Below are 72,089 nucleotides of genomic sequence, written 5' to 3'. Positions count from 1 at the left end.
GATAAACTAGAGAAATTAAATCTGAGATATGACTTTGAAACTGTTTTTATGCTTGTAAAATTTTACACTTTTTTGTTTACTTATAGAAATTGCTTTGTTTATGCGATGCTCAGCTTTTTGGTATTTTAAATAATCATATAATTTTCACATATATGCAATAACAAGAAGATTATTTTAGGTGCTTTATTGAGGAATGCAACATTGAACATAACATGGTGTAACTGCCTTATCTTTTTAATGGATTTAATATTTTAAGTGCTTTAGAGATTACTGGAACTGAGGTGTGGGCAGCTTACTATCATCCCATTTATAGAGAGAAAAATGACTCTAAATTCTTTAGGAAAAAATAATATAATAGAGAATAGTAAAGACAGTTCCTGTTTACTCTAATCTAGGGTCTTTGTTGAATGATTTAATAGCAGCATACACTCCCCCCTATATTTTTTTTTTATTTTCCTGATTCTTAGCTTAGACTTTGCCATATAGAAATCATACCATTTGATATGATAGGTTTTAAGAAACCAGTGAATTATATTCTGGGTTTTCAAACTAAAGGACTATTAATTTATGTATTAGTGATGTTACTTATGATTTTGTAAAATAATAAGGAAAATGTAATCCATGTCTAGAGACTCTAGACAGATGAGTGCATGATAATCACTAAAGTAACACTTTGAAAGTTGAATAATAGTTTTTAAAATGAATAAAGATTTTGCCCCATAGTGTAGTCAATGAGGTATCTAGGAAATTCCCCTGGATACAGTTGTAGCTTCAGCTGGTGCAGATTCACATAATTACCCTCTATTCAGGCGTTTTTATTTGGTTTGTGCTCCATGAAGGTGGGAGCCATGTGTATTTTTGCTCACCACTGTTAGCTGGTCTGTACCATGAGTTTTTCATTTTTCCTCCCATATCTCTCCAATTCTTATATAAGATGTATCACATTTGAATTTATAAAATATCTTGTTTCTCACATCAGACTGATAGAATATGATTATTTGAAGCAAAGCTCATTTTTCTTAATTTACCTATGTTTTTATAGTGCCTAATCTTGTCTCAGGTCAGTTAGTAAATATTCAATACATTAATGTAATGGATAATTGGCTATGTCTACAACCCTCTAAAATCTACACATCTAGGTACCATTGATAGTTGGCTTTGTTAGCTATCCTACTTGGAGAAGCATAGGTCAGACTCTAGGATCATGAAGGAAATCCAGTTTTGTGCAGAAAGATATTTTCTTTTGGGGGCACCTGGGGGTCTCAGTGGGTTAAGCCTCTGCCTTTGGCTCAGGTAATGGTCTCAGGGTCCTGGGATTGAGCCCTGCATTGGACCCTATGCTCAGCAGGGAGCCTGCTTCCACTCTCTCTCCTTCTGCCTCTCTCCCTACTTGTGATCTCTCTCTCTGTAAAATAAGCAAATAAAATCTTAAAAGAAAAAAGAAAAAAAGAAAAATATTCTTTTTTTGAAAAAAAAAAAAAAAAGAAGAAAAAAGAAATAAAATAGTAGATTGTGTGGCTTGCTACTGGCCCTGGTAAAGATTACCCTCAAGGATCCCCCAATCAAACTGTGAGTTGAATTATCAATCATAAAGTAGGGGTTCATAAAATTATAAAGTTGAGCTTGTGTACTGTATTCCGCCACCGTTTAGAAGTACTATATGCAAGATTTGGCTCAAACAAATCTTACATTCTTACGTAAGTAAGTGAATATGTGGCTCAAAATCCCAAGACATGAACTTAACTGTCTTGCTCCATCTGCTTCCATCCATATCTACTGTCTCACTGAAAGAAAGATATATATTTAGCTGAATTTTCAGATGGTTTATTTGCAATATCTTTCCACATGCACTTTGTTGAAGCATTATGGTTGCCTCATAGGAGTTCCATCCAAAGGCATTAGAAAGGAAATCTTCCTAGTAGGCAAAAGGTCAAGGAGCATATTTGGTTGTCTCCTTGCTTCGATGGGGAGAGGTAGCCAGAGGACTAGTTTGATTCTGATTCATGACCAGTTTGGTAGGATAGAAACAAAGAGTTTGATAAGACAATCACAAAGAACAAAATTGGAAGATGTTTAGAGGGAGGTTGATAAAGAGAAATATAGATGGGCTCTATTAGTGGCAGGAAATATAAGAATATTTGTATCTAATGTGAGTGCTCATTGCAGGCATTCATGACTGAGTATGATCTAAATATATTAGTGATCCCAGCTGTAGCTGCTGTTCAAGCTGTGATCTCTTTATTGGAACAAATTAACAGAGCAAAGTATTTAATATTAAGCTACTGGTGTGGGGATCTGGAAATACTCCCTGCCCCTACTTTTTCCCCTGCATATCAATTAGTAAGGATGGCTAGAAGTAGGCACTTTCCACTTGCCAGAACAGCTGTCCACCTCCACCGTCTTAAATCAACACTCTATTAATACTCTAAATCTCTTCTGTAATTCTTACTCATGAACCTTAATTGTTTCCACACTGCGAAGAACATCATGCTTGTCTACTACTTTGCTGGCATGCTGATTAGACCCAGTGAGCTGGATAGAACGAGTTTCCTAGTTGCTTTTTAAGACCCATGCATAGAGGAAAACCACCCTACTTATGAAAAAACAAATGAACAACAACAACAACAACAACAAACCCCAAGCCCCCAGACTTTATGCTCTTTATTTCAAACTGAGAAGTCTATAGAGAAAACTGGGACAAAGTTACTGGAGGGGCTAAGTCAACAGAAGAGTAAGAGGGGAACTGGAGTTATAAAGTGGGAGGAGGGGAAACAATCTTTCGACTTAATTCCTGTAACTGTTGCTTTCTGTCTAGGCGGAAGTGTTGCGTTTATCCTGGATCCCAGCAGCCACTGCAGAGGCAGCACAGTATCAGTGGGTCTAGGCTTGTACAGAGCTGCACCTGTCAGCCAGATCAAGAATTAAATGTGACATCATTCTCCACTGTAGACTAGGTGTTGACCCATATACACTAACCTTGGAACATTTGCTCTTCTGTTCTCTGGATTTCTCCTTCTTCCTATCTGTTTCTCTGGATGCCCTGCCCCCTACAGCCCCACAGATTATTCTCACAATTTTGCAATGGATTTGCTATTCCCATTCCCTCTGATTAAAACACTTTGACTGCTTTCTGTTTTTCCACCCCAAACCCGGCTGAAACATTAATAATTGTATTACTGAGCCAATAATGACATGTAACTTTAGTGGGAACTTATTAATTGCCAACCACAAGTTGCTCTTTTATTGTTTTAAGTTAAACTTCTCTTCAGAGGTCTTACCTAGCTCAGTAGGATATCCATTTCTCAAAATGATTTCTTACGATTTATTGTAGTTACTGTATGAAAATCTAGGTCCTACTTATTTGGCCATATCAATATGTTGAATCTAATGGAACACTAGTGCTCTCCCAAAAGGCAGAAAACAAAACAAAACAAAGCAAAAAAACCTTTGCTTTGAAATGGTAACTTGAATTTGTCATATGCATTTCACAGTGATACTGAATTCTTGGTTCCATAGATATGGTTCTTTTTTTTTAAAATATTTTATTTATTTATTTGACAGAGAGAGAGAGAGAGAGAGAGAGAGAGAGATCACAAGTAGGCAGAGAGGCAGGCAGAGAGAGAGGGGGGGAGCAGGCTCCCTGCTGAGCAGAGAGCCCCATGCGGGGCTCGATCCCAGGACCCTGAGATTATAAACTGAGCCGAAGGCAGAGGCTTAACCCACTGAGCCACCCAGGCGCCCTAGACATGGTTCTTAATTGAGACTTACAGTCATATTTTAGCCCAAAATAATACTGATTCAGAAATAGTCAACTTTTTCAATTTTGTTATTTTTTCTGTAAGTATAATTTTATAATTTAAAACTAAACAGGATGAAATGATTATTTAAAGTAGAACTACAGTTAGCACTGAACTGGAATTACAATAAGCAATCAAGCAAACATATAGGTTCCCCTCTATAAAAGCAAGGGCGACATAGGTTAGTATATATCCTCGATAAGAGAGGGAGAAGAAAATAAAAACTGCTGCTCTAAGCACAGCTGCAATCTTTAATTTATGTTAAAAAAAACCACTAAGGGGTAAATGATCTATTACCCTTCATAATGTGCTATATATATACACACATATGTATATACATATACATATATATGTATATACATATGTGTGTGTGTGTGTGTATATATATATATATATATATAATTTTATTATACAGCCCTATCTTTGAGATTCCAACATGTGACAGGAAAACAAGATGGAAATATATTCCAGAAGAGCATATGTTATTGATTTGGAGTCATTCATTTGAAAATGTTAAAATGTCAAGTTTTTAAGTTTTTAATTATTATTTTACTATCATTTGATTTCATAAGCATACAAACCAGGTCAGGACAAAATTAATGTGCGCTTTAGACTTTGTCTCTGCATAGGAGAAAACGATATTTGAATTCAGACTTCTGTTCAACATAATTGCTTCTCTATGTCTGCACATGTCTCACCAAGCCTTTTCATAGAAATAGGAAGTTCTGCTCTGGTGGGGCGGTAGAGACTGCTGGATAATAACTAAATAGATTTGCTCTTCTTCCAAGCTACAATGCTAGATTATAGCCCCCAGCCTCCCCTGCAGATAAGTGTGGCCATGAGGGTAGATAATGGGGTGTGTGTAGAAGTGATATGCACCCTTTCTAGTCTGAGTCTAGAGCTCAGCTTTCCCAATATTTTCCCTTCCTTAGAGACCTGAGATAGAGGTATGTATCCGTGTCCCTGACTACCTCCTCCCAAAGAGCAATAGTCACACTGTCAAGCCATTGAGAGGTTTTGCTTTATATTTGCTGAAGTCACTTGAAATAATATAAGGATTAAACAACTTCTGTTTAACCCTGTTTTTAAAAAAGTTACAGTCAGAAAGTACTGTAAATGCTTTTATTGTGTTTTTGGTAAGTTTTATTTAAAGCAGTAGTTTAAAGTCTACTATTCTTAATTCAAGTTTTTGCAAGTAATTTGAAGGTCTGTTATTCAAAGTGATCTGTAATTACTCTGGTTCATATACTTACATCATGAACCTTCAAATGTGGTAAGTAGGCCAGATTTGGCTGATTACTCAGTCTGGCTATCCAGATAGCATCTTGCATTTCACAATTGGTTTTCTTTTCCTGAACTGATTTCCCCCTATTTAGTAGTGCTCAAGAAATAATATAAAACTTATGTTTTCATTCAACTTATGACCTAGTTTAAAAAAAAATTTTTTTTGATCATAGTGAAAAAAAAAAAAAAATCCCAAAACCCCAAACCCCAAAACCAAAAAAACAAAACTTAAATAGGGCAACTGGGTGGCTCAGTGCAGTAAGCGCCTGCCTTTGGCTCAGGTCATGATCCCAGGGTCCTGGGTTCGAGCCAGGTGTAAGGCTCCCTGCTCAATAGGGAGCCTACTTCTCCAGAACCCCCTACCCTGCTTGTGCACACTCTCTCTCTCTCTGTCAAATAAATAAATAAAATCTTTAAAAAAATACCGTAAATATTCTGTCTATTGAGAAAGCACCTCCTCCAAAAGGAATTTATGGGATCATTATGCACAAAAGTATTCATTATATTTTTTAAAAATTCTACTATACTTTGCATTGTATGATTTTGTTCATGACTTTTTACATTTATTACAATTTTAGCACTAATGCACTTCATAATATTGACAGGACTTTAAATGACAGTACAAAGAGTTATCATGTTTGAAAGAGTTTCTTGAGATTATTCTTTAAAAATTGATATCATCCAATCAACAAAACTAAAAGGCAACCTACTGAATGAGAGAAGATATTTGTAAATGACATCCAAAAAAGGGTTGGTATCCACAATACATAAAGAACTGATACAAGTCAATACCAACCCTCTTCCCCAAATCATCTAATTAAAAATGGACAGAAGACATAAACAGAGATCTCTTCAAAGAAGGTATACAAATAGCCAGCAGACACATGAGACACTCATCATCAAGGAAATGCAAATCAAAACTACAATGAGATAATACCTCACACCTGTCAGAAAGGCTAAAGTCAAAAACACAATTTGAAGCAACACAAGTTGGTGAGGATGTGGAGAAAACGGAACCCTCATGTACTGTTGTTGGGAATGCAAACTTGTACAGCCACTGTGGAAAACAGTATGGAGGCTTCTCAAAAAGTTAAACATAGAACTACTCTATGATTCTTCAATTGCTCTACTGGGTATTTACTCCCCAAATACAAAAGAATTAATTCAAAGGGATCTATCCACCCCTATGTTTATCATAGCATTATTTACAATAGCCAAACTACAGAAGGAGATGAACTAATAAAGAAGTGGTATATATATACAATGGAATATTATTAAGCCATAAAGAAGTTTGGAGTCTTGCTGTTTGTGACAACATGGATGGATCTAGAAAGTGTGATGCCAAAAAAAGTAAGCTGGTCAGTTAGAGAAAGAAAATACCATACGATTTCACTCATGTGGAATTTAAAATACAAAACAAATGAGAAAGGGAATGGGGGAGAAAAAGAGAGATAAACCAAGAAACAAACTCTCAACTACAACAAACAAACTGATGGTTACCAAAAGGGAGATGGGGGTTGAAATAGGTGAAGAAGATTAAGAGTACATTTATCATGATGAGCACTGAGTAATCTATAGAATTGTTGAATCACTGTGTTGTACACCTGAAACTAATATCACACTGTATGTTAAATTGGAATTAAAATTAAATTGGAATTTAAATTGGAATTAAATTGGAATTAAATTTAATTCCAATTTATTGGAATTAAATTTTGGAATTAAAATTATTGGATTTATTGGAATTAAAATTCCATATTGGAATTAAAATTAGAAAACTAATTTAAAAAAATGATGTTGTCTGGGTGCTTTGCTGAAACAGATGCACGAAAGTACTGACGACTTTTTATAATAGGTGGCAATTCACATACATTTTTATTATTCTGGGTAGGAATTGAAGGATACAAATAACATATTTGATGTAATCTTGTAGCTTTTCAGGGCAAAACAGCACATTTGACCTTGTATTTCTGAAGATTGATACTTATTTTTTGCAAGATCTTAGAGTTAACTGAGTTTTATTGAACATAATATTTTTTTATTTAATTTACTGTTTTGCTTTTTACATAAGAAAAATTTAAGCAGAAGATAATACTATGGAGAAATAAAAACTGACAGGGCTTCAAATACAAGGAACAGACCACCACTGGGAGAATTTTTCATAGAGGCCATGCACTACTTATTGATTCACTTTTCCTGTCAGAACTTTCAAGGTTGATTTTGCACAGATACTGGAAGACTCGATATTTAAATAAAGTGCTCAGAAATCAGTTTCTTGTGAGATGTTGAAAGAATTTTGACTTTCAATAATATTTAGCATTTTAGTTTATGTCAGAATGTTAAAAAGGCAATGTTGAATCAAAATTCAAAAGAATCTGATTAAGCTTGAGATGAGATTCCCAGCAGGTGAAACATTATTTGCTAACAGAAGTCACTGTATGGAATGCAGAATAGGTATTAGTTACAAGATTACAAGGACAAAAGCCTACCAGAGCAATCGTTTTGACTACACAGTTTGATTCAGTTAAACAAAATAGTTATGTTAATAGCTGATGGTTTTTTTAAACGAATTCAGTAGTTTTGTATTGTGTTCTACTAGCACAATCATATTTTATTAAACCTACTATTGGATTATCAAAGATATAACTGGATACAAAGGAGAACAAGGAGAGAAAGAAAAATCATTTGAGGGTTCAAGACAGTCTTGATTTATTTATTTACTTACTTACTTAGGAAAAAAAAAATTTACAAAAATAGGAAAGCCTTTCACACAAGTGTGATCTCAAAAATTGAGTCAAATTCTATTACCCACAAATTCATGGGTGGATCTCCTGAGCATGCTTAAACCAACCAAAACTGTATAGCCCTAAGAATATTGCTCATTATTATTAAAGCAAAGTCAAAAACAGGAAATCAATATAAATTAATCTAATGAAGTACAGATTATATAAGCATTTGCTGCTGAACTTTTTCCATACTCAATTTCAAATGCAGTCTCAGTTTTAAAACTAAGAAGAGAAAGATCCATGTATTTTTTTTTAATAATGAGAAATATGTTCAAGTAAAGACAAAGCACAAGGTGAATACTCTGTACTTTTTATAAAGACATAGGGAACACAATTTGCCAAACTGTTTTTTTTTTCTTTTACAGTAAGTCAATTAAGAAAGACATTTAAAAAATCATATCAGGGAAGTAGTTACAGAGCAATATTATGATGTAATGTAGTTTCTCATTTCTCCTTGTGAAGGATATTAATATGGAATATATTAATAATTTAAACAAAAGCCCTAGTCAGATCGATCAAGTTTTTATATGAAATACATGTAGACAATTGAAAACATATACACACATGTATTTTTTGTTGTGACTGAACTGTAGCTTTTAGTATATTCCGAGAAGCTTTTGTCAACAATAAAAATGTTTGGGAGAATGAACCAAAGAATCAATCATTCTGTATTTAAAATGCCATTCTGGAAAATCTACACATGACCCTTTACAGTAATTCTGATACAATCTATAAACAATGTAATATAATTTCGTTAAGCAAAAAAGAAGTGGGCTCTTTCTATGGAATGACTATTACTTAGACTATCTGATAGCAAAGCCCTCAAGGGTTACCAGGAAGCCTTCTGGTTTTTATTCTGTTTCTGTCTAGAAAAAATTACTGTTAGTACTTTCTGATACTTTGTTTCTTTTTCTGCCATATTTTATTAGAGGTTTTAAACATGTCTCAACTGAAATAGTGAAACCAAATCTTAAAGAAATTATTTGCTCTGATAATTCTCAAACTAATACAAGTAGTGTCTTGGGTTATACAAGGAAATTAGAAAGTATTTTTCCCATGCTCGCTTTGGCAGCACATATACTAGAAGGTATTTGTCCCTCAAATATCTAGAAGTCAGAATGGTAAAATTTTTACTTAAAAAGGTGAGGAAACAAAGAGACTTAATTTTTTATTCTTTAAAAACTTTTCATTATGGAAAATTTTAAAGATATTAAAAAGTGGAGGGAATAATATGATGACTTATCCATCTAAATCTCAGCTGCAATGTCAATTTTATTTCATTTAGCATCTTTCAACCAATTATTAGTTTTATCACATAAAAACTTAAAAAAATCATCATGCTATTAACATAAGTCCTTTATATTATCATGTCTAGTCATTGTTCACATTTATGTTTTACTTTGTTAGATTCAGAATTCAAATAAGGTCTCTTACATTGCATTAAATTAAGTGTGTAATACCTTTTAATCTAGACCACCTATGAATCTTTTTTATTATTATTATTTCTTTCTACATTTGGTTGAATTGGTTGAAGAAATACTTTTAGAGATGCTGCATTTTTCGATAACTCCTAAGGAGATAGTATTTCCCTCTTCATATACACACCATAAAAAAAATCACTGACATTGATGGAACCTAGTCTCTTAATAGAGCTCAGTGGAGAGACAGCTTCTGATAGAGTATACTTTCACCAGCAACCAATCACCTGAAAGCAGAAAATGACATTGGACCCCTTCCTTGAGTAGACAATCATCTGCCTCCACTGTAATGTGGATTTGCCTTCTTACTTTAAATTATTATGTTAATACAATCACCTGTAGATTTAGGGAATGCTTTATCCAGACTCATGGTACCCAACTCAGCATTGCTCTTGAAGGAATCTTTCACAACAACAAAAGGTATGCAACACTGTGCTTATGCCTTTGGACTGGTATAATACTATGGTAGAATTTTCTGTTAGGTTTAAGTACTGCATACTGGATAGATGTTTCTAATATGTTATGGTGCAACAGGAATGCTTGGATTCAAGGATTGAGTGGTTGAACTGGATGTTGTATCTCTTACTATTAGATTATAATTCTGTGTAGCAAAACTATTATCATTAAATTCTTTCATTTGCCTCATGCAATTTCCATTTTACTGATTTGACCCTGAGTGATATGCTTAAAATGTATTTTACAATCTTTTTCAGGAAGACACATAATTACATAACCTTAACTGCATCTTGCAAAAATCAAAGACCAACCATAGTAAGGTCCAGCTAAAAATTTGACCTCGCTCTGGCATTTTTACTTTCTCTCATTTTTATTTTTTCTTATTGGAGAGAAATTCACTTCCAGTGGAGTTCAAGAAATGATCTCAGTTTTGGCAGATTTGCCCATCAGAAATTGAAGTAGTCAGACCAGACTTTAAAAGGAAAATTTCACATTGTTAAGCTCATGCTTAGCCTCTCAATGGCTAATGTCATGCCCACTTTGTCCCTGTGTGCATTGTGCATACAACAAACTAAAGAGAATAACTGATATCCATAGGTCATAAAACATTGTCCATCTGATTATTAAGAGCTGACTCTGCAGTATATATTCTTTAGCAAACATCAAATAACCACAGATATCTTCACATCCCCTGTACCCTTTGAGAAGTGTATCCATATACGTCTTTTCTGGACCTTCAAGTCAAAAGTTTTCCAGTCCTGGTCTTTCTAAGATTCTAATCACTTGGTCAAACTTCAGAACACTGCTCATGCACCACAGTGATTAATATTTTCAGTTAAAACAGGACAATCAGATGCAGTACTCAGAGTTCTGCCTAAGGAGGCATTTCCTTTCACTACTACATATTAGCAAGACTTTCAGTTAGAATGTTATTGCTTCACAAATCATTTCCATTGATGCCTGCATATCAATTAACATGATCTAAACCATTTTTTTTCTACCTAAATCCACTGGTGTTGGGAAACTGTCCATGGGTCCATTGCTGTGGATTGAGGTAAGGAGGATATGTAGCAAGGTCAGGTGTACTTAGAACCTGAGCCATAACTGAAATTCATTTTTTTCATAGAGGCCTATTCAATCCTGATCATGTATGTACATTTTCAATTGAGGATGGGCTACTCTTGTCACTTGAATGATTTTATGACATTTGGGATTAGATAGAATCTAAATAATAATCAGAAGTTTATTTGATTCTATGATATTCATAATTTACTCTTCTAATAATGAGATAAGATCTATTTCTCACAACTAGAGGAAAAAGTATGGCCTTTTTCCCAAACTCTGGAAGTTGGTTTAGTGATTCCCTGATTAAGGCTTTATGGTGACTCTATACAATATTCTACATGTCAAGGGTACATAGATTATATTTAGATCTGTTTGGTCATGAGGCAAAAATAACAGAATAGCTTTCATAGCAGACTGAAATTGCTGCAAAGTCTTCTCTTGCTCTGAGCCCTACTCAAATTGGCAACTTAATGGTTATCTCACTAGTGAACCATAGAAACACACTTATATATGACTTATATTACCTCTACATTTGCAAAAGTCCCATTAAGAATTACTCCTATTTTTTTGGTGAAAGTCAGTGAAAGATATAAAAAAGTAATCTTTTATTTTGGAGGGTCAAGACCTCTGGAGAGAAATTTCACCAAGGTTGTGGATTCATGCATGACCCTATTATTAATGGATTTCTCTCCCATTATCTGAGATGCATACCATTGGTAAGACACATTAATCTTATAGACTTGTTAGTTTTCTCTTGTTTTGTTTTAATTAGATACAATTAGCATGACATCATGAATTTAATTGGCCCCCGTGATTGTCTTGGGTTATAATTAAGATCTTGTTAAACTTGAACAGTGATTCTGAAAGTAAAGTCTCATGGTCTTGGACTGATTTGAAAACTATTTGTTATTGGCCCACAATGAGATAAATACCTAAATAGAAGTAAGCTTTTAATTACGTTATTAAAGACTGACATAAATCCATAGATTTAGACATCAAATAGCCCTGGAGAGATCATGGGTGGAAATAGGAAGGTTGGCATGGTCCTGAGGCAAAACCATGAAATTGTACTGTCATACCCAGCCAGATAATAGCAAACAATTTGTGGTAATACATTTTAAGTTTGTATAAAGGAGAGGAAGCATTTGCCAGATCAATAGCTGAGCTGCAAACTAAGTGCTGGGTAAAATTGGTTCCAGGTGAGATAACATATCAGGAAAAGCATTTGCAAGTGGAAGAGCCATCTGATTAAGACTGTAAACCATAACTTAGTGTTAGATTTCATCTTCCTTTTACATAAGAAATATACTAAGTAAATGGGGGTGTGATGAGAATCTACATTTCTCCATCTTCCAAGTCCTTTCATTGTGGCACTAATTTCGGCAGTTCCCTAAAATATAAGCTATGCATTTGGTTCGTTATCCTGGTAAGAGTAATTTATGGCACTATTCATAGTCTAAAAGCTATGATGAACATTTTCATATATTGAGCACACCTGGACACGTTTCTAAGTGAAACAGGTGCAATGGTCACACCTGCCCAGTAGGTGTAAATTGAGTTTGGGGAGAATATATAGTAAATAAAAGTATCTTTCAATCCATCAATCCAGAATCCAATGTTGGGATTTTGGATTATGCCTATTATGATTATGGAAAAGAAAAAGTAAGGCATGCCTGCCAAAGTTGAGCTTCTGAGATAGTATAGATTATGTTTGTTCTAATTATTCATTTAAGAACTGATAAAATAATTACAGGGTAAGACTGCAAGGCTACTATTCCACTGTGAGATGGCCTTGTTTCAAAATTTCCTTCTATCTCTCACTACCATAGGCAGAGTATTGTTTCTGGTCCTCAGAAAATTGCATTATATTAAAGTTAATGTCTATGTAACCTCAAAAGTCCTGAATAATTCCCATTTTCTAGTACTCTGTCATATTTAAAATGGTCTCAGTTCCTTTAGAGATAGCCCTGGAAATGTAATTATAGTTTGTATTTCTCAATGTTGTAGGGTCTTTCCATGAGAAAATCTAGCCTCTTACTAACTCAAGGGATCACAGAACTTTGAATAGTTTAATTACTTTCCACTGTGACAATACAAATAAATTTTATCTCAACCAAAAGATTTTTTCTATAATATATATCAAATAATAATTAGGTTATTAATCTCATATTTATTGCCAGTCATCCATCATTAATTAGCCACTGCAAAGATGATGTCAAACAATGTATTTTGAGTACCACTTAATTGTTATGGTCTATTATGGTATCTCACTTTGTCTCTTATTATTAAGTACTAATATTTGTGTCTATTGTTCATGGTGTAATTTTACTCAAGGAAATCATCTCACCCATTTCAGTGATGCCATTTCTCTTCATCATTTGTGGTCTACAAACCAGCCACAATAGAGTTCATGAGGACACGTTATGACCCTCATCAGTGCATCTTAAGTTTTAGTGAACTGCATAGATGCTTGACCTGCTGGAGAGTATATCAAGCAGGTGGTTTTGGCAGTAGCATATGATAATTACACTCCAGCATTCCCATCTCTCTAAACCTTCGGGATTTTTTTTTTCTCTTCATTATTCTGGGACATTTTTAGTGTCTCAGCCTAATTGAATCTGAGCCAACACAATTGAAAATAAAGTTTCAGTCAGTATTTCAAACTCTTGAGTCATCTCCAACTATGCGGGCTAGCCTTTTAAGTCCAAAATCATTATGTATATCGCAAATCAATAAATTCAATCTATTTTAATGGTATAGCGCATCATTGTACAGGGCTAACATTCTTAAGAATCCATTCATGAAATACTCTTCAGGCCATGACTCTCTGTATTTGCCTGTCTCTCCAACTTGGGAACAGTAGTTTGCCCTCTCTCCTTCCCTCCCACAAAGTCCAAGAAGAGTTGTTGATTTTTGAGTCTGTTCAACATGTTACTTGTTTTTGGGACAGAGTGGTGACTTCGAAGGTCCTTACATGCAGAACAGGAAATTGGAAGTTCCGAGTGTTCTTTAAATAAATGCCCCTCAGTTTGTTGTATGTCGCATGCTTTTGTTCAGTTACTTAGTTCCAGGAATGGATGTTTTGAAAGTTTTCTCCAGGTTGCTGTTGCCTTTTAAGGGAAGAGATATCCTAAGTTTCCAGAAGTCCCACTCATTCAGTGAACTTTCTAATTTATTTTTACATGTGAAATTAACGCAAGTTGTCATTTTACACGTTAAGAAAAAACCTTGGCCATTAATCTCTACTTACTGTTATCCATTTCCTTCCCCTTTTAGTAAGCTTCATATCAGTGGAATCTGTAATTTACCATCAAATGCCTTGCTTCTTAGTTTGTTCTCATTATAATGCAGGCTGACTTCTTTTTTATTATTTATTTATTTGAGAGAGAGACGGAGAAACAGAGCACAAGCAGGTAGAGGGGGCAGAGGAAGAAGCACTCTCTGCTGAGCAGGAAGCCTGATGCAGGGCTCGATCCCAGGACTTCTAGATCATGACATGAGCCAATGGCAGACACCAACTGAGCCACCTGGATGCCCCTGCAGGCTCATTTCTATCGGAATGATTTTGCTGAAACTGATGCTGACATAATTACTAAAGAACTTACAAATTCTAACCCGGTAGATAATTTTTATCCCTCTACTTAACGTTTATTGTCTATGTTGCTATTGTTAAACTATCACAATTGTCTTCCTTTTCTTGGCACTTTTCTGCTGGTTTTCCTGTTTTTAGCCTTTAAGCCCCTTCCTACTCTGAGCATCATTTCTGGGTGATGGTCCTATGCATTTTTTTAGCTACGTTCTGTACATTTATTTTTTCTCACATATTTATCCATATTCAATATTTGACTTATTGTAAAGCCATAAATTAAACTACCCACTCAAGAAATACATTTGAGCAATTCCCAAGAGATTTCAACTTAACAAGTCGCAGACTTCTACGCACCAGATCTTTTTTACTTTCTTGTGTTTCCCATCTCCATCCACAATTACACAAGCTGGAAACCTAAGCCTCACCCTTCACAACTTCCTCTACTATCATGTTGGCAGCCCATTAATTATCAAATTCCACTGATTCTACCTGCTAATTATTTGTTAAGTGCATTCACTTTTCTACATACCACCTGTCCCTTACTCCTGTGTGGCAACATTATTGTTTTTGACTTGGATTCCCACAGCCATTCCAGATTCTTCTTACTACTGCTTTTCTTTTGTCCTGTAATATATATACTTCTTAGTGAAGACATAAAAATGGTTCTAAAATGCAAATATCTCCATTCCCCTTGTCTGCCTAATAGTATTTAAGAGCTTCCATTACCCTCAGGAAAAAGTCCAGACATTTTAGTGTGCCATATATATAAGCATTCCTTTATAAACTTACCCATGTTTATCCTTATAGTCTTTTATAGGCCGCTATTACTTTGTGCTAAATTTATTGTGACTTTCTTACTACTCTCCAAATGTGCCATTCTTTATCTTCTCTTCTGGTGACTACATGTGCTGCTCTCTGTGCCAATAACTCTCTTTCATTCTTCTATTTTTATTACAAATTCCTCTCATCCTCAAGAGCCATTGAGATACTGATACATACATTATGTTGGCTTTTCTGCCTCTGTTTACCCCTATTTCAAAGAATATACCTATTATTACATGTTTTACATGATGATACTATTGCAGTGTGCTTATTTGTTGCTCTAATCTTCTGTAAATTTTTTGAGAGCAGGGAATATTATGCAGCATTCTAATTACAGTGACTAGGATAGAGCTGAACCCATAATAAGCATGAGTTAAACGCCTGGATGAAGACAAGTGGAAGAAAAGTAGGAAGTTCTCCAAAAAAATATTATCTCTAATGAATATTTAAATGCTTTCATAATAACCAGTATGGGTAGAGCTGAATAGAAAATATTTAGCTATTCTACCAAAGTAAGGGTCAATATTGGTCAGACCTAGAACACTTTAAGCTTACTATATATTTTGACAGTTTTTCTTGCCAAAAATGACTTCAGCTTATGCAAACTATACTATAACGCTTTGATTATAGTCACTAAGAGAGCATATATACAAGTATATTTTTTAGATTTGGTGTGTCATCAAATTAATACATTTTTAGATCAACCAGAGCTTTTGAAAATATTTAAAAATATTTTAGATTGCATTTTCAATTAATCAGATAACATAATGGAATAGACATAAAATGAATTTTTATATAAAATATTTAATATACACAATTAATTATATGCATTTTTAGATTGAGAAAATGAAATGTTAAAACAAATCAAATAATATTTGGTCTGAGAGAATCAAGGATATTTTTTCTCTTATTAACCAAGCAAAACACTAGATACCTTTTACAAAAATAAACAGTCTATAATAAAAATATTTTTACGATGAAGCGAACTTAAGTGTCAACATGGACTTAAGTATTTCCCTAGAAGCTCCAACTTAATATTCTAAAATTAAATTTTGCTTCTAACTTCATCCTCCAAACTTTTTTTCTTCCTGTCCATCATTTCATCAGCAATTTACACAAAGCAGAAATCTGATTGCCACAGATGATTCCTCTTTTACCTTTACACTGACAACTTCATAATTAGCAAGACATTTTGATTTAATTTTCTGAATCTCTCCTTAATGAATCCACCACATGGAATGTTCTTTGACATTACTCGACTTTGTTACTGCCAACATGGTATATTTGACTTGAGTGTATTTTAAAATAAGTGTGGTAAACCTGTTTTAGAACTTGGCTTCACAGCTTACTTGTGACCCTCTAAAATTGATAAATGGAGCATATAGATGACATAAAACAGAGCATATAGAATGTGTTCTTTTATATTTGGCTTTTGTCATTCAACATTATGTTCATGGGATTCATCGATTAGGTATATGTAGCAAATTTTAGTTTACTTTTGTACTACATGGTATACATTAAAAGAATTATTCTATAAACACAACACATTTTATTTAGCATTCTCCTATTGTTAAACATTGTTTTATTTTTTACCTGTGTTTTCCCTAAATACAGACTCTAACAGTAATGCTATTACGAACATGCCAGTATATATATGGTATATGTCTTTTGGTGAGTAATGTACACATTTTGGGAAAGTATAAACAGGAAATGAATAATGGGTCACAGAGCATGGTTTTGGTTATATGCATCATTATATTATTTTCCCCTAAATCTCCAGCCATTACTATGTTTTTTTTCCCCCCAGAATGCTGTATAATTACAATCATATATTCTTTATAGACTGGCATCTTTCACTAAGCAATATGCATTTTAAGAATCATCTATGTTTTTTTTTTCATAATTGGTAGCTTATTTCTTTTTATCATGGAGTATTATTCCATAGTATGAATCTTCCATCTATTGAAAAGCATCTTAGTTCAAGTTTTTGGTGACTACAAATAAAACTGTTAGAAACATTCACATGCCAGTTTTTTTGTGTGGGTGTAAATTTTCAGATTATTTGGGTAAATATCTGGGAGTGTGGTTGCTGAATTGTATTGTAAGACTGTTTAGCTTTTAAGAAGCTACCAAATCTTCTCCCAAGTGGCTCTACCATTTTGTATTCCCACCAGTGATGAATGAGTTCCTATCACAAGTGCTTATCACAAGTGCACTTCTCCCCCAATCCCCATCACCTATTTAATTCATTCCCCACCCACCTCCTCTCTGGTAACTATAAGTTTGTTCTCTATAGTTAAGAGTCCGTTTCTTGGTTTGTCTCTCTCTCTCTCTTTTTTTTTCATGATTGTTTGTTTTGTTTCTTAAATTCCATATATGGGGTGGAATCATATGGTATTTGTCTTTCTCTGACTTATTTTGCTAAGCATTATACACTCATCTTCATCCATGTCATTATAAATGGCAAAATTTCATTCTTTTTATGGCTTTTCATTCTTTTTCTTTTCTTTTTTTTTTATTTATACAATAGTCCATTGGATACACACCACTTCCTTATCCATTCATCCATCGATGGACACTTGGGCTGCTTCCATAGGTTGGCTACTGTAAATAATGCTGCTATAAACATGGTGGGGGAAGGAACCCCTTTGAATTAATATTTCTTTTTTTTCTTAAAGATTTTATTTATTTACTTGACAGAGATCACAAGTAGGCAGAGATGCAGGCAGAGAGAGGGGGAAGCATGCTCCCTGCCGAGTAGAGAGCCCAATGCGGGCTGGATCCCATGACCCCAGGACCATGACCTGAGCTGAAGGCAGAGGCTTTAACCCACTGAGCCACGCAGGTGCCCCTGAATTAATGTTTTTGTGTTCTTTAGGTCAATGCCCAGTAGTGCAATTGCTGGATTGTAGTGTAGTTCTATTTTTAAGTTTTTTTTTTTTTTGTAAGATTTTATTTATTTATCAAAGATCACAAGAAGGCGAAGAGGCAGGCAGAGAGAGAGGAAGGGAAGCAGGCTCCCTGCTGAGCAGAGAGCCCAATGCGGGGCTCGAGCCCAGGACCCTGGGATCATGACCTGAGCCAAAGGCAGAGGCTTTAACCCACTCAGCCACCCAGGAACCCCTATTTTTAAGTTTCTGAAGACCCTCCATACTATTCTTCACAGTGCTGTACCAGTTTGTATTCCCAACAGTGCAAAAATGTTCCTTTTCCTACACATCCTAAACAACATCTGTTGTTTCTTGTGCTGTTGATTTTAGCCATTCTGGCAGGCATGAGATTGGATTATTTATTCTTTGAGTGTTAAGTTTTCTAATTTCGTATGTATTTTGGATACTAACCCTTCACAGGATATATCATTTGCAACGTTTTCTCCTATTCCATTGCCTTTTAGTTTTATTGATTGTTTCTTTTGCTGTGCAGATGCTTTTTATTTTGATGTAGTCCCAACAGTTTATTTTTTGCTTTTGTTTCCCTTGCCTCAGAAGACATATCTAGAAAAAGTTTATTGGGCCAATGTCAAAGAAGTTACTGCGTGTGTTCTTTTCTAGGATTACTATGGTTTTGGGTCTCACTTTTAGGTTGTTAGTCCATTTTGAATTTATATTTGTGTACGGTGTAAGAAATTGGTTACCTTTTTTTTTTTCTTTTACATATAGCAGTCCAGTTTTCCTTACACCATTTGTTGAAGAGATTTTTTTTTCCCCCCTTTGGATATTCTCTTTTGCTTTGTCTGAAGTTAATTGACTGTATAGTTGTAGATTTATTTCTAGGTTTTCTGTTCTGTTTTATTGATCTATATGCCTATTTTTATGCCAGAACCATACTGTTTTGATCACTACAGATTTATAATCTAACTTGGAGTCCAAATTGTGATTCCTCCAGCTTTGTTCTTCTTTATCAAGAATACTTTGGCTATTTGGGGTCTTCTGTGATTCCATACAAATTTTAAAATTATTTGTTCTGGTTCAGTGATAAACGCTGTTGATATTTTGATAGGGGTTGCATTAAGTGTGTAGATTTCTTTAGATAGTATGTACATTTAAAAATATTTGTTCTTTCAATCCATGAGCATGACATATCTTTCCATTTCTTTGCAACATTTTCAATTTCTTTCATAAATGTTTTATAGTTCTCAGAATACAGGTCTTTCACTTTCTTGGGTAAGTATATTCCTAGATATTTAATTAAATTTGGAACAATTGTAAATGGGAATGTTTTCTTAATATCTCTTTCTGCTGCTTCATTATTAGTGAAAAGTGCAATAGATTTCCATACATTGATTTTATATCTTGACAACTTATTGAATTCATTCATCAGTTCTAGTAATTTTTAGGTGGAGTCTTCAGGGTTTTCTGTACATAGTATCATGTATGATGTATCTGCAAATATTGCAAATTTTGCTTCTTCCTTACCAAACATTTTCTTTTAAGTTTTGATTTGCCTTTTAATTTCCCTAGCAACATCTTCTTTATATATTTAAGTGATATTTATTGAGATATAAATTACATACACTAACATTAAACCTGTTAAATGTAGTGTTTGATGGATTTCAGCAATTGTGCTTAGTCATGTAACTACCACCATGGTCACAATATAAAATATTGCCACTCTAGCAGGAAGCTTCTTAATGTTTCTTTTCTTTTGAGTATTCCACAGCATCTCAGCCTCAATCTCTTTCCCTGTAATTTTTCCTTTCATGTAATGTCAATATTTGAAATTATACTTTATGTAGCCTTTCATTCCTCTAAACTTTAATTTAATGCAGTGCTTACAATAATATTTATTCATGTTTTTGCATTAATTAGCAATTCATTCTCTTATTGATGAAAAATACTCCCATTTTTAAATTTACTACAAATTGTTCCTACACTCTCCAGTTGATAGACAACATCTGTTGTTTCCTGAATTGATAATTTTAGCCATTCTGATTGGTGTGAGGTAATATCTCATTGTGGTTTTGATTTGTATTTCCCTGATGCTGACTGATGTTGAGCATTTTTTCACGTGTCTGCTAGCAATATTTTTATAAATTCTTTAGGATTTTCTGTGTAGACAATTATTTAATGTCTTAGAATAGATTGGTTTCTTGTCTAATAGATTTTTATCTTACTTGTCAATCTGAATAGATTGTTTGTGTTGTTTCTTGCCTTATCATGCTGGTTAGGGACTCTGCACAATGTTCAATAAATTTGATCATTTCAGACATCCATGAAAGTTTCCTGATTTCAGGAAACCATCCTGTCTTTCATTATTAAGTATGATGTTAGTTCTAAGGTATTTTTAAGTGTCTATTACTAATATGAGGCAGTTTCCTTCTATTTCTAGTTTACTGAGATAATGTTAAATATTACATATAAAAAGTGTGTAGATAATATGTGTGATTTTGAATGGTGTTATTTTCTGGCTTAAACAGTTCATATTTCTTTCTGGCAGGTAGTGGAGGAGACACACTACTAAATTTGATCATCTTAATCAATTCCAAGATTACAATGATCCAGTCCTGGTGCACCTGGGTGGCTCAATGGCTTCAGCATCTCCCTTCAGCTCAGGTCATGTTCCTGGGATTCTGGGATAGAGGCCTGCGTCCAGTTCCTTGCTCAATGGGGACCCTGGTTCTTCCTCTGCCTTTGCCCCTTCCGCAGCTTGTGTTTTCTCTCTTTCTCATTTTCTCCCTCTCAAATAAATAGATCTTAAAAAAAAAAAAGAAAAGAAAAGAAAAAAAGAATGATGCAGCCCTGAGCTTCAGTCACTATATAATCTAACATTCTTCAAAAGGTGTAATCCTGAAAACATGCAGTATTCACTAGGACCTTCTCAAGGTTAGCACATTTGAAACACATTTTTATTGTCAGTTCTTTCATTCTGGGAATAAAAAAATAAATAAATAAAAAAGACCCTGCTCAGCTTCTCTTCTTTTCAACCCTGGGAATCATCAAATGACCCAAGGAGAAAAACAGCACCAAATGCCTTGATCACCTCTTTTGGTTTCCCTTCTTTCTTGGATTTTTTTTACCTTATAAATTCTTTTTTTTTTTTTTTAAGATTTTATTTATTTTTTTGACAGACAGAGAGAGATCACAGTAGGCAGAGAGGCAGGCAGAGAGAGAGAGGAGGAAGCAGGCTTCCCGCTGAGCAGAGAGCCCCATGTGGGGCTCGATCCCAGGACCCCGGGATCACGACCTGAGCCGAAGGCAGAGGCTTAACCCACTGAGCCACCCAGGCGGCCCTACCTTATAAATTCTGATTATATTATTAGTTTTGTGATGCTTTCAGCTAGATGAAAATAATTTGTCCCGGTTTTACAGTTAATACTAGCAGGAAAGTAGACCTGAAAAAGCCTATCTTGCAATTGCTAGAAAGAGAACCTGAAAAGAGTTCTTTTAAAATGAAATAAAGACAGCTCTATGATTAATGCAGGAATTATTTATATTTTATTATTATTTTTATTTTTTTAAATGTTTTTCTTATTTATTTGGGAGAAAGTGAGAGAGATCACAGAAGGAGAGGAAGAAGGAGAATATTTATATTTTATTTTAATATTACCAATAGGATATTCTAATTACAATTATTAGCTTTCAGTTTTGGAGGAATAATTGAAACATGATACACTCACACACTAAATGTTTGATATTTGTTTTGCATTCAGATGTACAATATTGATATTTTATAATGAAAAGATATGCATTAGAGGGGAGTAGATACATAAATGATAAATGAGAAATGTGATTTAAAGTCATTTTGATACCACTGAAAAGCCAAGAAAAGTTAAGAAAATCAACTAGTAAGATAACAATTTACTTTGCCTATCACATGTATTTTTTTCTTATGGGTGCTGTAATAAATTACCACAAACTTGTTGGGATTTATTCTCTCTCTGTTCTAGAGGTCAGAAGTCCAAATTCAGTTTCGCTGGGCTGATTTCAGGTGTCGACAGGGCTTTAGGGAAGGGTCTTTTTCTCTCTTCTTCCAGCTTGTGGGGGCTTCCATCAATCCTTTACTTGTAGCCACATCAGTCTTCATCACATATCTCTTCCTCAGTAACAAACTACTTTCTGTGTGGTGAAATCATCCACTTCTGGCTGCCTCTTACAAGGAAACATGTGACTGCACATAGGAACAACCCAGATAATCCAAGACACTCGCCCCATCTCAAGATCTTCATCTTAATCACATCTACAATGTTCTACTATGCAACATAAGATAATATTCACAGGTTCCAGGCATGAGGGCATAGTTATTTTTATTGTTACTATTTTTCAACATACTATATTTTTCCAATCTCTCAAATCTGCCAAAATCAGGAAGAGAAACTTATAAAAATGACATTTTACATATTGATTATGCAGCATTATTTTAATAATGAGCCATGGCATTGCTTTGTTCCATTGTTTTTAGGCTGAAAATTGTTAAAGCAGAAATGGAAGGATGACATACATTGACAATTTATAATCAGAATTTATATTAATAAATAGGTGAAAGCATATTGTATGACTACAATTTGAGAAATATCTAAAATATTTCATAGGAAATATTTACTATAGACCTATGACTGTAAATAATTTCCATTTAGAATTAACCTCCTAAACTTTTCTAGAGAGCTAGATTTTCATTATCTGCCCAGGAAAAGCATTTATAGATCGTGTTATCACTGAAAGTTACAAAATAGTAGAAGCCATTTAGTTCAAAACCTGTGTTCCAAATATTTCTCGATTCTAGGTTAGATTACTCTAATATTACATATTTGATCTTGGAGTCATTTCTATTTTCCTCTAATCATTTTATTTTATTATTTTTACAAAGTTGTGGCACATTTCAAATACCATAGAAAAATACAGAATTTCGTGTTGATTAAACATTTCTAGTTTGAAGATCTTGAGTGTGATAATATGATTCTCTGTCTTAATTACTGAATGTAGGTTGGAGAGGACCAGAAATGTGTAGGAGTCCAATCAGAAAGCTATTGCATTAGTTCAGGGAAGAAATAACAAAAATTCAGAAAAGAAAATCATTGGTATATGTGCAAAGAAAGGGTGAAACTGTGCATTAAAGTAATAATATTTATTAAATGTCTTCTATAATACTTTGTGATGGATTGTTTATGGATAATATGATAGTATACTTGCTTGAGATAGGAAACTCTGGAAAAGTGTAGGATGTTAAAATGCTTTGGGAAGAAATGATGATTTTATGAGGAACATTCAAAAATTGATATTTTGGTGAGATATCCTTGGGGTGATATCAAACAGGTAGCTGAAAAGTTATAGAAGTTCTATAAATAAATAAATAATCACTAGCAGAGATTATTTTACTCTCCTGTGGTCCGTGGCATTTTTGATTATTGCATTAGACTGACAAGTAAGTACTGTTACACACTCTGCCAAAGGAGATAGAGTATTTAATTTTTTTTTTTTAATTTGATAGACAGAGATCACAAGTAGGCAGAGAGGCAGGCAGAGAGAGAGAGAAGGAAGCAGACTCTCCGCAGAGCAGAGAGCTCAATGCAGGGCTCGATCCCAGGACCCTGGGATCATGACCTGAGCCAAAGGCAGAGGCTTTAACCTACTGAGCCACCCAGGTGCCCCGAGTATTTAAGTTTTTAATCATGGAATTTCCACAGGAATATCTAATGCAAATATGTTACGTACTTAGCCCTGCTGTTACTGTCACCTGAGAGAAAACTACTTGTACCTTCTTTAAATTGTCAACAAACATACTTTTTTGAAGATTTTATTTATTTATTTGAGAGAAGGAGAGAGAGAGAGCACAGAGGGAGAGAGAGAGGGAGAAGCATACTCTCTGCTGGGTGGAGACTTTCCATGATGTTGGGGCTCAATGCAGAGCTCAATTCCAGGACCCTGAGGCTATGACCTGAGCCAAAGGCAATGCTTAACCCACTGAGCCACCCAGGTGCCCCTAAATTGTCAACAAACATATTAATTTGTTAAGGTCATATGGTTTAAAACTGTTAAAAATTGAGCTTTATAGTCTCCTCAACATTTCACATTTGATGGCATATGTACGTGTGACTATAATTAACATTGAATATGGAGTTTTTAATACCTTATTTCTTTTTTTGGTGATACCTCCAATATAGCTTTTAAATATATGTCATTATTAAATACAATGTTTGTAAATATAACTTATTATTACATATGATACTAAAATTTCATTTTACCACAATATCGACTATTATTAAAATCATGTGTGTGTGGATTTTGGTTTCTTCCAATGCATTGTTAACATTACTCTCTCCTTTTTAACCTAATTTAAATGGTATGAAAATGTAACTTTAGAAATGGTAGTGATAACCAAATGATCTCGATTTATTATCATGCAAACATCTTTTTCACCGAATTTATATGTGGCCTATAAAGCAATATTTGTGCATCACATAAAGTACATGGATTTTGCATTTAGACATTCTTGTTAAATAGGTTAATAGACACTTTAAACTCAATTCAGAGCAGATCTAAGAACCAATAAAAGAGATCTGCAGCCCATTCCAGGTAAAGTCCTGTTGACAGTCACTTAGTGACTTGTGGATAAAGCTAAAACAAAAGTCCCTTATTAAAGAAATGGATAAACAATGGCTTTAACAGTCCTAAGACCCATGAAAGGGAAGAACATACTGAATTTAGTTGACTGTGGGTCAGTTGTGTCCTTAAGGACTTAGACCTTTAAGTCTTCAGTTGTAGAACTACCTGAGCCTACTTGATGTTCTTTTTTATTTTGCTGAAGAATTTATCTTTCACACATTCTGTGGAATAATATACTTTTGATAAAATTTTTATTATCCTCTAATTATTTTGTGTTACTTTCCTTCAGGGGCAAGTGCACCGACTATATTTGGACTAATTTCTGCTCTTGCCAAATAATCTTTAAAACATTCAGGACTATTATTGATATTTGTGCCAGTTATATGTAAACATATAATTTACTTTTAAGAAATATTCTATGTATTTGTAATTTATCTTCATGTTTGTTTTAAACTTATATATATATATATATAGTTAAATATATAATTATAATATAAATATAAATAAATTATAATAAGAAATAGATTAATGCAATGACTTATTGTGTAGATCAATAATATGAGGATTAGTTAGTGTCTCAGATAGTTTTTAAGAGAAGTCACAGATACTATAAATGCAAAGAGCTTTGATTTCTAATTCCAGTGAAACTGCAGGTGTTACTGGTCTAAGTTTAGTTTCAGATATCTTGAATGCAGCATCTTCAAATGGGAGGACAAATGGTCATATGCTTATTAGCATATATATAAATTAAATTTTCTTTGTCCCTGGAGATAGCTCACTAAAAAAAGACATTATTACTCTAAATAATGAATATTTTAAATATTTATTTATTTGAGAGAGAGAGAGAGCATGTATGTGTTCATGAGCACTGGGTAGAGGAATGAGGGAGTGGGAAAATCTTAAGTAGACTCCCAGCTGAATGGAGCTGAACATGGAGCTGGATCTCATGACCATGAGATCATGATTTGAGCTGAAACCAGGAGTCCTGCACTTTGCCAACTGTGCCACCCAGTTGGCACCATAAATATGAATATTTTAACATCTGTTCCTGTGATGCTAATAATGAAATAGATTGCCATAAATTTTCAGAGTTAAATTAAGAATGCTCAGTTTCAGCATTGAGAATATTACTGAGTTCTTAGAATATTGTCCCTGAAGCTGTCACATACCACTCACAGGTTCTTTCATGATGACACCAGTTGGTTACATTCTTTACTTCATTAGGAACAACACATAATGGGGGCACATGGGTAGCTCATAGGTTAAGCATATGACATCAGCTCATGTCATGAACCCAGGGTTCTGGGATCAAGCCCCACATCGATTCCCCACTCATGGGGAGTCTAATTGTCCCTTTCTCTTTGCCCCTCCCCCTACTCATGCTTGCATGCACTCTCTCTCAAATAAATAAATATATAAAATCTTTAAAAAATACCCACATAGGGGCACCTGGGTGGCTCAGTGGGTTAAAGCCTCTGCTTTCAGCTTAGGTCATGATCCCAGGGTCCTGGGATCGAGCCCCGCATTGGGCTCTCTGCTCAGCAGGGAGCCTGCTTCCACCTCTCTCTCTGTCTGCCTCTCTGCCTACTTGTGATCTCTGCCTGTCAAATAAATAAATAAAATCTTTAAAAACAAATACACACATAATTAACATCCCTGAATATATAATCCTGTAAATGTTTGTGATTTTTTTTTTTTGAGATGCCTACACATCAGTGGAATGCTTGGTTTATGGGTCATACATGTATTTATTTCTACTAAATACTGCCCGTTTTCCATAAAATAGCAAATAGTTTCCGCTACTACTTACAGTGCACAAAAATTCTTGTTTTCTCAAATTCTTAATAACATATTTTAATATGTATTTTTCTTAATTTTGTCATTTTATGGGCATAGTCATCTTGCAATGTTTTTAAATATTTAGTAGGTATATTTTTCTGTCTATCCATTTCTGTTTTAGAGTTTAATTTGCTTATACATATTTACTCCACCGTGAATTATAGAATGAATTTAAGCAGTTACTTAACAAATGTAAAAAAGCGAGAATTTTGATTGGAATTTTATTGAATTGGAAAATCTTGGGGTAGAATTTAAATAATATTATTTATGTTATATTTTCTCATTAATAAGCATAGACTATTTCCCTATTCAGATCTTATTTTATGTTATCATATGCATTCTGTATTTTTCTACATAAAGACTATGTGCATTATTTTAGTTTGAGTCATGCATATTTTATAGTTTAAACCCCTGCATTGAATAGTAATTTTTTTTTAAAGATCCGTTTATTTATTTGACAGAGAGAGAGCTCACAAGTAGGCAGAGAGAGAGACTCTGAAGCTAATTTACAATGCTAGTACCAGTAATGTGAATATTAAAAAATAGTAGGAGTGCTGTTGTATATTTTTAAAATAGCATGCAGCTTTTTAACATGGAACATATAATCCTTCCAATCATCAAAAGAAATACAGTATATTTTTATCTAAGGTCATATAACGTATTATTGACAACTCATGGCAATGGTAGACATTGGTCTCTCAAGCAAACGATTTACCTTTTGTATTGTCTTCAGTGCAGAGTATCAGAGTTAAGTGCTATCATTAATAGGAATTTGGACATTGGAAGTATCTATCACAAAGAACAGCACTCTCAATTATATTTTCTATTGTGTTTTTAATGGAGATCTACTTCCTAAAATGGAAGTAAGTACCTAAGTTTATTTAATTCATTTTCTACATATAACAAGATAGCTCTTTTTTAAAATCTGATTAAAATTTGTTCCCAGAACCCAGTGGTCATGGTTTAGATTTGTCATTAAGGTGACTAAATCAAAGTTGACTTTGTAAGAAAAATATAATGATTGTAATGTTTCTATTAGAGACAAACTTAGTACTTGAATGTCACTATTATTTCCTGCAATTGACTAACTTATGTCATAGAAGAAAAACACTTACTTGAAATAATTTCTTTGTGGAAGCTTTTACAAAAATGGCCTTCCCTCCTAAAACTTAATACTAAAACTTAATTAATAGCAACAAAAGGATGTAGAACAATATAGTCACTGGAAAAATAAACAAGAATTTGCAATTTCATTTTTATATTCTGACTCTTCAATTTATATATATTGGTTTAGTGTTGCACTTTTCCTATGTTAGTTATAAGAATTTGTTAATAATTCAAGTACACTTGGTTTTAATTCAACAATACAAATTTCTAATTTCTGGTATCTTTGATACCTTGTGAAGCATTTTACTGTAGCCCACCTACCCAAAACTAAAGAGTACATTGCTAAAAGAAAATCATCTTAACAATTCATTTATGATAGCAGGTTAAACTGAAATAAACATTGTTTTCTCCTTCAAACCTACCCAAGGAAGGGGATGTTTACAAAAATGCACACCAAAAAAATTGCATGATTATTTGTTCAAAAAATATGATTAAGGGAATATAAGAAAATGCTCAAGAACACAGGACCCATTTAACTCATTAAATTTCTTTCCTTTGGGAATATTACTGCCTTTAGTCATATACTTAGCCATTCAGTTCATCCCACCAGCAATTTCTATGAATCTGGTATAATCCAGTCCTCAAATCTTATGTGATCCTGCAAATTCAGGACACCCAGGATATCTCCTGGAATCTGCAATTGAAAACATTCTCTAGGTAGTATAATCTATTGAGGCAATATCTGAATACTAAACCTCTTCTATCTGAGGACTTGTGAAACTTGCATCATTATGGTTAACTAAAGGTACACCAACTACCACATAAGACAATACAGTTATGTTCAATCCAATTATGGTCACTGTTTGAAATACATTGGCTGTGTTATTACCTCTAGTTCTTCCCTGAACTGATTCTCCATCCTCCCCAATTTTTCCATATGACATCTGAAATTCTGCTACAATATTAACAAACTTAGTGGCATCCACATTTTTATTCACACATTAATTGAAACTCTTTTCTATTCTTGAGATGCTTTTCTCTGCAGCTTTTCTCGTCTTTAGAGTTCTTTTTTCCTGATGGCCTGAGTTTGCAACGGTCTCCTCCCTCTGCACTTCTAAATTATTACTCTTCCTTTGTCATATGAAACCATTATTCTTTTGGGTCACATGTAATTTCTCTTTATCACTCTCTTTACATACATGTTATAACCTAAAAACTTCATCCATCAAAATCTTTAATAGCCAACTAAAAGTGTTATTTTCTTACCCTAAATCATGCCATTAACATAAAACCTGATATCATCAAATATGTTATAGCTAAAAACATCAACTTTTAATTCTTTAATTACCTTAAGAACAAAATAATTTTCTGCATTACTTGGAAGTAGAATCCCTCCAGGGTTTTGTCTGCAGCAAGTAACTGCTTTATTTCTGAGATCTTTTACTCAGTCCTCCTCTTCTTTGGCCACCTTTCTATGTCTCAACAAGAATAACCACACATAACACACACATAGCCTTTTTTTGAGGGATCCCAGTCATCATTCTAAGAGCTTTACCACACTAACTCACTGAATTCTCAAACTTTATCATGAAATAAGTTCTATTGCCATGGGCACTTTAAGTTTGAGGAAACAGAGTCACAGAAAATTCAGTCACCTGCCCAGGTTAACTGTATTAATAAGGACACAAATGAATTTAAAGCCAATGCAGCATGTTTTAGTATTTGTGCCCTCAGTTACTATAATTAAATAATCTTGTGTATCAAAAATTCAAGTCTGTATGGCTGTCTAAATTTACGTTTGTTATCCTCTTCAATTCTTGATCATTCTTTGACCAATATCTTTCCGTTTACACTTGTATCAATATGTTTCTATTTCAAAGCCTGGCAAAGCTTGAACCCAAATTTTTACTATTCATTCATATTTTGCATTTATTAATAATATAATTTAAGTTACCCAATAAATATGTCCATACTCTTCTTTGTTTTTTTTTTAATTAAAACAACATATATTTCACTTAGCTACTCAAAAGCATTCATTTTATAAGTTCTTGTAAGCAGCAATATATAGGTATAGATAAATATAGGTCAATATCGGAAATATATAAATGTATACTTTTGCTCTATTAGCTAATATTGAGAATTAGCTAATATTGAGTAATTAGTTAATACTGAGTAAATTTATTTTTGTTGTATTAAAATGTAATTTACTTTTACTATTTCTCAGGGACTAAGGATATCTACATAAAGACTAGATTGTTTAATCAAGTGTTTTTTCAGTGATTTTACTTGTTGTTAATTATCTAATATAGTAGTAATGTCACAAGTGGTGTTGTCATTCCTGTCACTCTCGGATATTCCTTTTTGGACAAATTTCTAGCCAGATGGTTAGTTTCCTTCTTAAGCTGAATTCCTCTGCCTGTGATGAACTTGAAGTTGAAAATGTATGAAAGCTAAAATACAGTCTATCTATCTGGTGCTCCACTTTATGAACATGTAAAACTTTCACTAGAATTTTAGCTTGTCTTTCTTTCTGATTACCTCCATTGAAATATGATAGTGAGTATGACTCCATAGCACCCACATTTACACTTAGATTTCAGCTCAATTATAAACTAGACAATAGCTTTAGGGGTGTCTGGGTGCCTCAGTTGATTAAGTGTCTTCCCTGGGCTCAGGTCATGTGTCAGGATTCTGGGATTGAGCCCCATGTGGTCACTGTGGTCCTTAGGGGCTCCCTGCTCAGCAGGACTCTGCTTGTTCCTCTCCAGCTGCTCTCACTCTATCACTCTCTCAAGCGAGTAAATAAAATATTTAAAAAATAAAAAATAAATAAACTATGGCTTCTACTGTTTTGCAACATAAGACACACTGGGGAACATCATTTTTAAAATCAAAGAAGTTACTTGTTGCTTGAATTGTCTGTCCAGCCAAGTATTATTTATTCCACTGGGGCTAAGGGGGCAATATTGTAAAGGTGAAACTCGACCCCAAATCTAATTTTGGAATACAGTTGGAGCTGTCCCTTTGTCAAAACTCTTTTCAACATTAAGGCAAAATTACCTGGTTTGAGCAGTCATTTTCTCCTTCAAGGTGAAAATACTAATGAGGATGAGGTGTCTTAATAGTAAATAAATTATTGTACTGCAAAATAAGTAAATAAATAAATAAATCAAACACAAACATGAGCTTTCAGACTCCAGGAAGAAAAATAATGAATTATGTGAATAATTGTTTCTTTCTAGTAATACATAGAGAAGCGTTCTTCCAATAAGTATTTTGTGAGAGAAATCCCATGATACATCAATTGTTAATTTTCTCTTGATGCTGACTCATCCTAGAACAAAAATAAATATTTTAAGGGACCAAATATGTCACGTGTTTGGTGACACTAAGGTACATTGTGAAAACCACATTTATAATTAAAGGCACCAAATAGAAATGCGAAATAGGTTTATTAAGTCTTATTTATAAAATTGGTGTTTCAGGGATGCCTGGGTGGCTCAGTGGGTTAAGCCTCTGCCTTCAGCTCTGGTGATGATCTCAGTCAGGGTCCTGGGATTGAGCTTCACATCCGGCTATCTGCTCGGCAGGGAAACGACCTCCCCTCTCTTTCTGCCTGCCTCTCTGCTTCCTTGGGATCGATCTCTCTCTCTCTGTCAAATAAATAAATAAAATCTTTAAAAAAATAAAAAAGGTGTTTCATATGTTATGATTCAAAGTAACAATTATCCAGATTAGTCCATATTAAATCTTTTAAAAAGGGAGCCCTGTAGAGAACCATAATATTTAAGAAATGTATTTTAATTGTTTGACTTCCATAAAGTGGCATTAATCACTCAAGAAGGCTAGGTTTTTTTGTTTGTTTGTTTGTTTTTAAAGATTTTATTTATTTGTCAGAGAGACAAAGAGAGAGAGAGAGCAAAGCAGGGGGAAGAGTAGGCAGAGGGAGAAGCAGGCTCCCTGCTTAACAAGGAGAGCAATGTGGGATTCAATCCCAGGGCCTTGGTATCATGACCTAAGCCAAAGGCAGATGCATAACCGACTGAGCCTCCCAGGTGCCCCAGGCGAGGCTTTTATCAAAATGTATAGATTTTAGGACAATCATACTTTATATTTTTAAAGTATACTGGTACTATTCTACTCCTAACAATAATAATAGAAAATAAAACTGAGACCCAATATATAATATGAGTTATCTTAAATGTGTCCTTGTAAGGAGGAGATATTTTCAGACCATTTTATCTGAGGGAACATGAAGATGGAGCATCTAACTGATAAAATCACATTGCTGGTACTTTACAATGCCATATTACAAATCCACATTTGACTAAATTCAAAACTTGGAAATATAAACGTTGATTTATAGCATATTTTAGTATTCTACAAGAATTAGTTTACTTTGCTGAACATACCTACAATTTAAAGATCTTTGATTTATTGTGATCAAACTATTTTTAACTGCTTGGTTAGATTTCACTTAAACTAAAACAATGGTTGTCTTTAGTCTTTGTATTGTTAGAAAAATTACGTACATATTTTTATTGGCAGTAGGAAATAGTGATTTTAATCAAGAATCTTGTTATAAAAGGAATATCGAAATATCTGGTTTAAGCATAATATCAGATAGTAACCTAAAAATTCCTCTGAAACAAGGGAATTTTGAAAAAAAAGTTATTTATTATTCCTTGCTTTAAAAATATGTAAGAAAATTATCCTGCAAAACTTTTAAAGGAAATTCCTGAAACAAATACGTCTGTAAATAAATAAAATAGTGGAAAAGTAAAGGAGAGTATTTTCTAGCTTCTCTTAAGATGTGATATTTTTAGTAATAACTTTACTGAAATATAACTCACATGTAGGTACAATGCACCCACTTAAAGTGTATAACACAACATTTTAGTGTACTTACAGATTTGTGCAACCAGCACCATCATTGATTTAAGATGTTTTCATCATCTTGGAAAGAAACCCTGGACTTATTATCTATCAGCCCCTAACTGCATTCCTCGCCCCAGCCCTAAGCAATGACTAATATGTTTTTTGTTTCAATAGTCTATTCTGTACATTTCATATAAATGAAATTATACAGTATCTGATCTTTTGTGTATGTTTTATTTCACTTAACATGTTGTCAAGGTTGATCCTTGTTTTAGCATGTAACAGTACTTCATTTATTTTTATGGATGAATATTATATTGTACCATACATACAATATATCTATTGTATAGATAGGTAAACTACACTTTGTTCATCCATTCATTAGTTGATGGACATTTAGATTGTTTTCCACTATTGGCTATTAGAAATTATGCAGCTATGATCATTTGTGTATGACTTTTTGTATGGAATTTGTTATTTCATTTGAGTAAATTCCTAGGAGTAGATTTACTGGGTCAAAAGGCAACTTTATGTTTAACACTTTGAGGAATTCCCATACTGCGTTGTTGTTCCATTTTACATTCCCACCCATGTATAAGAAGGTTCTGCTTTCTCCACATCCTCACGAACACTCATTTTTATGATGACCATCCCAATTGATGTGAAGTGGTACCTTACTGTGGTTTTGAATTGTGTTACCCTGATGATTAATGATGTTAAACATCTTTTCACAATCTTTCTGGTAAATTTTGTTTAAAGATTTTATTTATTTATTCAGCAGAAGGAGATCACAAGTAGGCAGAGAAGCAGGCAGAGAGAGAGGATGAAGCAGGCTCCCCGCTGAGCAGAGAGCCCAATGCCAGGCTCCATCCCAGGACCCTGGGATCATGACCTGAGCCGAAGGCAGAGGCTTTAACCCACTGAGCCACCCAGGTACTCCTTTCTGGTCATTTTTTATGTCTTCTTTGGAGAAAAGTTTATTCCTGCATTTGCTGTTTTTAGTTGGTTTATTTGTCTTTTTATGATTCAGTTGTATGAGTTCTTTCTATATTATAGGTACAGTTCCCTTGTCAGATACATGATTGACAAATATTTTTTCCTATTCTGTAGGTTCTCTTTTAAGTTTCTTGATACTGCCTTTGAAGGACAAAAGTTTCAATTTTGATGAAAGTCCAATTTATCTGTCTTTCAATCAATATGCAAAGATAAAATACATTTCTATAAAGTAGAAATAAACTGTGATGGAAATTGAAATTTTAAAATACAATTTTAAATAGGGTCAAATATGAAATATTTAAAGATAAATATAACAAAATATATGTAACACCTGCATGCTAAAACCTATAAAATATCGTGTTTAAAATTTGAAGGATAAAATTAATTCATTAGTTAAATTTTAAAGGACAAAATAAATGAAATGATATTTCTTCTTTATGGATTGAAAAGCTCCATACTCTTAAAATGAGAGTTCTCCCCATATTTTCTTTAAAGAATCCAAGAAGTAACTAGGAAAACTTTCATAGAATTTTTGTAGAAATTGACAAAGTGATTCTAAAGTTTTTAAGAAAAATCCAAAGAAACAAGTGTAGCCAAAAAGCATTAAGAAAGAGAAAAAACCTGACCTACCTTCAAGATATTCTATCAAACTGCAGTAATCAAGGAAGTGGGAGTACGGTCATAAGTGATAAGTAAGTGGGACAGAAGGAGCCAATAAATAAATACAAATGCACAGATAGAGTTAATTGATTTTCATTTGGAGGAAGGGAATTCAGTGGGAGAAGATCAAATATTTCAGTGTGGTGCTGAAACTATTGAATATCTGTAAGCAAAGAAGTGAATGTTGATTCATGCTGTTAACCACACACAGAATTACAGCAAAATAGACCATGAACATAGATATAAAACTTAAATTTCTGCAAGAAAACATAAGATATAATTTCATGATTTAGAATTAGCAAAGACTCTATTATAAATATGGCAGCAGAGTGATTATATTGTGCCATATGGTGTATATATGTGTTGTATGTATTTATCTTTATTAGAAACTTCACAATCAGCAAATTGTGGTTTTGCTGGGTATCCTAAAAATCAACTTGTTAAGGTTCACACACATAACAATGAAATATTTGGGATTTTAGATGGTGTTAATGAAATCTAAGAATAAATTTGTAGATAATAAAAATTTACTACATTATTGGTTATTCCAATCTAATAACATGGTACTCTTTCTATGTATTTGGGTATTCTTTAATGAATCTCAAAACTCACATTTAATTCGTTTCATGCAATAGAAAGGTATACATACTATTTTCTCAAAGCTTTATCAATTTGTATACCCACCATCAAACATGAATATCAGGTAATATAAATGTGTGATAAAATACCAAGGGATTTATTTTTCTCAATACATTAAAGATATATCATCCTATATTACATTTGATTTGTTCTCGAGCTGCTTATTTCAAGTTTCTTTAAAAATTGTTTTACCTTGACTGCTGCTAATATTTTCTCCTTTTTATTTGATTCTTCAATTTTAAAATATGTTTATTTGTGGTTTTTAAACCTTAAGTTAACTTTTCTCCCTCTAAGTAGCACATTTCATCATTTATTAGCTATTTTTCATAAAATTCCTCATTCTTCTTTCTCCTCCATCTGGAACACCAATTAAAAGTGTATTACGCCTTCTCTTCCCTTTTATATCAATATTTCATTCATATTTTCTGAAAATGTAGGTCTCTAGTTCTAGTTAAGTTTCAAACTGTTTTACGGTAATTTAATTCTGTCATCAGCAGTAACTAATATGTCTTATAGTCATTCAATTACTTTTTAATTCATAGCAAATGAAAGCTTATCATTTTTTCAATTGGATAAGTTTTCTTTTTCAACAAATAGACTGTCGCTGTTCCATTTTTCTTGTTCTTGACAATATTTAAGCTTGACTTTTTACTGCTTTATTCATATTAAGCATAGTTATTTTACTTTTTCTTTCTTTTTTTTTTTTTTTTTTTTTGTATTTACGGATCTATAGATCTTTTGCTCCCCCAATCCCGCTGGTTCTATTCCAAAAGAAGCAGTGACTTGTTCCTTATGTGCTTGATTACTTTTTACTGTTTCTTTGTGAAAAGGCTTGGAGCAGCATATGAGCCCTAGGAGGAAGTTATGTTCCTCCAGAGAGAATTTGGATTTGTTTCTAATAGACACTCAGGCACCACCAGTCCAAGGAAAATTTAATCTAGAATTAAGACATGAGTGTTTTCAACACACAATTTGATTGAGAAATCTATACTATGTTTGTTTCATGGTTACACCTTTGAAAGTTCTTTTCCCTCACTTGCCTTCCCTGCTCCATGTCATGCAGGAATGTTGTTGTTCTGTTATGGGGATACAGGACCCAGGTTTATCCCTCGTTCCCTCTTCCATATCCCCAGCAGTTTTAGACACCCTTTTATAAGTGTATTGTTGACTAATTTTTCTGTCTTTTGTATGCCAGGAGGGCCATGTAAGCACAACATCACTAAAGTAACCAAACATTCTCAAGCAAAACCAACTTTATTACTCATTTTATCAATCTGTGTTTGCATCTTCAGTTCACATATGTTCATAAAATTTTGGGAGATTTTAGAAATGTGTTTTGTAGTACTTCCCCAGCATTTTTATATGCTTTCCTTACAGATACCTAACATGCCCCATTGCACAAAATAGAGAACCCAGCTATATTTTATCATTGCTTGTTTTTGGCTAATTCATTTTGGCAGATACTTTAAGAATATATATGTAGCTGGTAATCTTATTTTATATGGTTAGGTTACATAGGTTTGTCTAACTTTTTAAAATATACATGCCAAGCTACAGTTTGCACTGTAGTGATCTGTTTGAATACTAAAGCATACACAAAATTCTTTTAAGATAAAAATTCTGATTTATCCATTCCAAAACAATGACAGTATTCAATTTCCAAGAAGAAATAATTTTACTCTAAATTATTTCAACCTGTGATGTCAGTCTAGTTTCTTCTTTACATTAATTTTTGTCTTTATTTGTTGTTTGTTTATAAATGTGATCCTTAGTTTCCAGAATTCTAAATCTAAAAATAAAAATACTTCCCACATACCCCCTCCAAAAAATATCCATTTGGAAGTTTTATGATAGGCAGGCAGAATTTTGGAAGAACCATAGAAAACCACATAACTTTGAAAACTTAACAGCCAGGGGCTGGGGGAAAATGTTAAGTTGACAAGTGATTTGTGTGAAAACTGTGATGGCATTGCAAAAAGGAGAATAACTTACATGCCATGGGGATTTTCTGCATACAACCTGAGGTAAACTTAAATCAAACTTTAGCATGTAGAAAATAGTTCACCAAATAGTAAACATTTTCTGAAAAAGAAATTAACTTTATGTGAATTGATATGAATGTCCTTCTTCAAGTAGTTCATTTGAAAACATGAATGTTCCATGAATTAGGTATTGCAGATTCACCAAGTGAACATGTGTTTACCTTAGATCAGGAAAAAAAAAAAAAAGAAAGAAAAAGAAAAGAAAATCATTACAGTTTGAATGGTACTGTATTTACTAGAAAGTTAATACCACTTTTTGCTCTTTTATGATTTTGAACATGCACATTTTTCCGTATCTAGTTATCCCATAAAATAAGAAAGCTAACGTCTAAGTAAAAATAGTTTAAAGAATATATGAAGCATTAACATTTTTTTTCACATTTAAACCAGGACAAACTTAAATGATATATCTTCACTTATGGTAAAGAGAGGGAAGCTCCTATAACTTAATTAGCTTGCCCTTCTCACCAGCAGCCTTAATTAGGACACTTATAATTAATGTAGTATTCTTCCAGAGGGCTAAATATAATCAGCTTCTTTGAATTTGACCTGAGATGATATGCCATGAACTCTACAATTTGGAGAACTTAAGAGGCTCAAATATTTAGATTCAACATCTTTTGCATTCTGGAAAAATAAAAAACCAAATTTCCCAGTTTACAAAATATAGGGTATTTCCTTAATAACTGAACTGTCTAATTAATAAAACATATTCTTATTAACTATCATTTTAGTATTCGCATAATTTAGTGTATGTAAATGTATTGAAATAAGCTCATATAGACTATAATGTGTGCTTGCATTAAGTTATATCAATCTGCTAAATAAACAAATGCCAATATATCAAGTTAAATCTCACTAACATTTCAAGAGTGAAAATTCTAAAATTATTTTTAGGGTCCATAAAACCACATATGCATTGGATTTCACAGTGCTAAAATCTCATTCTCTTTCTTTCATAAGATATTCTCATTATACTTAGTAGAAGATAAACTTCACATGTTCATAGTGATACCTAGTCTTATTCAGCCATGCACTTTTGAAAACATTATTCAAGACTATAAATACCTGTCACACAGACCAATCTCATTAAGGCATTTTTAAATTAATAAATGAATATCATAAATATCTTTTACAGCAGCCTCACCAGGAATACATTCAGGTATATATAATGGACACATTCCTAATGAAGACCATATTGCCTCATTATTCTCTTGGTATTTCTTTATGTGAACCCAGTTGAAAGTAGAGAACAGGGGAGATACTTTATAGAACCCATAAAAGTCTTGGAGCATAGTGTACAGTGGAAAAGGATAGGATAGAGAGAGAGGATTTGGGGCAAATGGAGACTATCTCAACACAATCTGGCTTCAGTTGATTACTTTCAAAATGGTTACATTCTTTTTCACCTTTCAAATCTCAGAATCAAACATAGGTAGAAATTAGTTACTATGCTATGGACCTTCCTGCTTCACACAGGATGGAAACCCACTCTCAGACACATCTATTTTGCCTTTATCACAGCTAGACTTGGACTATCTATTCCGCTTCCTGATATTCAAGAAATTAAATTGACAAGCTCCTTGAAAAAGGAAGTTAGGCTTTCTCATTTTATCTCTCAGATTGTTTAGGACAAAGTGTTCAAAAGAATAAATTCCAGATATTAAAAAACAAAAATAAAAACAAAAAAAGAAATCAAATAGTGTTATATCTTTGCTAGGTATAAGAATACAATATGATAATATATTGAAACATAGTTCCCAGTATTGACGGAAAAATTGTAATTCAGAGGAATCATCATTGAATTTGGCAGAATAATTTCTACTGCTTTTCCCTTTCTATCTTCAGCTAAGAATAATGAAAAAAAAATTTTTAAAGAATCATTACATTACATAAGAGGCATCGCACATAAAAAAGCAAATAATTCAAACAGGGGCCAATACAATGAAATCTGTAACATCATGTGAAGTTATTTATTTAAAATAAAAAGTCTAATAAATGACATTATTCCAATAATCCTAACAGAGAATGCTGGAATCATAAGCAGTTTATGAGTACATTCCTGAATCCAAGACAATACAGCAGTAGGGTAAATAGAAAACTTACAGTTGCATCATTTTGCAGTAAGATGTTTGTCTATATCTTGGGGGAATCCAACTTTTCAGTAACTGATCCATGAGTGTTTTGCTTTCTGATTGTAATAGTATTACTTGATATGGCTGTTGTGAAAATTAAATGAATTAATGTATTTCCATATTTTAAATATTGTTTGGCACATGGTAAAATTATGTGTTATATTTATATACTATTATAAGTATCATAGCCAAATGGCTCCTGCCAAATATGCTATAGGTGAAAAAAAAAAAAAAAGCCAAACAAAAAACAAACAAATAGAAAAAAGAGAACTTGGGAAATACAGAATTTGTGAACTATTCTTTAAAAAATGAAATAAACCTTATGGGCACAAAATAAAGCCTTCCAAAATGAATCAGATTGGGATTTATTGTTTAAGTAGTACTCATGGGTTGAAGGAGCATTAGTAACAAAGGACTATGGGATATACATCAGTAAATGGAATACTGAACTAAATGAAGGCAACTGTTGATTGTCATAGAAGTAAATGTTAAAATGATAAATCTTTAAAAGCAGAAGTTAAAAACTGTCAAACTAAGAAAATGAAAAGTAAAGAAAAAAAGATGCGTAGTCTAAATATGTTTCACCACCATTCAATTTGGAACTCAACAGTTATTTCATAGTTGTTTATTTGATAAATATTTCTATATTCATGCGTCAAAGCACTCTAAGTATTTGAAATGTAGTATTGAACACAGCAGACAAAATTCACAATTTCATGTTTGCTTGCATTGTAGAGAAACAAAAAATATACAAATACATAAATAAGAAAATATCATTTTGTGTTAAAATTTCAATTAATTCAATTTTTAATAAAACTGCATTGTCAAGACTCAATTTTTGACAAAATGATATCTGAAATAATAGCCATGAGGTCTTGATTAAGATTTCCCAGGCTAGTAATCAAGTTCAGTACCTTTTCATAAAAATTATTTCCTAGATATTTTTATTTTTTTAAATTATGTACATGTCTTTACCTGTTTTTATTGGGTTGTTTATGATTTTCATATTTGTTTGTAGAAGTTCTCTGTATATTACTAGTATAGAACAATACCCAAAATTTAGGTCTGAATTTTTGTCAAATCAAATTTGCATTTTTTTAAATAGCTTTAAAAAATAACAACAATACTTTATTACCTTAAGGTGCAAATATTTCTTAACAAAATTTTTAATATTCTGTTTCACATTAAAGATGAAAACACATGTGTGAAGTATATTTAGGAGTTATTTGTGATTTATGAGTTTACTTGTATTTTTCTTATGATTATTTCAGACCTAATGCAAGGTGACCTTCTTCCTCAACTGATCTGCAAAGTTACCTTGCAGCTTCCAGTTTTCCATATATGGTTTTCACAGAGCTCTCTCTCTCTGTTTATTGGTCAATATGTTAATGGCTGTATAAGTACCATATTGTTTTAAATAATATAGCTTTATAATAAAACCTTGTATCTGATGTGATAATCCCCCCTCTGTCTGTTCTTCTTTTTCAGAATGATCCTCACTATTTTTTTCCCTAAACTTTTAGGGTGATGTATATTGTAGGATTTCAATGAATACTTTTTATAAAGTTAAGGAATTTCTTTTCTATTACTAAATTACTAAATTAATCTGTAATGATTTCTGATATCAAATAGGATGGAGAAACTTTTGGCAGATCATTAATGTCTATAAGAAATAGAAAAGTAAAGTATTAATACCAATGTAATGTGTTTAAAGGCACCAAATAGCTATTGAAGCATCAAGGACTAGAGTGACCAAGTTTCTACAGAGGATAACTCTACAGAGGTGACCTGAATCTGCTGGTATTTTTAGTTTCTTGCCTTTCTTTGTTTCTTCCTTCCTTCCCCCACTCCCCACGCCCCCAACCATGTTTTAAGCTTGTTCCGTGCCTAAGATTAAAGAGTGTCATGTTTTTCATTTCTTCTTGAGGAGTTTGAGATTGTATCCTGCTTGAAAGCTACCTGGATAGCCTGTCTTATTTTCTGAGGAATCATAGATATCTGTATCAGAGACAAAGGGCCTTATTATGCATGGCAGAGCATGAAGCATGAGCTTCATGTTTGTCTTGGTTCCCCTTGTTCCCCTTTCCTAATCAGCGGAAGTGATCCAGAATCAGGTCTGTGGATCCCTTGCACACAGTGGGTTTGTGTGGCAACAATGGAACACTGAGCTTAAGAAAGCTCCACAGTTACATACAAGTAAGCTACTGGCAAGTCTTCCCACTATTCCTTCCTGGAGAGGAACATTCTTTTTAGTACTCTGGAAAGTGAGCAAATGGTCTCTGATGAGAGAACAGAGAACTCTTTACCTTTACTATCTGAGCAAATTGGTGTGCATGTCTAAATATCAAGGAGTGTGAGGGACACATGGAGACTTGTGTCCTAATAGTGAAACGATTTTCATCCTTCATTTTGTTAATGTGGTAAATCACATTCACTGATTTGTAGGTGTTAACAAGCCTTGCATCCCTAGAGTTAATCCTAATTGAGCATTCTGTGTGATCCTTTTGATGTATTGTTAAATTTGGTTTGCTAATACTTTGTTGAGGATTTTTACATCTATGCTCATCAGGGACATTGGCCTATAATTTTCTTTTCTTGTGGCAACCTTGACTGGTTTTGGTATCAGGGTAATGCTAGCCTCATAAAATGAGTTTGGAAGAGTTTTTGCTTCTTCTATTTTTTTGGAAGAGTTTGAGAAGGACTGGTATTCATTTTTTTTTCTTTTTTGAATGTTAGATATAATTCACCAATGAAACCATCTTGTCCTAAACTTTTGTTTGCTGGAAGCCTTTTGATTACTGACACAATCTCCTTACTAGTAATCAGTTTGTTCAGATTTTCTATACCTTCATGATTTAGTCATGGTAGGTTGTATGTTTCTAGTAATTTATCCACTTCTTCTAGGTTGTCCAGCTTGTTGGTGTATAATAGTTCATAGTACTGTCGTATAATGTTAATGCATATTAAGCAAAATTAATATATAATTACTATCCTATCATTTTGCCAAAATATACAATCAATATATTTGTTATTTTAAGGCTGAGACAAATAGTTATTCTCATAAACACTCTGGTTGAATGTAAATTGTCAGGGCTTTAAATAATATTTATTGACTTATTTGAGAGGAAAAAAAAAAAACATGCATAAGTGGGAGGAGGGGCAAAGAGAGATAGGAAAAAGGACAGAGAGAGAATCTCCAGCAGACTCTCTGCTGTAGGGGAGCCACATGAGGGGCTGGATCTCATGACCCTGAGATCATGACCTGAACCAAAATCAAGAGTCTGGTGCTTAACTGACAGAGTCACTCAGGTGCCCCTGTCAGGGAGAGAATTGGAGAGAATTTTCCCAATATTTATCAAAATTATAAATTATTATTAAATAATGGCTGAAATTCAAGTTGAAGCCAAAATAAATGATTTCATTGCCTCCAGATTTGTGCCATATATATCTATTCTATATCTATATCTATCTATATATGACATGACCAAATTATGGTTCACATACTATGTGATGGGACGTTTCTATATTGTGATGAAAGTGTAAAGGGTATAACCATTATGGTCAATATTTGTCATTGTATGGTAGCTTTCAAGATACTAATACCCTAAGTTCCAGCAATTCTATTCTGTGGATTGTACCTTAAATTATACATCAGTTATATCCAAGAATGATTAGAGCAACATTATTTATAGTAGACTAAATGATAAATGCACAGCTGAATTGTGGTAGCTGCATTCAACGGATGACTACAAAGTAAAGAGAAAAAGTTAACTGCAGCCATACACAATCAGTTGCCTAATTCTTAGAAATAAAATCTTGAGGGGGTACCTGGGTTGTTCAGTTGATTGTGTCCAACTCTTGATTTTGGCTCCAGTCATGATCCCAGGGTCCTGAGATCAAACCCAGCATAGGGCTCTTCACTGAACTTGAAGCCTGCTTGGGATTCTTTCTATCCCTCTTCTTCTGCCCAGCACCCCAGCCCCATTTACATACACACATATGTGCTCTCTCTCAAATAAAAAAAGAAAAGAAATAAAATCTTGAGTTGTAAAGCACAATATGGTTCTATATATGTTTTTAAACATACAATATGTATTTAGAAAGCTTGCTGAAGTGAACTCTATTGATGTACTGATCAAGCATGTATGTAATGGGTGCTCAAAAAAAGAAAGAAAAAAGGTATAATTATTACTAATATCAGGATGGTGGTTAACCTGGAAAGGCACAAGTATGTCTTGATGTCTTGATGGAAAGGTTTACACAGGGAGTTTCTAGAGATGTACTACTTTTGAAAGGGATATATGTTTTACACCCTCTTAAATGTGATCAAGGAATTACTTGAAAATAAGACTTAAAGGTTAAAAAATATGATAAGTATTTTATTGTCAAATAGAAGAGGATGGACATTTATTTTGTACTGCTCCAAATGGCAGATATTTTTACTGGATGAAATTTAGAAGGAATCATTTTTCTTTGTTAGAAGTAGGGATGTTGTAACAATCAGATGCCTTTTTTTTTTTTTTTTTTTTTTGGTAAAGCTGGGGGCATTTTATAGCAACTTCACAATATTATTTTTATTAAAAAACTTAGAATTTTTCAACTCATCCACATATCCAAAGGCTTCTGGTCTGCAGAAGGCTTCAGATTTATCCCTCTGCCACTATTCTTGCACTTCTGATAGTTCTTTACTTATCTGTTTGAGGTATCTTTGAAACAGTACATCGGGTTCCAAGGCGACTATTAATGAAAATAATGTATTACTTGTTGCCAAAATAATTTTTTAAAATTATTACTATTGCCTAGAATGTCCACACATGATTACTTGCTCCACGAAGAGAGGGAAAAGGAGAGAGATAATAGAGACAGGAGAAGAGGCAGGAAGGAGGGAGAGGAAAAGTGGAATGAGCAGGAAGAGTTAGGAATAAGAGAGGACTTATACCTTTATGGAAGACTTATATCTTTATGGATTTTTCAAATATTGTATTATGAGAATTGTAATTTTAAACAGGGAAATTGGTTACCACTTAAACAACAACAAAAATGGTTTGGAAGTCATGGGAATTTGACAGAGCAAACAGAATGGAGTAAAACAAAAGTACTCCCTAACTATCCTTTGTTTCAATTTATACGTAAGTATATTTTTAGATAAACTGAAAATATACCCTGCATCTAAAAGAAGCCAAACAATGAGCATCTTCTTAGTCACATGGGGCTGATGATATGGTCTTTCTCTCATAATAGAGGGTGGTTTCTGGAAACAATGGAACATGTTGGTCAATTACTATCAGAATGAACAGTTCAATAATAACTATTTCAAAATCAGAATTGTTGATATTGGCAGAATCTTTTTCTCTATCCAGATGGATAATACTTAACTAGTCTATCCATCAGATTAATTCATTTCATGATTTGAGATAACATGATTTGAGATAACATTTTATGTTTTTTAAAAATTTTTATTCTGACAAACATCAAAACAGTTTGACTGAAAAACAAGTAATTTTCAGAAGTCACTCTGTATTTATTGTTTGTTTATGTTTTTGTTTTTATGTTTACTAATGCATGATTTCCACTACATTTAGGCCTTTTGACTGGAATGTAATATCCACAGGTTATAGTGCTAGACTTTGAGGGTTGAATTTGAACCTGGTAGCAGTATTTTAGCAGCAAACCTGAATTTTCTTGGCCTGACCTTACCTCATTAAGCATCTGCAGACAAAAGCAGCGCCATGGAGGTGATCTATACAACTGTTTCTATTTCTAACCAACTATGTATTATTTTAATATATCCTGCCTACCTCATGCATCTATTTCCATCACCCATTATTTATTACTTGACTTTTGTTCCTATCTATGTCTTAAAAGATTTCATTCTCTCTATATTTATTATTGATATTCACCAAAAACAGTTATGAAAAGTAAAAATAGAAACATAAGGATGTAAAAAAATATGCTATATCTCACTTGAAAAATGAGACTATTGTTTGAATGTAACACAGTATAGACAGTGAAAGTGTCAGAGTTGCTACCTGGGACAGTTTTAATGGAAACTGAATAAGCATTATCAGAGAACCCTGGGTACGTTAATTGAAATATTAACACACTTTACTGAGTAAACCAACAAAACTCAAAATTACCTGTTTTTTTTTTCCCAGTGTTTAAGTTATTTATATGGGAATATTTATATATTTGTATTTCCCAGAATATAAGCTTCTTTAAGGTGGGGAGCCAATTCTAAATCATTTCCTTTTCTACTCTCATGTCTCGCACATCAACCTAGAAATCATTTAAACCAGTATTCTAAGAGCTATCCTTATTACCAATAATAATGCAAATACATGAGATTTCTCAAACTCTACAATGTGCTAGAAACATGTTTTGTGTACTTTAATTAATTTTAAAAATCATTAGCAACTTTATATTGTAGGAACTATTACCAATCTTATACTAAGGATGAGATGGAACATCTGAAGTCATATAGTTAACAAATCTAAGTAAATGAGATGATTGTACTTTAAAATGTAAAGAAAAAAAGAAACTCTGTAATTGAATTTCCAAAAAAGAGAGGGATTTTTGAACAATACTGAGTGGACTGAGCAAAAAATGGGAAAGGATGAGCTGTCATTATCCTTTCATTAAACTAGGTCCATGAGACCTTGATCAAAGTCAGCATAATGAGGTAGTTAAAAAAAAAAATTTTGCTCTGACCTTTTTCCTGGTTGAAAATCTTTTTCCTGGTTCTGAAAATCTGATATTATCATTCCTTGGAGAAGCTTGTTTATGATTGCATAGATTTTTTTTCAAATCACTGCAAGTAATATTTCTTGTTGCCCTATTTGTTATGATGAACTATAATTTTAATTATCTTAAATGAATAAATGCTTCATCAGGTATATTGATTTCTTTAGCATGTAAAAGAGCACAGAAAATGAAGAAATTTCCAAAGAAAGATAGCAGTATTAGAAATGAGATAATCAAAATTAATATTCTGCCAGTAACTCTTTACTATCTTAAAAAGATAAATAAGATGCAGTTGTGAACAAAGTCAAATTTGAATAAGAATATAATAATGTCTTTCACATTACTTCATATGTAGAAGTTTATGTTGGGGTGCCTGGGTGGCTCTGTTAAGTTAATCATCTGTCTCTTGGTTTCGACTAAGATCATGATCTCTGGGTCCTGAGACTGAATCCTGCTTTGGGCTCTGTGCTGAGTATGAACCTGCTTAGGATTCTCTCTCTTCCTCTCTTTCTGCATTCCCCACTCCAACCCCCCCACACTCTCTCTAGTTCTCTCTCTCTCTCAAATAAATAACTAAATCTGCAAAAAATAGTTTATGTAATTGCTGAATGTCCTTATTAAATACATGAATTTCCTGTTTGGTAATAGCAGACTCAATCCAAATCAGATATATTCTTTTCCTCCAAATGAATATCAACCTTTGAGTCATGTCTTTGCTCTTACATAATTGAAGAAAAAAAATATTTATTCTTAGCTGTTATATAAGTGATGCATTTTTATTGAACTTATCACACACAGCAATTTCATTAAACTTATCCCAGTCATTCTTATCTGAGATATAGCTTAGTGAATTGGAAATTGCATAATGTCAATTATATTTCAGTCAATATTTACCTAGATGCTAAAATTTATTCATTAATAATCATTTGATAAGTTATTTACCATATTTGAGTCTTGCTTTCTTCTTCACACATACAAGTCAAGGATGAAATTTTAAGCATAGACTAAAATGTTTGTTTATCAGTCCACCAAATTATTAGGAACACCTATTCTTCCTTAAATTTGATTATCACTCATACACATCACCCACGTCCTTCCACAGATATAGATCACGGTTTTGTAATCCATTGAGAGTTGACATCTCTGATATTATTGACAGAGGGCTTAATAAGTCTTAGTGGCTTTACTGTGTTCTCAAATTAGCATCTTGCATGCCATGACACTGTTTGATTTCTATGGTGAAGATCCATTTATCAGTTGTTTCATTAGGACAGGTTGATTGTAGGGTTTAGTTTTCTTCTAATATCGGATAACGATTCAATTAACCAACCTTTGGTCCTTTCCATTTAGTTAAATATTGACATTCATTGAACTTGTTCCAAGTTAAAATTATTATTATACTTTGACCCTTATCTTTGAAGTAAAGTCTTTTTAATTCTACAATTACAATGCAAATTAACATTTAGCAATGATTTTGTAGAACTCTACTAAATGAAAAAGGTTTGAACCTTTGACATACACTGAAATCAAATTTAGGTGCAGCCACTTTGGGAAAACAGTGTGGAAATTCCTCAAGAAATTAAAAATAGAGCTTCCCTATGACCCTGCCATTGCACTACTGGGTATTTACCCCAAAGATACAGATGTAGTGAAAAGAAGGGTCATCTGTACCCCAGTGTTTATAGCAGCAATGGCCACGGTCACCAAACTGTGGAAAGAACCAAGATGCCCTTCAATGGACGAATGGATAAGGAGGATGTGGTCCATATACACTATGGAGTATTATGCTTCCATCAGAAAGGATGAATACTCAACTTTTGTAGCAACATGGACAGGACTGGAAGAGATTAAGCTGAGTGAAATAAGTCAAACAGAGAGAGTCAATTATCATATGGTTTCCCTTATTTGTGGAGCATCACAAATAGCATGGAGGACCAGGGGAGATGGAGAGGAGAAGGGAGTTGAGGGAAATTGGAAGGGGAGGTGAACCATGAGAGACTATGGACTCTGAAAAACAATCTGAGGGTTTTGAAGGGGCGGGAGGTGGGAGGTTGGGGGAACCAGGTGGTGGGTATTAGAGAGGGCACGGATTGCATGGAGTACTGGGTGTGGTGCAAAAGCAATGAATACTGTTACGCTGAAAAGAAATAAAAAATTAAAAAAAATTAGATGCACAGATTTGAAATTTTATCCTTATTATTCATTTATTTATGGTATATCCATATACACAGATATTACTAAGTGTAATTTAATAGATGATGTGCTTTTTCACAAGTTTTCTGATGTTCTGGTTATTTGAAGCTTCATGCAATTTTGAATCCTTTCTGTGGGTCTTCACCTCCTAATAGTTTGTGTGAATTTATATTTTAGAACTATAAAACAGAAAACATTTTAAAACAAAACCTTTATTAATGAAAGTCTAACACATTTCGGATAATCAAATGAAAATTAACAAATTTAAAAATTAAATACCAGGGTGCCTGGGTGGCTCAGTGGGTTAAGCCGCTGCCTTTGGCTCAGGTCATGATCTCAGGGTCCTGGGATGGAGTCCCACATTGGGCTCTCTGCTCAGCAGGGAGCCTGCTTCCCTCTTTCTCTCTGCCTGCCTCTTTGTCTACTTGTGATCTCTCTCTGTCAAATAAATAAATAAAATATTTAAAAAAAAAGTAAATACCAACTGCCATCTTGCTTCCCAATATACTATCTAAATCTAAGGAAAACAAGTAAATGTATATTGTTATTATTGATCTCCCAGCCTTTGCCATTGTCTCATTCAGTCTCTCTTCAGTACAACATCCTGAATGTTCTTATAATAAGAACACTACATTAAGAACAGATCCTGTTACACTTTTGTATCAAATCCTGCCATCATCACCCATTTAATTTCTTCTCAGAAAGATCTATAATACGTTACACATTTTGACTTCCCATCCCTACTTGAACCCATCTACTATTCTTTTCCAGCCACACTTTGTTCTTCGTGATTTCCCCATAAAAATATTTAACAAACTCCGCACTCAGGACATTTGTATTTTTCTTCCCTTTGTGTGGAATACTCTTGCTTGAGTTTCTTCCTGGTCGATCTCTTCATATAGGAAGCTGTGTCAACTTCGTGGTGATCAGTTCCTGCACTCTAAATAATATCCTAGTGACACTTCAACACTTCCTAGCCTTTTTCCTACCTTGTTTTTCATCATAGAAATTTCCATCTTCTGACATCAGGTTTAAGGGATGAAGTCTTTGTTTTGTTGTTTTGTTTTTAAAGATTATTTATTTATTTTAGAGAGCGAAAAAGTACGAGGGAGGAGGGACAGAGGGAGAGAGAGAGTGCACAACCAAAGCAGGGCTCAGTCAAAACTGAGATCATTACCTGAGCCAAAATCAAGAGTTGGCTGCATAACCAATGGAGTCCCCCAGGCGCATCACAAGATTTTTATTTTTTAACCTTGATTTCTATAATTTTGTCTTATGTTAGGAGCTGGAAAACATAAAGCAAAATCAAAACATTTTTATTTATCACCAGTTATGGAAAACCAAAGTATATGAAAACATTTGCAATTTTGTTATAGACTTGGATAGTACAATCTTTCATAAAGCACAGATTTTTTTTTCTTGAAACTTCATTAATTTCTCTCATTGCATTCATGAGCACCAATATGACAATAATAGAGCATCCCTTCTAAACCTTTCTTTACTAGAGAAAACTAATATTCAGTGAAACAAAACAATCATGTGAATATTTTTTTGAATGTTTCCTGGACAAGCATACTTTACTATTTTAAAAAAGACATAAAAAAATTGAATAAAATAAAAAGTATTTCCATCTTTAAGATCCATTTTTATTGAGAATTTTGCTAATTGCCACAAGGTATTTACTAGGTAATTTAAGTCAATTTAAAGACGTCTGAAAGAATCTGTACATTTTCTTATAAAAGGCCATCCTCATTTTTCATATCAATAATTATTCAACTCAGTGTTTAGATTCCAATCATGGAAGAAAATGTCAGAAAATTGTCATAAAACATGGATAATTTCATATGAAAAACTTGGCTTCAGAGCACTCTTTGTGCACATCAGGGGAACTTTTAAATTTAACTAAAGGGCTGATTATCCTTTTGGGTATTCTAAATGGTTCTAAATGATGGAGGGAGAAAATATACACTTTGCTTTCAGTGGGTCCTCTAACTAAAAATTAATACAGCTGTGTTTTTTATTGTTATATTGTGTTAACCATGATTAAGTTACATATTAAGTCACTTTTACTATTCTAAAAGCCTTTCCTAAATATTTCAACAAACTAGATTTATTTATCTATTTATTTATTTACATTGGTAATGGGGAAAGAAGTAGAGAGAGAGGGAGAGAGAGAATATTAAGCAGGCTCCACACCCAGCATGGAGCCCAGACAGGGCTTGATCTTATCACCTGAGATCATGACATGAGCTAAAATCAAGAGTCAGACACAATCAAGTGAGTCACCCAGGCACCCCAAATAAATTATTGCACAAATGTTGAAAATCAGTCTGTAAAATTTTATAACCAAAAAAATGCTAAATAAAACTATTCTTATTTTAAAAAGGTTATAATAATCACAAGTTATTTAAAAAGAATAGATCTTATACTTATGAGATAATATGTATTCATGTATACTTATGTATATATATTTTGTATTTTATTTCTATATATAATATATATGCACATGTAAATGTTCTTGTTTTTTGTTATTGTTATTGTTATTGTTTTTATGTTGTTTTTGTTTTTGTATTGTATTTGTATTGTTTTGTGTTGTTATTGTTTTTGTATTGTTGTTATTTTGTTATTTTGTTATTGTTATTTTGTCTTACAAATAATAAGCCTCAAAACAGAAAACTTAAGAAATCTGTTATTATATAACTGTAACGCTACTGAATCCCAATCTGTTCTTACATGAAAAAAAATAACTTTTTTTTCCATTTACTTTAAATGGAGAACATTATTCTGTTATCATTACATCATAATTAAATTATAATTATGTTATAATTGAAGTAATTAGATGAAGTCAATTTTAATTTTTCACTACTTTATTTAAAGTATTTCTTTTTGTACCAGAATTGCTATCTCAATTGATTTTAATTTGTCATCAATTAAAAAATTAAATAAGTGAATTCAATATAGTATTTGATCTATGAAGCATGTTTTCTTGAACAAGTAGCGTATGAATATATTTTGAGCTTGATGAATTACTTTTCTTCCACAATAATCTTGATTTGTATTAAAAAAATAAACACTAGGGTATGTTATTGATAACAGTAAATCAGAATTTTCCAAAAACATCGAAATCCTTAAAAACTAAAAAAAAAAAAAAAATCCTTCTTAGATTCATGTATTCTTTTTTTTTGTGTGTGTGTGTATGCTTGTATGTGCAGGGATGATTGTGGTGAGTGACATTCTGCTGTTCACAAAAATGAAAGTAGAGTATGATTTCAAGGATGCACACTAAGTGGCAGATAGAAAAATATTTTTCATTGCACACTGGGTTATTACATGTAAGGTGCTATGGTGAAATAGAGAATGAAGAAACACAGAAACCAGACTACACTGAAAATATAATAAGATTAAGTGGGAGAAAACTGGAGAAGCATAGGCCATGTTAAGAGGAGGAGACAAATTGTCCACTTAAAAGCTATACTGTCTCTAGAGTGGGAATAGTTATGTTCATGGAGCTAAGTAAAGCTAAAATCCTAAACTATGCTTACAGTCATAAAAAATGTATAAAATGTTGGGGGAGGAGTCAAGATGGCGGAGAAGTAGCAGCTGAGACTACTTCAGGTAGCGGGAGATCAGCTAGATAGCTTATCTAAAGATTGCAAACATCTACAAATCCAACGGGAGATCGAAGAGAAGAAGAACAGCAATTCTAGAAACAGAAAATCAACCACTTTCTGAAAGGTAGGACTGGCGGAGAAGTGAATCCAAAGCGACGGGAAGATAGACCGCGGGGGGAGGGGCCGGCTCCCGGCAAGCGGCAGAGCAACGGAGCACAAAGTCAGGACTTTTAAAAGTCTGTTCCGCTGAGGGACATCGCTCCAGAGGCTAAACCGAGGTGAAGGCCATGCGGGGTCAGCGTGGCCTCAGGTCCCGCAGGGTCACAGAAGGATCGGGGGTGTCTGAGTGTCGCAGAGCTTGCAGGTATTAGAACGGGGAAGCCGGCTACGGGGACAGAGCCGAGGAGTGAGCTCTAAGCTTGGGGTTACCTTGAACTGGTCGCAGGCTCGGTGAGCTCGGAGCGCGGCCGGAGGCCAGGCAGACGGGAGTAACTGGGTGCTGTTCTCTGAGGGCGCACTGAGGAGTGGGGCCCCGGGCTCTCGGCTCCTGCGGGACGGAGACTGGGAAGCCGCCATCTTCATTCCCGTCCTCCAGAACTCTACGGAAAGTGCTCAGGGAACAAAAGCTCCCGAAAGCAAACCCGAGCGGATTACTCAGCCCGGCCCCTGGTGAGGGCGGTGCGACTCCGCCTGGGGCAAAGACACTTGAGAATCACTAAAACAGGCCCCTCCCCCAGAAGATCAACAAGAAACCCAGCCAGGACCAAGTTCACCTACCAAGGAGTGCAGTTTCAATACCAAGGAGAGCAGCGGAATTGAGAGGAAGAGAAAGCAAAGCATGGAACTCATAGCTTTCTTCCCATGATTCTTTCGCCTTGCAGTTAATTTAATTTTTTTTTTCTTTTTCAATATTTTTTTCTCTTCATCTGCTATTTTTTTTAACTTTTATGTTTTTCTTTTTTAACGTTTTTTAACTAGTATATCTAATATATATATATTTTTTTCTTTTTTATATTTTTTCTTTATTCATTTTCTTTTTTAAATTGTTTCTTTTTATTTTTTTCTTTCTGAACCTCTTTTTATCCCCTTTCTACCCCCTCATGATATGGGATCTCTTCTGATTTGGTTAAAGCATATTTTCCTGGGATTGTTGCCACCCTTTTAGTATTTTACTTGCTCCTTCATATACTCTTATCTGGACAAAATGACAAGGCAGAAAAACTCACCACAAAAAAAAGAAGAAGAGGCAGTACTGAAGGCTAGGGACCTAATCAATACAGACATTGGTAATATGTCAGATCTAGAGTTCAGAATGACGATTCTCAAGGTTCTAGCCGGGCTTGAAAAAGGCATGGAAGATATTAGAGAAACCCTCTCCAGTGAGATAAAAGCCCTTTCTGGAGAAATAAAAGAACTAAAATCTAACCAAGTTGAAATAAAAAAAAAACTATTAATGAGGTGCAATCAAAAATGGAGGCTCTCACTGCTAGAAAAAATGAGGCAGAAGAGAGAATTAGTGATATAGAAGACCAAATGACAGAGAATAAAGTAGCTGAGCAAAAGAGGGACAAACAGCTACTGGACCACGAGGGGAGAATTTGAGAGATAAGTGACACCATTAGATGAAACAACATTAGAATAATTGGGATTCCAGAAGAAGAGGAAACAGAGAGGGGAGCAGAAGGTATATTGGAGAGAATTATTGGGGAGAATTTCCCCAATATGGCAAAAGGAACAAGCATCAAAATCCAGGAGGTTCAGAGAACTCCTCTCAAAATCAATAAGAATAGGTCCAGACCCCGTCACCTAATAGTAAAATTTACAAGTCTTAGTGACAAAGAGGAAATCCTGAAAGCAGCCCAGGAAAAGAAGTCTGTAACATACAATGGTAAAATATTAGATTGGCAGCAGACTTATCCACAGAGACCTGGCAGGCCAGAAAGAGCTGGCATGATATATTCAGAGCACTAAACGAGAAAAATATGAAGCCAAGAATACTATATCCAGCTAGGCTATCAATGAAAATAGAAGGAAAGATTAAAAGCTTCCAGGACAAACAAAAACTGAAAGAATTTGCAAACACCAAACCAGCTCTACAGGAAATATTGAAAGGGGTCCTCTAAGCAAAGAGAGACCCTAAAAGTAGTAGATCAGAAAGGAACAGAGACAATATACAATAACAGTCACCTTACAGGCAATAAAATGGCACTAAATTCATCTCTCTCAATAGTTACCCTGAATGTTAATGGGCTAAATGCCCCAATCAAAAGACACAGGGTATCAGAATGGATAAAAAAACAAAACCCATCTATATGTTGCCTACAAGAAACTCATCTTAAACCTGAAGACACCTCCAGATTTAAAGTGAGGGGGTGGAAAAGAATTTACCATGCTAATTGACAATCAGAAGAAAGCAGGAGTGGCAATCCTTATATCAGATCAATTAGATTTTAAGCCAAAGACTATAATAAGAGATGAGGAAGGACACTATATCATACTCAAAGGAAATGTCCAACAAGATCTAACAATTTTAAATATCTCTGCCCCTAACGTGGGAGCAGCCAACTATATAAACCAATTAATAACAAAATCAAAGAAACACATCTACAATAATACAATAATAGTAGGGGACTTTAACACTCCCCTCACTGAAATGGACAGATCATCCAAGCAAAAGATTAACAAGGAAATAAAGGCCTTAAATGACAAACTGGACCAGATGGAGATCACAGATCTATTCAGAACATTTCATCCCAAAGCAATAGAATACACATTCTTCTCTAGTGCACATGGAACATTCTCCAGAATAGATTACATCTTCGGTCCTAAATCAGGTCTCAACCGGTATCAAAAGATTGGGATCATTCCCTGCATATTTTCAGACCACAATGCTCTGAAGCTAGAACTCAATCCCAAGAGGAAATTTGGAAAGAACCCAAATACATGGCGACTAAACAGCATCCTTCTAAAGAATGAATGGGTCAACCAGGAAATTAGAGAGGAATTGAAAAAATTCATGGAAACAAATGATAATGAAAACACAATGGTTCAAAATCTGTGGGACACAACAAAGGCAGTCCTGAGAGGAAAATATATAGTGGTACAAGCCTTTCTCAAGAAACAAGAAAGGTCTCAGGTACACAACCTAACCCTACACCTAAAAGAGGTGGAGAAAGAACAAGAAAGAAACCCTAAACCCAGCAGGAGAAGAGAAATCATAAAGATCAGAGCAGAAATCAATGAAATAGAAACCCCCCAAAAAAAAAAATCAATAGAACAAATCAACAAAACAAGGAGCTGGTTCTTTGAAAGAATAAGATTGATAAACCCCTGGCCAGACTTATCAAAAAGAAAAGAGAAAGGACCCAAATAAATAAAATCACGAATGAAAGAGGAGCGATCACAATGAACACCAAAGAAATACAGACAATTATAAGAACATACTATGAATAATTCTACGCCAACAAATTTGACAATCTGGAAGAAATGGACGCATTCCTAGAGACATATAAACTACTACAACTGAACCAGGACGATATAGAAAGCCTGAACAGACCCATAACCAGTAAGGAGATTGAAACAGTCATCAAAAATCTCCAAACAAACAAAAGCGCCGGGCCAGACGGCTTCCCGGGGGAATTCTACCAAACATTTAAAGAAGAACTAATTCCTATTCTCCTGAAACTGTTCCAAAACATAGAAATGGAAGGGAAACTTCCAAACTCATTTTATGAGGCCAGCATCACCTTGATCCCAAAACCAGACAAGGATCCCATCAAAAAAGAGAACTACAGACCAATATCCTTGATGAACACAGATGCGAAAACTCTCACCAAAATACTAGCCAATAGGATTCAACAGTACATTAAAGGGATTATTCACCACGACCAAGTGGGATTTATTCCAGGGCTACAAGGTTGGATCAACATTCGCAAATCAATCAATGTGATACAACACATTAATAAAAGAAAGAACAAGAACCATATGATACTCTCCATAGATGCTGAAAAAGCATTTGACAAAGTACAGCATCCCTTTCTGATCAAAACTCTTCAAATTGTAGGGATAGAGGGCACATACCTCAATATTATCAAAGCCATCTATGAAAAACCCACCGCAAATATCATTCTAAATGGAGAAAAACTGAAAGCTTTTCCGCTAAGGTCAGGAACACGGCAGGGATGTCCGTTATCACCACTGCTATTCAACATAGTACTAGAAGTCCTAGCCTCAGCAATCAGACAACAAAAAGAAATTAAAGGCATCCAAATCGGCAAAGAAGAAGTCAAACTATCACTCTTCACAGATGATATGATACTATATGTGGAAAACCCAAAAGACTCCACTCCAAAACTGCTAGAACTTGTACAGGAATTCAGCAAAGTGTCAGGATATAAAATCAATGCACAGAAATCAGTTGCATTTCTCTACACCAACAACAAGACAGAAGAAAGAGAAATTAAGGAGTCCATCCCATTTACAATTGCACCCAAAACTATAAGATATGTAGGAATAAACTTAACCGAAGAGACTAAAAATCTATACACAGAAAACTATAAAGTACTCATGAAAGAAATTGAGGAAGACACAAAGAAATGGAAAAATGTTCCATGCTCCTGGATTGGAAGAATAAATATTGTGAAAATGTCTATGCAACCTAACACAATCTACACATTTATTGCAATTCCTATCAAAATACCATCCATTGTTTTCAAAGAAATGGAACAAATAATCCTAATATTTATATGGAACCAGAAAAGACCTCGAATAGCCAAAGGAATATTGAAAAAGAAAACCAAGTTTGGTGGCATCACAATTCTGGACTTCAAGCTCTATTACAAAGCTGTCATCATCAAGACAGCATGGTACTGGCACAAAAACAGACACATAGATCAGTGGAACAGAATAGAGAGCCCAGAAATAGACCCTCAACTCTATGGTCAACTAATCTTTGACAAAGCAGGAAAGAATGTCCAATGGAAAATAGACAGCCTCTTCAATAAATGGTCTTGGGAAAATTGGACAGCCACATGCAGAAAAATGAAATTGGATCATTTCCTTACACCACACACGAAAACAGACTCAAAATGGATGAAGGACCTCAATGTGAGAAAGGAATCCATCAAAATCCTTGAGGAGAACACAGGCAGCAACCTCTTCGACCTTAGCTGCAGCAACATCTTCCTAGGAACATCGCCAAAGGCAAGGGAAGCAAGGGCAAAAATGAACTATTGGGATTTCATCAAGATCAAAAGTTTTTGCACAGCAAAGGAAATAGATAACAAAACCAAAAGACAACTGACAGAATGGGAGAAGATATTACCCAATGACATATCAGATAAAGGGCTCGTGTCCAAAATCTATAAAGAACTTAGCAAACTCAACACCCAAAGAACATATAATCCAATCAAGAAATGGGCAGAAGACATGAACAGACATTTCTGCAAAGAAGGCATTCAGATGGCCAACAGACACATGAAAAAGTGCTCCATATCACTGGGCATCAGGGAAATACAAATCAAAACCACAATGAGATATCACCTCACACCACTCAGAATGGCTAAAGTTAACAAGTCAGGAAATGACAGATGCTGGCGAGGATGCGGAGAAAGGGGAACCCTCCTACACTGTTGGTGGGATTGCAAGCTGTGCAACCACTCTGGAAAACAGCATGGAGGTTCCTCAAAATGTTGAAAATAGAACTACCCTATGACCCAGCAATTGCACTACTGGATATTTACCCTAAAGATACAAACGTAGCGATCCAAAGGGCACGTGTACCCGAATGTTTATAGCAGCAATGTCTACAATAGCCAAACTATGGAAAGAACCTAGATGTCCATCAACAGATGAATGGATAAAGAAGATGTGGTATATATACACAATGGAATACTATGCAGCCATCAAATGAAATGAAATCTTGCCATTTGCAACGACGTGGATGGAACTAGTGGGTATCATGCTTAGCGAAATAAGTCAATCGGAGAATTGATATGAGGGAGTGGAGATGCAATATGGGTGGTTAAGGGAGTAGGAGAAGATTTAATGAAACAAGATGGGATTGGGAGGGAGACAAACCATAAGTGACTCTTTACCTCACAAAACAAACCGAGGTTTCCTGGGGTGAGGGGGGTTGGGAGGGGGGGTGTGGTTATGGACATTGGGGAGGGTATGTGCTATGGTGAGTGCTGTGAAGTGTGTAAACCTGGCAATTCACAGACCTGTACCCCTGGGGATAAAAATATATGTTTATAAAAAATAAAAAATTAAAAATTAAAAAAAATGTATAAAATGCTAAAGTCAACTGGGTAATAGTGGCAAATACATTTGCATTTTAGGAAGTTGATGAAAAATTGGAAGTAGTTTTATTGGAAAAGAAATGGGAATCAGTGGTACTGAATTAACTGAGGATATCTTTTTGTTTCTTCAAACTATGTACCCAATCCCATGAGATTACTTAATCCCTTTGTCCCACATCCTTTGCACTGTCCTCAGATGTCAATTCTAAAAAATAAAGTAAAATAAATAAAATAAAAAGCATAAATGATTAATTAATATAATATGCCTGCTCTTACTTAGACCTAGTCAGTCAATCTAAACTGTAATGTTAATTTAGACCAGGTTTACAGTGGCCCAATGCTGGGGTATTCAATGATCCACCCTTAGTTGCAACAAGATGAGCTCTATGCCCATGCATTCCCCACTCTAAGAATTATTCTGTATTTTTGCCTCATTTCAAGACCTCACCAGCTTCTTTTCCTATCTTGTAAGGATTTTAGTATGTATGAATGCAACTATTCATATATGAAAAAAAAATTAGTACACACAAAACAGTTCAGGCTACATGGTAGTTGTAAGGATGCAAGTATTTGCTATATATTGGCAGATTCTAAGAATATTACTGATGTACAAATAGCTCCCCAGTGTTCCAGCTCCACTCAAATAAACTATCATCAAAGGCTAATTATTTAGATATAATACTAATAACCATATTTGAAATTCATATTTAGTTATCCTTTCAATAACACACACAAACGTGTGATTTTCATTTGAATCAGATATCAAGGACAAAACTTCTTTTCCTTATAAGCTGGATTCTGCGTGTCCTCAGTCTGTCCTTTCTTACTTATGGTCCAGAAGAATTCTGAAAAACTCTCAAAAGAAAGTATGGGGATTTTGGTATAAATTAACTTCTGGTAGATTATGTATATCACTTTTATTATAATTATGAGTAGAGTTAAAGTCTGCACTAATAGAATTGTGTGAATTTGGGGAAAATAAGTTAACTAGGTAAAAAAAGCTAAAATGAGACAGTAAAGATACAGCAATTGAAAACTAAATGCACTGTGTACATAATCAATTATGAATACTTAAGTATGAAGTCATCAAAAAAAGATAAAGAGGTCATTCATTCATTAATTCAGTAAATATTTATCACATCCTTACCATGTGCCACATAGTCATTTAGGACCTGAGATACATTAATGAAAAAATAAAACATAATGATTCATGCCCATGAGGAGCATGGCAAGCAGAAGATAAATAGGAAATATTAAACTCTGAAAATAAATCAATTATATAGTATGGGAGAAAGTAATTCATTTTAGAGAAAAACAATGCAACAGTGGACCAGCTAAAGATGATTGGGAGTTTTAATTATGGTGGAAGTAGGTGGCATGAGTTGCCTTATTAAATTGTATGATCAATCTTTTGTGAAAAGATACAGTTTGAGCATATACTTGAAGTAAAGGAGGGATCTAGCCAAGCATGTATCTTGGAACAGTTTGATCAGAATCCTACAATAAGAGTATGTTTGTGTATTCAAGAAGATTAATATAACAAGACCTGAGAAAGCAAAAAGAAAAATAGCTAGACAGGACTCAAAAATGTTAGTGGAAAATCATTTAGGATTTTACAGCCATTGTGAGGACAAAGGGAGATATTATAAAATAAATTTGGAGGTGATACAAGGATTAGGATAGAGGAGTAGTTTCACTTTGAAAAACCAATCTGTGACTAAGGCAGGGATGGAAGCAAAGAGTATTATTGGAGACTATTATAGGCAAGAACGGACAGAGCCTAGACCACGGGAATAACAGCACAGCCAGTAAGACATTTTAAGAAACTTCATATGTTTCCAACAAGGAGACAGTGGGATTTATTTGAATGTAAGAAATGAGAAAAAAAGAGATGTTAAGGGTGAGTCCACAGTCTGTGGCTTGAGCAAAAAGAACAGAAGAGTCGTGAACTAAGAGGAGGCCTGTCATTGGAGAATGTTTGGTGGAATCCATAATTTGAAGAATAAATTTAAGCTCTTTGTCTCCACATTTCAAACCTTTCAACATCTGACCTGGGCTTAAGTAAGTTCTCGGACTTTCTTCATTTTAAAGAAAGTTACTACATATTTGTTAAAAAGATAAAAATAACTTGCAATGTTGAACATCAAAGACCATATAATATCCCTCTTCACTTACAGATTACACATTTTAACAATCTTTTTGATTAGATATTTATATTTTTCATATCACTATCAAAGATAACTTTCAGTAGACATCCTTGTTCACAAATATTTGTTAAATCATCTTATTTCAAACCGTTATGATCTACTTTAACTACTGGTCCAAAGTCTTTACTGTTTTAATAGATTTTGTTATATATTTCTAAATCCTTCTACAGAGATGTTTTAAAGGATAATATACCCAAAACTTTGAATATGAAAGTCTGTATTTCTAAAGACAGTTATACACATTGGTGTTCTTTTTTCTTTATCAATATAAATAGCAGAATTTATCTCACTCTCTTGTATTATATGCTCTTATATATATTTTAAAGCAAGTTGTATTATTATTTTAAGAATTACCTCTCTGGGGCTTCTGGGTGGCACAGCTGGTTAAGTGTCTGACTCTTGACTTTGGCTCAGGTCATGATCTCTGGGTTATGAGATGAGCCCCGCCCATATGGGGCACTGTGTGGGCATGGAGCCTGCTTAAGATTTTCACCCTCTCTCTCATTTTGCCCCTCCCCTGTTTCTTCCTCTCTTAAGAAAAAAGGTAATAAAAAGAAGGATTGCCTCTGATATTTATATGATTTTATATTTCAGTGTTCATTTTTTTCTTTTATTAGGCACAACTATTTATATAGTGATGGTATTAAAGTTTTGAAGGATAAGAGATTTTGTAAATCTTTTCCTGTACTCTGTGTCATTTTTAATTACACATTTTGAGCAAAATTCATTTATTCAGATTTATTAGCCTGTCTCTTTATATTAAATACATTTTCTTTATTATTGGGAGAAAGGCAAGGATGTCTGTCTTCAACAGTTGTATTAATCATCATCCTGAGCAATAAGAATAAAGGTTAATTGAAAGCATAATTAGGAATAAAGAATTTAAAACTATCTCAATTTGAAGATGGCATAATTAAGTAGAAAATCCTAAAAACCAAACAACTATGAAAATGAGGAACTTAGCAAAATCTCAGGATATAACATCAGTAAACAAAAATAAAATGTATTTCTATTAAAAAACCACAATTAATTGGAACTATTTGAAATTCCATTTTCTATAGTGTTAAAAACCATAAAATAGTCATAGGAAATTTGAACTTAATAAGTGCAAGTTTTGTACTTCGAAAAGTATAAAACAAGCCTAAGAGAAATCAAGCAACATTTAAATAAATGAAGGGATATACTGTGTTCATAATTGAAAGATTTAATCATTTCAGTTATTACTTCTCAAAATTAATTGATTAGTTCAATATAATATGAATTATAATCATAGGAGACTTTTTAAAATTTTATTTATTTATTTTTTATTTTTTACAAACATGTATTTTTATCCCCAGGGGTACAGTTCTGTGAATCGCCAGGTTTACACGCTTCACAGCACTCACCATAGCACAAACCCTCCCCAATGTCCATAACCCCACCCCCCTTCCCCCAAACCCCCTCCCCCCAGCAACCCTCAGTTTGCATAGGAGACTTTTTAAAAAAGAAATTGACAAGAGTTTTAAAATGCTAAAGAAAATGCAAAGGACTCAGAACAGTCAAAGCGACTTGGAAATATAGTGCATATTTGGAGGACATATACTAAACTGATTTTGACATTTACTTTAATAATGTAATAGTAAAAGCAATCTGGTAGCTGCATAAGGGTAAGTAAGGATGAAATGGAGAACTCAAACAGATCCACATTTGTATGATAAATTGGTTTGAAACAAAGGTAAAAAAAATTCAATGGCAAAAAGAATATATTTTCAACAACTGGTACTGGAAGGATGATATACTTATTTTTTTTTTCATTTCTTCTTCTTCTTTTTTTTAATCTCTGATTTATCCCTCTAGATCCTTTCTGTGTCTTTCTGTCCTTTTTTCCCCCCTTTAGGTCTTTTTTCCCCACAGTCTGGTACATTTACGTCACTACTTAGTAATTCTGTCATTCTTGATAACCACAAGTGACATCAAATCAAAACAAAACAACAAACTAACATAATGGGTAATAGCAAAGGAATTATTGCAAATCATATGGCTGATATAAAGGGTCCAGAAAAAACAAGACATAGAGATGTAATAATGGAGTATTGTGAAAAAGGGTAGCTTCAAAACACTTGAAAGCAAAAATATGTGTTTTATTGTTCTTGTATTCATTGTCATTTCCCTTATTTTTTTTTTCTTTGTGGCCTATTATTTTCTAAAACTGTGAATATGAAACATAACAGAGCCTCTCATTTTGAGGGACTGGTGATGCCAGCCTCCAAAGAGGCCACTTAGCAAGGCTCTATGAAATACATGACATGGATAATGCCCTATTCATACATACCTTCATGTATTACTGGTCAAGCTCTGAGGAACAAGCAGAAAGAAAAACACAGATAAACAAGAATCTTCTCTATCTTCTGGGAAGTCATCCTGTAGACCTATACATAGGAACGTAACCCAGCAATTTACATTTAGTCAGTGAGGGGAATGGTATGATAGATTGGGACTCAGAGGCTATGGAAGCTCAGACAGAGAACAACTAAGCCCTGTGAGGAGTTGATGTGAATTATAAAGAACATTATATACTATATGCTAAGAGGTCTGGAGTAAAATAAGGCTTCTAAATGTGTCTCTGAATTGATCCTTTATGAAAAGTGGCCTTTGTCCCAGTGCTGAAATAATTAAGGAGTACTGCCATATTTCAGGTAGTGGACAAGCTAATATATGTATATTGTACATTGTTTAACCCTTGCAGCAAATATGTGACTTATCTGTTATTAACTGAAGCCTAGAGAAGTTAAGTAATTTGCTCAAGATGCATCCACAGCAAAATAGAGATTTAAATCTAGTTTTAACTAACACCAAGGGCTGGCTTCTTTCCATTGCACTAGTGATTTTAAACTGGGCAGTTTTGTCCCCTGGAGTACACTTGACAATGTCTAGAGATATGTCTGGTTGTCACAAATGGGAGAGGGGTGCTATTGGTGTTACTGAGTAGGGGCCAGGAATGCTACTAAACATTCCGCAGTGTACATGCTATTCCCCACAACAAAGAATTATCCATCCCAAAATGTCAATAATGCCAAATTTGAGAAACTCGGCATTATACCAGCCCAAACAGAGAGATCCAAATATGTTTCTTCAGGCAGAAGGGATAGTGTGTTCTGAAGAGATTTGATAGAACATCAGTTTTCATAGCTACAGTAGAATGCCATGATAAAGAATCTGGAATGTATGCTAATACCAATATTCTGCTGGAGAATCCATCAACAATACATTTTAATTTTCTTCTAAATTCTGTTCCTCTACAAACCTAGAGGGTATGAACATATTGTTGCTATGAAATTGTTCTCCTCACATTCTCTTCAAGAAAAAATTCAGAAACTATTGGTTCATACATACAAAGACACAAACATATATCACATCAACATAAAAAAAAAGTCAGTATAATCAGAAACCACATTTTTATTGTGAGATTGTGTATAATTCCTGGAAATTCATAGTATTGAATATGTTTTATAAAAATTTCAAAAAATAGTTAGTAGTATGTATTTTCAGAATACAGCATGCCAAGTCTTGTACATCTAATGTACAAATGCAAAATCCTGGAAGCAATTCCATTTGTAGAAAAAGTTCTTGATTTCCACACCAGGTAGGATTTAGAGAAGGAGCAGTGATCCGAGAAGCTTACCAATTCATTTCAGGGCTACCAGTACACACAGAGGAGATGGAAAAAAAGGGAGGGGGGAGAAACAGGGAAAATAAAGATGGTAGGAAACTCATTCCAATTATTACAGATCAAACTACAAGGCCAGCCAAAGGGTGAGATTTCATGGCACATGGACCGACCTCTAGTAGGCTGTCAACTGCTGCACATTACCACATAATAAACTAAGACAGTTTGGGGTTTAGTGAGGGGAAAAAAAAGTAGGTAAATGGGGCACATTTTTGTATAGTTAGCAATAATTTTTCCGAAGACAACCATTAGTATTCCTATAAAGAATATTGAACTTTTGATTCTTGTATCATGTGATAATAATGGCTATTATATTATATATGTACCCACTTAATAGTCCTTCATAATTTTTCCCTTAAGAATATAGTGCTTGGCTTAAAGCAAAAATTTGAAATAAAAACTTCTTTAATACTTTGAGGGACATTAAATTAAAAATGGACTAACTGCTCAATTACCCAGCTAACTAAATTATTTTCTTCTCTATCTCTTCCCCTCTTCTCCCTTTTCCTTCTATTACTCTCACTCTAAACCTGAAAAGGCTATTGGTGACAAACAAAAGTTGTTGGAAATTGAGATATTATCCGTTAACAATTTTATCCACTATAATGATGACAGGTATATTCATCTCTCAGGTAAAAAATGTATATTTATTTCCATTTGGGATTTTAACTGACCTATTTTAAGGGTGTAAGTTTATTTTAAGAGTGTAAGTTCTTAATGTATATTGACTTTTATTCAGTCTGGAAAGAGTTAATCCTCCCAAAGAATTTTTGAGTGAGAAAAATTCTATCTGTGTACCCTGAAACTTCTCCCATTCTGAATATTTCCCTCAGGCAATCATTTATTTCTATATCATGTAGGTAAGTTAGCATTTTCTCATTAATTTTGTATCTTTAACTAAGTGAACTACATTTCCTATTTAAGTGTCTATTTTGTGCCTTTTTCTATTTAAGTGAATTTTGACCAAGAGACTCAAAAATGATAGACTTGTTGCTTTTTAGAATAGATTATTTCTCAAGTATATAACATGAATAATCATTATATAGAACAATTAGGGCATTTTTATTCTAACCATAACTTCATGATTCTTAATCATACTACATGTCAATTTCAAAAATAATAAAATGTATCTTCTAAAACATTAAATACAACAAAACCCACCTGAAAATATAAACTAGGTTAAAAATGTACATTTTTAGCCTTACTATTGAATAGAATTTCAGGACTAAATGGAGAGATGAGGAGTGTTGTAATAAAATTTCAGCTGTTAACTTATGAGGTAAAGAATAGTATTTAAATGATTTATTTACTTTAGACACTAAGAGGATTTTTTTTTAACTCTTTTGAAAATACTTCATACTTGAGAAAGAGAGAAAAAGAAAAAAAGGAAAGAACCCTCTATTCATGAAGAAAGGACATTCTGCCTTCTGATCCCAGGAATTAAAATGGGGGAGAGGGGTTGATAAGAACATTGACAAGATCATACCCGCAAATATCCAGAGATAAGTGTGATCCTAACACTGAGATTTAAACAGATAATTAACTCCACGCCCATCAGTGTGGCAACAGTGGTGAGTGATATTGGAAGGTGGAGAGAGGCTCTCACCGACAGGCTTGCAAAGTAAAAGGAGAGAAAAATTTTTGCAAACCATTGCTAACAAAAGTAACAAAGTAATAAGGGAGAAATTTGAAGACTCTTGTCCACTGAGAATAAAGATAGCAAAAACAGTCTACATTAAATTAAAAAATATAATGTATCTGTGATCTTTTTATAACAATCTGATTAATTTCTAGGAATGCATCATATTTACTTTCTTTTTGCTTGCCAAATCCCAAACTGTCTTAGCTTTCTATATGGTAATGTACCACAGTTGATAGCTTTTAGATAACAGTTTGTATGCATGAGAAGCTCAATCAGGAGCTGAACTTTTAGATTCGGTCTTAATCATCAGAAGTCTTAATGCCTTCATTTTTCTTCTTTCGCCCACATCTCATCAATGTGTACTGGTGGCCCTGAAAAGAAGTGATATTCTTCTTTAATCATTCAATGCTCCTGTAAATTTCACCTAGGATGGAATTTCAGGACTTTTTTTTTTTCTTTTTCTCTTTTCTTTCTCTTTCGTCTTTCTTTTCTTTCTTTCTTTCTTTCTTTCTTTCTTTCTTTCTTTCTTTCTTTCTTTCTTCTTTCTTTCTTTCTGTAAATGAGATTATTGCCACTATTTTGCATTCATTGCAAAATGGGACTTTATCAAAGTTAAAAACTCTAAATAAATGATACTATGTAAATAGAAAGCAAAACCTAGGAGAATATATTTGTAAATAAGATATATGATAAAAGTCTTGGGCGCCTGGGTAGCTCAGTGGGTTAAGCCTCTGCCTTTGGCTCTGATCATGATCTCAGGGTCCAGGGATCAAGACCCACATCCAGCTTTCTGCTCAGTGGAGAGACTGCTTTCCCCTCCACCGCCCCCCGCTGCATTCTGCTCTGCCTAATTGTGATCTCTCTCTCTCTGTCAAATAAATAAATATATAAAATCTTAAAAAAAGAAAGATATATGACAAAAGTCTTGTATCCATAATGCCTTTTTATTTTGTTCTTATTTTTCTAGGTTTTTGAGAAGGAAGTTTAGATTAATTTGAGACTTTTCCTTGTGCATGTATTTAGTGTTGTAAATTTCTCAATACTGCACTAGCTGTGTCCTAGATAGTTTGAAATTCTGTATGCCCTTTTCATTCAGTTCAATGTATTTTTTTAAAGGAGATGGAGAGAAGTGAGTTGGGGGAAATCAGAGGGGGAGACAACCATGAGAGACTGTGGACTCTGACAAAAAAAATGAGGGTTTTGGAGGGGAGGGGTGTGGGGGGTTTGGTGAGCTTAGTGGTGGGTATTATGGAAGGCACTTATTGCATGGAGCACTGGGTGTGATGCATAAACAATGAATTCTGGAACACTGAAAAGAAATAAAAAAGTAAAATGAAAAAAAAAAATCTCCTGAGACTTTCTTTTTATCCTAGATTAAAAATGTATTGTTTCCAAATATTTGGAGATTTTCCTATTATCTTCCTATTTATTTCCACTTTGATTCCATTGTGGTTGGAGGACACATTCTGTATGATTTTAATTCTTGTATATTACTGGATATTTTATTTATGGCCTAGTTTTTCATCTCTCTTAATGGAACTTCTTTGAAAATTGAAAGAAAATGTGAATTCTGCTCTTGGTTAGTGGAATATTCTATAAATGTCAATTGGATAGAGTCATTTGATATTGTTGATTTTTTTCCTGATTTTCTTGTTTGTTCTATCAATTTTTGACAGAGAGAGGTTGAAGTCTTTGATAATAACTGTGTAATTCAATTTCTCTTTTGTTCCATATGTTTCAAACATGTGTGGTTCTGTTTCTTGTTGCATATATACATTTAGAATTGCTGTCCTTCCTGTAGATAGGTCTTACATGGCAGTAGGAGAGTAAGAAAGCTCCCTGGGGTCCTTATTATAAGGCATTAAACCCATACAGGGCTCCACTTTCATGATCTAACTACCCCTCAAAGTTTCCACCTCCTAATACCATCACCTTGGGGATTAGGTTTCAACGTGTAAATCTGGGGGGACACAAACATTCAGTCTACTGCACTGCCCACTCTTCAGATCTCAACAGAGATCTCACTCCCTCAGGAAAGACAATTCTGAACTACACAGAAAGTCAGGCTTTTTTCTCTAATACATGCCTGATATAAATCCTTCATAGAATTTATCATAATCTGTAGGAGTTTTGGGAGTATATTAAGGATGTATTGTTTCCCTTTTCCATTTAAAAGTAAGCTCCATGAGGGCAGGAACTGTGTCTGTATTATTTGTAGCTGTATTCTCAGTGCTGAGCATGGTCTCTGGTATCCAGCAAATAGTCACTGATTGAAATTAATATTTATTTCCAATAATAATATAAATATACATACATTGTTGTCTCATAAAATAATATTTTATACTGTATTAAAATATGAAAATGATAGATATGAAAGAGTTTGTTGATTTGCTTGCATGTGCAAGTAATGGATCATTTAGTCACACAAAAATTCTCAAAAAAGTTCATAATTTATTAATCTCTATTCTATTACAAGATTCACCTGTGAACCTATATAAAAAGTACAATACCACTTATTTTCCAGTTGAAATAATTTGTAATCCACTTAGGAAAACATAATATTAAGCTAATCACCAAGTGGATAATAGCATTTATTCTACCTAGTATTGAATACATACTATCCCTCTGGTATGGTGAAAAAAATGACATCCAGTATAAACTTGTTAAATTTTTTAATTATTAATTTTATTTAAATTTAATTAGCCAAGGTATAGTATGTCATTGGTTTTTGATACAATGTCAATGATCTATCAGTTCAGTATAACACCCAGTGCTCATCACATCACATGCCCTCCTTAATGCCCATCACCCAGTTACCCCATCCCCCTACCAGACTCCTTTTCCACAACCTTCAGTTTATTTCCCAGAGTCGAGTCTCATATGGTTTTTCTCCCTTTCTGAGTTCTTCCTGGTCAGTTTTTCCTCCCCCTATTACCCTCTGCACTATTCCTTATGTTGCACATATGAGTGAAGACATATGATAATTGTGTTTTTCTGATCTGTTTATTTCACTTAACATAATACCCTCCAGTTTCAATGCAAATAGTAGGTATTCATTCTTTCTGATGGCTGAGTAATATTCCATTATGAACCACATCTACTTTATCCATTCATCCAGTGAAGGACATCTTGGCTCCTTCCATAGTTTGGCTATTGTGGGCATTGCTGCTATGAACATTGGGGTGCTTGTACTCCTTCTTTTCACTACATCTGCATCTTTGAGGTAAACTTGTTTAATTTTAAACTCTTAGTTGTGTTGGCATTCTTTGTTATCACATTTGGGAACTATGTAATAGCAACAACAGCAACAGACTAAAGGCGAAAACAGAGGATAAAGAGGAGAAGTAGATTGGAAAGTGGGAAGGAAGAGATAATGTATCTCTGAATGCCAATCTTCCTAGCTCAGAACCAGCAAAGAGAGTATTATTAAATATTTGTTATATTCAACCAAGGCCACACAATTAAGAAGGGGAGCATGGAGAAAATGCGGTATAAAAGGGAGCACTAGTGAAGTAGATGTGGGAGCAATGAAAAATGAAAATAATTATGAGTGGAAGAAAGAATGAAAAATACAACAATCAGTGGAAGGATGCATTGTGTAATATATTCTATACATTGTAAAACCCTCAAATAATTTGTGTTTTTCCTAAGCTACATTAACATAACGAATTTGTATCCTAAGAAGAATTGGTCAAAGTTACTTTTAATTTGATGAACTATTTATAGAAAGTAACTTTATTCCTCTATTAGAATATAAAAGGTCATAGTTTATCAGTCATTTTGTTTCTATGATACTAATATCATTACTATAAAATGCCTTAAACACTCTTTACCCATTCTTCTACACAGCTTACTTTGAGTAAGTGGAATTAGGCTTTTTAACCCACATGAGCTGAAAGATTTCTAGATTTGAGTGCATCTTTCATCTCTCCTGTGTTGTAAGGATGAATCAATAAAATAGCTTTTGTACCTGCACAAGTTGGAATGATTTAAGAAAAAGGGACTTTTATCCTTTTGCTGCTGATGTCACTGTGATAGAAGCTATGGAGAAACCACATTTTCAACCATATTCTCATGATGGAGTGGTGAGAGAGTAAGAAATGGATCACCAAGCTACAAACAGAAAGGAGCAACAGTTATTCATTCTTATAAGTAAAGATACTAACAGCCCCCACACTGTGAATGTGATTATAAAATTCATTCTTCTCTGGCATGCATAAATTTCCTAGAATCCCTGTAGAGCCTTCTAGTGTGACTTGCAAGAAGCATTTAAATTGGTTTTGTATTTGTTTAGAGACTTCTGCTCAGTGTTAATACTTCTTACATCTGCAGTTATGGTAAAATTCTACTTACATGCACACACAGAAACACACACATGTTTTGGTCCTTTCTAAAGCCTTGCTCAGTTTAATATTAACTTAAATATAATTGGCCTTAAGCTAAATTCAAGGTGAAGTCTGTTTCATTTTAAAGTTGTATTTTTAAAAGATGTATCAATAACCATTCAGTTTGAGCTGATCAATAGCAATAAGGATTTTACTGATAAGATATACTGTGCCCAACTCAGAAGAAAAGACTGGAAGATTACCAGCAACTAGAGATTAACTATTTAACTTCCAGATATTAAATACTGAATATGTAGGAGAGACATAGAAACATTTTATGTAGGGTCAGAAGGAAATAGAATTATCAACAGTCATTGTATTCAGTCATCTATCACAGAGATATCAAGGCTGAAACTTAGTTTCTTTAGATAAGTAAGTATATTATAGGATTTCATTATATAGTGTACCTAAAATGATTCATACTTCATGGAAAATGTTTGTAAAGTTTGAAAAATATCTAAAATCTTATGCAAAATTTGCCTTGAAGGAAATATATGCAATATTCTGAGTGGAGTGTTTATAATCTTAATCCGATTCTCTTTGTGTTCATAAACCCCCAATCCCAGGGTTAAAGAGCCCTGTACTAAAGCATTTGGGATTCAGAAGCACCATTCTTACAAAATATTAAAGGGAAGAGACTGTATATTGACAAGAAGAATTTAGTAAATTAGAAATGTCAATACTCAAAAGGAAGGAAACATTTATAAAATGGAGTGTCACCCAGAAAACCAACATTAAAAGATGAGGGAGAAAAAGAAAAAAAAATTGACTAAACAGCTATTTATACAAAGATACTTCTTTCATTAGACTGTTTGACATTAACTAATATTATAAAGTAATGTGACCAATGTGCCCATAATCACCTCCTTGACACAATTATGAGATGAGATTTACCTCGGTTTTCTTATTCTAACAACAAGCATGACTCTATATCCACTGCACAGTTCTTACTTCAAGAAAAAGAAGAACTTGTCCAGCACACATGTAGGACAAGAACTTGTCCTACTACACACATGTGTTCCTAACACACTTTCAGAGAAACACCCACACTTCTGCATTTTCACTTTAACATTGTGATCATTTAGCACACAACTGGTCACGTATTAGTCGTTTGTTAAACTCTGATGCATCAAATTGATACATTAAAGGGAAGTCTCAATATGTATAGTTCACGGACACATATTGTTATCCCAGAGACAGAGAGATCTTGATTCCTTAGGAGTATTGCCACAATTAGGACATCCAGACTGCTGGTAAAATTTAGAGTTAATGCTTATAATAACATTAGCATTGGTGGTATCTTTCAAATAAAACATGAAATAGATCTTGTAATATCTTCAGATGCATACATTATGATAATCATGCTAAAGTGTTTTATGGGACAGTATTGCCTCTTTTTGTCTATAAATGAATAAAACACACCTATGTTTTACTTCTTGACACAAGAGATGCACTTTTAGGTAACATATCACCAATAATTAATATAATTTCTGGAATTATATTGAAATATCCTAAACTTCAGTTAAGACTTAAAGTGCCTATCAGAAAAAAGGCAAATGATAAAAAACTTGCTATGGAAAACTGGAATATTTTGAAATAATAATCTTGAAAGAAACCACAACTAATATCAGCTATAAAGAGTTGACAAAGTCATAAAGAATGTGAAGTTATCCTGAAATTTTCAAATTTTTACTAATATATGTTATATTTGAGATGTAAAAAATGTTCAAAGTATTGTTATATATCAACAAAATAAAATTCAGAAAGCTGACTCTAGTAAGTTTCAAGATATGGCTTTCTGTCCATTAATTTCAAGATCCCAACTACAATTTTTTGCAGACCACCATACAAGAAGTGTAATATAAATAAGTAGTGAAGGAAACCCAACAAAAACTTACTCAGCTTTACTGTGTGCTGTATACTAGAAAGACACCTACCATGTATCATCTCCAATAACTCCGTCAGGTGACACAGCAGTCTGTTTTCAGTACTTTGGGTGCAATCGCAGAATTAGAGCCAATTCAAGAATTCCAAGGGAAAAAAAAAACAATAGTTTACTAAAGGAATTGCAGTTTACAGAATCTTGGCATGCTCAGCACAAAAAAATAAGAGTGCTGCCAACATCAGGGGGCAGCTGCTGAAAAGACAAAGCAGCAGATACTGAATCCCTCACTGTACAAAAGCAATGGCTTCTCA

At 33.8% G+C, this 72,089-nt stretch overlaps 1 long non-coding RNA gene across 1 annotated transcript; it reads right to left on the bottom strand.

The window, feature by feature from the left end:
- Positions 1 to 31,004: 31,004 nt before the first annotated feature.
- On the bottom strand, positions 31,005 to 63,271 carry LOC116871537. Its single transcript, XR_004383420.1, has 4 exons — positions 62,991 to 63,271; positions 58,685 to 58,798; positions 44,272 to 44,360; positions 31,005 to 31,093 (listed from the first exon to the last, which is right to left on the bottom strand). It is a non-coding gene; the product is annotated as an uncharacterized LOC116871537 (long non-coding RNA).
- Positions 63,272 to 72,089: the final 8,818 nt, after the last annotated feature.

This window comes from Lontra canadensis, unplaced genomic scaffold, assembly GCF_010015895.1.
Source record: "Lontra canadensis isolate GAN:19392208 unplaced genomic scaffold, GSC_riverotter_1.0 scaffold26, whole genome shotgun sequence".
In the NCBI taxonomy this organism is placed as follows: Eukaryota; Metazoa; Chordata; class Mammalia; order Carnivora; family Mustelidae; genus Lontra; species Lontra canadensis.
This window is presented reverse-complemented; position numbering and strand designations above follow the sequence as displayed.